This window comes from Diceros bicornis, chromosome 34 (assembly GCF_020826845.1).
Source record: "Diceros bicornis minor isolate mBicDic1 chromosome 34, mDicBic1.mat.cur, whole genome shotgun sequence".
In the NCBI taxonomy this organism is placed as follows: Eukaryota; Metazoa; Chordata; class Mammalia; order Perissodactyla; family Rhinocerotidae; genus Diceros; species Diceros bicornis.
Window position 1 is genome coordinate 16,159,902 of NC_080773.1, and position 59,198 is coordinate 16,219,099.

The window sequence follows — 59,198 nt, forward strand, 5'->3', positions numbered from 1 at the left end:
AAACTAAGTTATCTCTTTGCCCTTAAAGAGCATTCCAGTGCATTATCATTTTCACCATGTCGAAAGGGAATGCCTTTCAGTCAGTGTGTGTTCCCCACTGAAGCAGCTGGCTATCTCTAATTTTCGTGACCTGGAAGAAATTATCTTTTCTTCTTTTACATCTCAAACACAAGACTAGAGGCAGCTCCTGAACCCTCTCCCAGATTCAACCACCTGTGACCAGCAGAGAGTGGGGCCTGAGCTTCCCTGGTTCTCAAGACAGCACAAGTTGCTCTCTGCGTTGCCTCTGCACTCAAGACATCCCCTTTGTCACATGTCCACTAGGCACCAGCCTGGAGGGTCCTGAGCACCACCCTACAGCTGCGATGCCAAATGTCACCAGAACCCTGCACACCTGACTTGGGCCACATCCGAACTTTGGGAGCTTCTGGAAACTGAATCCTTGCTCACAGGCACCCACCCCGCCACCTGCTTCTCCAGGGATGCTGTCAGTGCACACCCGAGCCTGCCCTGCGCCCAGCGCACCCACCATGAGCACGGGTTCCACCTGGACCCCACAACCACCCACCAAGATTTGGCAGGACTGGGACCTGCCAGTCTCTGCACGTGGTGGTCATCTGCGCTTGGAGTTGCTTTCCCAGGAGTGGGCCCTGATTCAAATACCCAGCCCTCTTCTCCATTTCTGGGAGAGTTACCTGAGGCATAGGGTTTGATCTTCTTGGCACCACAGAGCTGTGTGGGACCTGGGGGACCTCAAGATTGCTCTTCTGAGCACAGAAGGGCCCCTCTGTATCCCTGCACAGGTACCCAGCTCTTCAAGGCCTCCCCCATGCTCGAAAGAGCACCCAGACCCCAGTACCAGGGAGACGGTGCTAAGGCCTCAGGCAATGAGAAAAGGAGATGGAGGTTTGACAAAGAACTTCTGTTCTTTGAGAGCCGGGCAGTGAGAACAGGAGACAGAACCAGTGAGAGATTAAGCCCCAGATGGCAGATAGGATGGTCCATTCCTTGTGTCCAGATAAGAACTCTGAATAGAAGCCTCTACTTCCCTCTAGGATGAGACAGAGCCAGATATCCAGCTGTCCCTGTCTGCTCACCCCCTGCTATAGGGACAGCACCAGCCAAGGACCCCAATCCTCAGCTAGGTAAGGACTCCAACTCCAGGGCCTTGGGCCTTACCTCTGTCTATAGCAGAGGCCACCAGTGGGGCCTATTTGCCACTGATAACACCCAAGTACTGTGCCCCCAAAATGTCAGGGCCCTCCAGGAACCTCTGGAGACTCAAATCCTAACTTCTTTCCCCATGCTTAGCCCTGCGTCTCACCAACATGGGTCACAAACCACCATAGGCCACCTCCACCAGCTTCCACTGACAGGGCTGCCAAGCTCCCAGACCCAGTGTCCTTCTCCTGTGCAGCCCACCAAGCAAAGGATTTGTTTGGAATGGTGAGATCCCAAATCCTCATCATCCTGCTCTGCACCTCCTACAGACACCCTGGTCCCCCATATTGAATCCACTTTGGGGCCCCAACAACAGAAGATTGGGGGTTCCTTGTAGTCCCAGACCAGTCACAGCTTCAACACCTCTCAGCCCCACCCTCCCCACTCCTGTCAATATTAAAGCCCCCATCTTTGCCAAACCCAAGGGCATCACACCCACAAGAAATAGCCTGTATCCCTGTCACCCCCACCCCAATTCAGACCTCAGCTACCACAGCTTCTTCCACTTCTGTGAATCGAGCACCCCCAGGTTTCTGGCTCAGCCATAAAGAAGGTAGTGGTCGCCATGGAGGCTCCTGGCCCCTCTCCTCCAAGAAGCTGGAGGCCCAAGGCATCTGTGGAGACCCAGGAGGAGGCCAGGCAGGATCCCTTTGGACATGAACTCTCCTGCTCTCCACACTGGAGAGACATTGCTTCTACCAAAACCTTTGTCTCCCCGCTGCCTGCCCACTCCTTCCTGCCTTATCCCCGGGGAGCTGACTTGCCAGGAAGGCAGACTTCCTTCTCCACCTCCCCCATTTGCCCAGTTTGTAGATATAGATTTGTTCTCCCATAAAGTATTAAGAGGCTGCTTTATTACCATGGAGATTGCCATGTTCTTTCTTGTTAAAACTCATATAAGAAGGTGTTTATCTGCAGAAGGATTTCCAACTTTGAAACTACTCATATTTTGGACCAGATCATTCTTGGTTGTAGGGGGTTATCCTGTGCATTGCAGGATTTTTAGCAACGTCCCTGGCCTCAATCCAGTAGGTACCAACAGTTCACCCATAAGTTCTGACAACCAAAAAATACCTCCAGACACTGCCAAATATCTCTAGGAGAAAAACTCAATATAGTTTAGAACCACTGAACTAGACTAAATATATTTTTAAAGGCTAAATCTAAAAAAGATAATGATGAATTAAAAAAAAACAAGAGATAGACCTAATACGTAGCACAATCCCATGTAAATAAACACAAAATTATATTTGCAGCATAACAGAAAAGATCCGAAACCAGGTAAGACGTCCTTTGGACACTTTGCATGGTCTGTTCTTTGTATCCAAAGCATCTTTGAATACTGTTGAAACATGAATCTCATGGCTTTCCCTAGTTATAGAGTCAGAAAATACAGCTGTAAACAAACCTAGGTCACATCTCTCATGGAGCTCATTTTCTAAAAGGTGTAGAGACAGAAGATAAACCAGTAAATAAATGTATACTATGTAAGTTGAGGATATGGGCTATAAAGAAAAATAAAATCAACTGATTCATTTCTTCTGAGGAGCTGACATTGGCATTTGGGTGGGAAATTCTTTCTTATGTGGGACAGTCCTGAGCCTCTTGTCACATTTTTTATCTCTCTCCCCCACACTCCTAGTTCTGGAACGCCTATCAAGACACTGGTAGAGCCAAAATACGACCCCACATACATACACACATTTCCAAATGCTCTCTGAGTGGGGGCAGCGCTATCTCCAGCTGAGAAAAACATCTAAACAGTTAACGTTTATTTCCAGGCTTTTTTGCCTTCTCTTTAGGGAGTAGGGGGCTGAGCAGGGGGCTTCCAGTGAAAGTGAACAGGTCTGTGACATACTGGGGGTCACCTGGAAAGGATCTGAATAAAGAGGACCCTTCCCATCATTTGCTCTTTTTCTGCTCATGGGAATTTTCTCTTAGCAGAAATTCACATGAAACTCTGGATCTGTTCTTTCCAGGGGCACATAGGGAAAATATTATGTCTAAATTATCCCAACTACCGTCCCTATTTCCTGGGAAAGTTGAGTTTAGGTGGTGGAAAGTGGTGGGGACAGTATTAACCAGAAACAATAAGATTCTCAAGAGCCCCTGTCCAGCCAGGAGAGCACTCGGCTGTACTCACACCGTGGTCAGCTCCCAGGCTCTTTCCCTTTGCAAAGGCTGGTAGAGACAGGAAAAAAGAAAATGGGGCCAGCTGATGTCCACACAAATATGAGCAACGAAGAAGCAACCACAGGTGGTGGACTCATCACAGGTGTAACGTCTTCTTGGCACCCTCTCTCGGTGTCCTGAGCCCTCCTGCCCTCTTCAGCCCAGGCTCTGGGGGAAATACACCCATAAAACCAAACAACTCTTCTAAAAAGCCACCGTCTGTTTCATCTCACCTTCCCTCGTGAGCTCCCTCTCATCTGCTCCTTGTCATCCCATTTCCACATACACTGCCCCTCATAACTCTTGGTCCATCAAGACTTGCTCCTGCCTCTCTGCATCCCACATGGTCTCCACCTGGGCTGCCCTCTCCCCTTTCTCCATGACCCTGCTTCTTCCCCTTCTTTAGAGCCAACCTCATTGGCCCTCTCACCACCAGGTCATCCCAACCTCCACTGGTGGACACAATGGGCCCCCTCAGAACTCCCTTCTCTAACTCTTCCCCTTTGTGCTGCGACAACATGTTCAGGAGCAGTTACCTATGCTCATTCCATGTGTCCTATGGATCCCTGAGTTCCCATTGTGATTAATTGTGGTTCCCAATGGCCCCATCGCAACTACACAAAGGCCAGAAACAGGAACATGGTATAGGTGTTCAGAGAATGAATAAAGGAAAGAAAGATGGATAACTGGGTGACACTTGCTTCTGCTCCCACATAGTTTCTACGGGAGTGCTGCCGGCGTGAAGAAATGGACATTCGCGTACACTCCCAGCGGTGCGTTGGTGCCAGTTTTGTACAAGATAATATGTAGGTTACTCTCCTAAATTTTTTATTTCGAGATAAAATTCACATAAGCTAAAATTCACCATTTTAACCATTTTGAAGCGTTGGACCAGGGGAATGTGGCCCATCGGGTCCTACCAGAGTTCTACCGTGCTGCAGGATAGACCTAGGATGGCAAGAGTCCTGCACTGACTGTTCCTGTAGGTGAGAGGTCAGAGCCCATCTCTGCCCAGGGGTCGGTGTCCAGATCACAAATCTGAACCCTGGTCAGGTGCCTGGTCCCAAGCTTGACAGAGGGTCAGTTCCCCTCACGTCCACTAGAGGGCGATATCAGGACACACAAAGTTGTCTGTCTCACACACAGCCACACACACAGAACAGTTAGACTCGACCCACAAACGTGCTCAAGTACCTTGAGCGTAGAGCCAAGGAGGAGGCTGACCACCATCCTTAGACAGAATGATAGATGTGCCTTTGCTAGAAAAATGATCTTGTCCCCTGGAGAAGTGACATCATGTCCCACTGTGCACCTCCCAGGGAGAGCTGTACTGAGGAGACACGGGTCTCTTCTGATGGGGTAGAGGTGAGTCTCCTGTAAATGCAAACACTGCTGAGTTCCTTCTCTCTGCTCTTCTGCTCTTTCCCCACACATGGACCTGCCCAAGGAGCCTCAGCACGTTTTACCCTGCTGGGACCATCATGGGCATCATGACAGGGGTCCAGGCTGGGCTGACTCTAACATGGAACCCTTTGGTTTCTTCTGTTCCCAGAAACCTGTGGGGTAATGGGGCCCTTCTTCAGACCAGGCTCCCCTCTGTCTCCCTCCTCCTCTGCTTTGAGGGAGACAGAGGGCCTCCCTTCATAAGCAAATAAGCCTGCCTTCTCATATTCATCTCTCATTTCCCTGCCATGACATTCTCCTGCACTCATCTAAGATGATGACTTTTGCATAGGCCTTGGTCAAGGCGACTCCAGACACTCAGCACCTCCCCCAAATCCATTGTGTGAGCCCAGGGAGCAGCTGGAAGTAAAGGCTCCAAAAACACCCACATCCTCCATTGCCTACCTCTTTGCACTGGGATCTCTGTCATCTAGGCCTGAGTTCCCTTCAAGTCCAAAGCCTCAGCACAAAGGACCTCACACACTCCCCACAAGGCATAGAACATTCCCAAGGAAACAGACATCACCAGAGAAAGGACTCTCCAGACTGACCAGAAGGCCATGTCCATAGGCAATTCCTCACCTGGCTCTCTCCCCTCAGCCACTCTAGGAGCACCTTGGACTCTTTGTGGGGTATTCTCTGCCTCTTCTGTGGTTCCATGGGCTAGGACACTTCAAGTCCTTCTCATAGGAAAATACCTCCAAATCCTCACCACTCAACTCACCAGGGCACTGCTAAGTTTTACATCTATATCTGTCTATCCTGACAGAACCATGAGGTCTCTGCGTCAGAGAATAGACCATTTACTCAGAGACAGAGGAAAAGATACAAAGCGTAGGGAGATTGGAATGTTGGTGTGGATTTATCATTTAAGACTTGCTCACCTACTCTGGGAGAGTCCAGAGGACACACCTTTCACCATGCCTGTGAGATATGAGTTTGTAAGGGAGCCCCAGCGTCTTTGAAGAGCTCTGTGATGGCTCTTCTCTGTAGGTCAGAAATTACCATGAGAACTGCTGCCACTGAATGGGGAAAACTAAACACAATGGGGATAACTGGATCCCGAGATAGTAGGGCCAAGAGATGGCACTTAATCACCAAAGGCAAGGTGGGCCATGGTCACCATAATTGACAGCAGAGTCAAAGCAGCAATCATAATAGTCTGAGTGACAGAAACCAATAGCATTGGCTAGTTGATCATGGTGTTCCTAGAAACAAAATGGATGCGAAATCTACTAAAGTCTTACTTGATCTGTACAAGCAGAAGAATTCTAGGTTGAGTGAACAAAAGTCTAGCTTGAGTTATAGAAACAGAGTGTTACAGACCATCAATCAATTCCCAGACTTGAACCAGTTTAAAGACTCGGAACCTCCTAAATAAAGGGGAGGCGCTGTCCCCTTGAGGAAGGACCCCACTATACTTCCAAAATGTATATTGTTAATCTTTCTCCCAGCCTTCCCCAGAGAGACCTATGGCCTTTTACAGGGTGACAATGCATTGGGGAAAGGAAATAATCACACTTCTGAGGATTGCTGGACATGGGCTCTGAAATGACACTAATTGCAGTAGACCCAAAATGTCACAGAAGCCCACCAGAGTAGGAGCTTATTGGAGGTCAGGTGGCCAATGGAGTTTCAGCTCAGAGTCATCTCACAGTGGGCCCAGTGGATCCCCAAACCCAGCCTGTGGTTATTTTCCCAGTTTTGGAATGCATAATTGGAATAGACGTACTCAACAGCTGTCAGAATTCCCACATTGGTTCCTTGATCTGTGGAGTGAGGGCTATTATGGTGGGAAACATCAAGTGGAAGCCACTACAACTGCCTCTACCTAGGAAAACAGTAAACCAAAAGCAATACTACATTCCTAGAGGGATTGCAGAGATTAGTGCCACCATCAAGGACTTGAAGAATGCAGAGGTGGTGATTCCCACCACATCTCCATTCAGCTCCACTGTTTGGCAGAAGACAGATGGATCTTAGAGAATAACAGCAGATTACCATAAGCTTAACCAGGTGACCACTCTAATTGCAGCTACTGTTCCAGATGTGATTTCATTGCTTGAGCAAATTAACACATCCTCTGTTACCTAGTATGCAGCTATCAATCTGGCAAATACAATTTTCTTCACATCTGTTAGTAAAGACCCACTGGAAGCAGTTTGCTTTCAGCTGGCAAGACCAGCAATACACTTTCATCATGCTATCTCAGGAGTCTATCAACTCTCCAGCCTGTGTCATAATTTAGTTTGCAAAGATCTTGATAGCCTTTCCCTTCCACAAGACATCACCCTGGTCTATAACATTGATGACATTATGCTGATTGGACCTAGTGAGCAAGAAGTAGCAACTACTCTAGACTTATTGATAAAACATTTGCATGTGAGGACATGGGAAATAAATCTGACAAAAATTCAGGGGCCTGCTACCTCAGTGAAATTTCTAGGGGTCCAGTGGTGAGGGGCATATCGAGATATCTCTTCCAAGGTGAAAAATAAGTTGTTGCATCTGGTCCCTCCTAAAGCCTACAAGAGGCACAATGCCTAGTGGGCCTCTTTGGATTTTGAGCCAACATATTCCTTATTCAGTATGCTACCCTGACCCATTTACCAAGTGACACAAAAAGCTGCTAGTTTTAAGTGCTACCCAGGATAAGAGAAGGCACTGCACCAGGTCCAGACTCTGTGAAAGCTGCTCTGCCATTTCGGCCATATAATGCAGCAGATCCAATGGTGCTTGAGGTGTCAGTCGCAGATAGAGTTAGTGTTTGGAGACTTCGGCAGGTGCACGTAAGTGAATCACAGCGCAGACCCTTAGAATCTTGGAGCAAAGCCTTGCTATCCTCTGAGGATAACGACCCTCATTTTGAGAAACCGCCTTTGGCTTGCTACTTTGGCTTGCTACTTAGGCCTTAGTAGAGACTGAACACTTGACCATGGGCTGCCCAATTATCATGCAACCTGAGCTGCATGTGCACTGGGGAAAAGGAAATAATCAGACCTTTGGGGGTTTCTGGACACAGGCTCTGAACTGATACTAGTTCCATCTTGAACTGGGTGTTGTCTGAACATCAAGCCATAAAGCTGGGCGTGCACGGCGGCACTGCATCATCAAATGGAAGTGGTATATACATGATCCGGCCTGAGCAGGCCCTGAGGGCACAAGTAAGTTACATGAAGAAGTGGCCCAAATGCCATTGGTCCCACCTCTGCTACACTGTCTTCTCTCTCCCAACCACACCCAAGGGGAGCTCCCTACTACCAGTTGATGGAGGAAGAGAAGACTCAGGCCTGGTTTACAGATGGTTCTGTGGGATGTGCAGGCACCATGTGAAAGTGGACAGCTGCAGCCCTACAGCCCCTCTCTGGGACTTCCCTGAAGGACAGGGGTGAAGGGAAATCCTCTCAGTGGGCAGAACTTCAGGCAGTGCACCTGGTTGTTCTTTTGCTTGGAAGGAGAAATGGCCAGATGTGCGATTATATGCTGATTCAGGGGCTGTGGCCAGTGATTTGGCTGGATGGTCAGGGACTTGGAAAGAACATGATTGGAAAACTGGTGACAAGGAGGTCTGGGCAAGAAGTATGTGGACAAACCTCTCTGAATGCTCACCATTCACCTCAGCAGAGAAGGATTTTAATAATCAAATGGATAGGATGACCCATTCTGTAGACACCAGTCAGCCTCTTTCCCCACTCACTCCTGTTATCGCCTGGTGGGCTCGTGAACCAAACAGCCATGGTGGCGCGGATGGAGGTTATGCATGGGCTCAGCAACATGGACATCCACTCACCAAGACCAACCTAGCTATGGCCACCACTGAGTGCCCTGTCTGCCAACTCAGAGACCAACACTGGGCCCCCGATATGGCACCATTCCCCAGGGTGATCAGCCAGCTACCTAGTGCAGGCTGATTACACTGGACCATTTCTGTTATGGAAGAGGCAGCATTTTGTTCTTATTGGGATAGGCACTTACTGTGGACACAGATTTGCCTTCCCTGTACACAATGCTTCTGCCAAAACCACCATTTGTTAACTCACAGAATGCCTTATCCTCCATCATGGTATTCCACACAGCATTGCTTCTTATCAAGGGACTCACTTCATAGCAAATGAAATGCAGCAATGGGCCAATTCTCATGGAATCCACAAGTCATGCAACCTGAGCTGCATGTGCACTGGGGAAAAGGAAATAATCAGACCTTTGGGGGTTTCTGGACACAGGCTCTGAACTGATACTAGTTCCATCTTGAACTGGGTGTTCAAGCCATCCTGAAGCAGCTGGCTTGATAAAAAAGTGGAATTGCCTATTGGAAACTCAGTTACAGCACCAGTTAGGTGGCAGTACCTTGCAGGGCTGAGGGAAGGTATTCTAGTATATGCTCTGAATCAGTGTCCAATATGTGGTGCTGCTTCTCCCATACCCATGGTTCTCAGGTCCGGGAATCAAGAGGTGAAAATGGGAGTGACACCACTCACTATCCCTCGAGTGATCCACTAGCAAGGTCTCTGCTTCCTGTCCCCAGGACATTATGGTCTGCTGGCCTAGATGTCTTAGTTCCAAAGAGAGGAATGCTTCCACCAGGAGACACAATAATGATTCCATTGACACATCAGGATTCCTCACTCTCAAGCTACTCAGAAAGTGCAGAACCTTGGAGAGCGCCGATCTCAGCTTCCTCCTTCTTCCCTCACAGGGGTCAGGGGTCAGAATAAATGAGAGGCTAGTGAGGCCCAGAGATTGTGAGGGGGCAGCAAGCATAGAAGCAGGTGCCTGCAATGGGAGCCAGTGAGGCTACTGGCTGAGGCTGTCCACAGAGGCCCAGGGAGAAGGTGGTACAAGAAAGAAACCCCAGGCATGGGCAGGGGAGAAGAGGAAAAAAACAGGCACTGTGAGGGCCCAGCCTGGGTGCTGTGTGGGACTGTGTGTGTGAAGCCGTCTCAGGACCAGGGCTTCTCCGTTCACAGCTGATATGCACAGAGAGTGCCTACAACAACCCTGGATCAATGTGGACTTAACACTTGAGAGTTAAGCCATGGGCACAGGGCACATGTGAGGCCCAGGTCCTGATGAACAGGAGAGGAAGCAGCTCCCGTCTCACCTGACCCAGGGACACAGAGAGGTGTGTGGTGCTGTGTGTTCCCAGAATCAGGGTTCCTGTTTGGGAACCAGGCCCTGGGAGTGAGAAAGGAAGTTGACTTGTCCGTCCTTCCCCCTCTGCTCCCCTGACACAGACCTTTCCCTCTTGGCATCTCTGGTTCTCTGCTACTCCTTCTTCCCACAGAACCACCAGCCCTGGCTCCAACCACACACATCACTCCACCCAACGGCATGCATAGTGTAACTTACAGAGACAAACACAAACTGATACGCTTTCCTGGGAATCTGAGTTTGGTGATGTCACTGAGGAAAGAGGCAGGGCCAATGCACTTACAGCAACAGAGATTGGGACTCACAGAGCGGGAATATGATAGAGCATTAACATGATATGTGACCCGTGTGAAATGTCTATGAACTGATGTTGAATAAACGTGCAGAGCAGCATGGCATTATGACTCTGCCTTCTGCGCTTCCGTCCTTGTGCAGTAGAGGGCAGCAGAGCTACTCTACAGCCTGGAGCCTCCCCAGGGAGCTGCTGACCTCCCTCAGCATCGCCCACAGCCCGGCAGGGTCTGTTCCTCACCAGCCTCACTCAGTCCACCGTCCTCCTCGCTCTCCAAGCTCCCCACACTGGACTCTCTCAGCCCCTCCACCCAGCCTGGCATCAACCCCCTTAAAGGCTGGTCCATCTGTAGGCATCTCCTCCCTCCACACCGTTCTTCCTTTGTGGGATGAACATCCACTCACACTTCAGGTCTCAGCAAAAGGTCACTTTCTCAGGGTGCTCTCGGTGATCCCCAGACCAACTGAGACTTCATTACATGCTCCTGACACACCAGACACTTTCCCTTCATCGCCATTCTCTCAATTACAATTAACTCCTTAGTTACATGATTTTCTCTGAGTGCCTGTCTCCCTGTCACAAGGTAAACTCCGTGACCTCAGGGCCCACGTGTGTCCTCTTCTCTGTGGAGTTCCCAGGGCACACACCAGGGCCTGACACATCACAGATGCTCAGAAAATAATCATTAGATAGATGAAGGAAACCACACAACAGCAGCCTGTCATCCCTGTGTGACACCTGGGGGTCAGAATATGTTCCGTGTGGACACGGGGGCACTGGTATCAGCATGGGAGGAGGCCAGCAGTGCTCTCTCCGAGATGGGCCTTTCCCCTTGTAGAGTCAGGAGGGAGGACAGGGACCTCCTAGCAGTGGGATGTCAAATCCCTATTCACTCCCAGAAGGTCCACCACCGCAGTCCTCTCACCCAGAACATGCAGGAAATCTCCCCCTTCACCCTGAGAACTGTAGGTCCTAAGACACCAGTACTGGGTCTCTGTCACTGGAAGAAGAGGCCAGGCTGGTGACACTCAGAGATGGAGGGCGGGTCCCATCACCAGTCATCACTCAGCTTGCCCCTTTATCACCCCCAGAGTCATCTTTGTAACCTTCCTGTTGGGAGTAAATCCAACCTTCCTAGAGCATTTGAGGACAATGGGAAGACCCTGGTGCCCAACTGGGTTTCTCTGTCAAAAGAGAAATAATCCTCCGGGTTTGGAAACCTCTGGGTATCTCTGTGGTGCTGACAGACCCAAGGCCAGGACACAGCACAGGCCAATGCTGGGGTTGGCGGGTTGTTATCTCAGGGCAGAGGGATCTCCATCAGCCTTGCTATTGGATGGGTGCCCCACAGGCCGGTGTGATCAGCATCACCTGAGAGGCTGTTAGATGCAGACTCTCGGGTCCACCCCACACCTGCCGGGTCAGAATCTGCATCTTAACAGGATCTTCTGATTCTGAACAGGAGAAGGGAAGAAGCAGCCCCATCCCCACAAAATGGGGTCTCAGCTTGGCTGGGTATCCACAAACCTGGGCAGCTGCTAAAGTAGCATTTCTAAGGCGTCACCTGGACATTCACAATCTCTACAAAGTTCCACAGGTGATTCTGACACAGAGCAGGAGGGACATCCCTGTGATAAGAGTTCCCGATGTAGCCCCAGAACTCCTGCTCTGAAAAGAAAAATCAAATGTGAAAGAGAAAGGGCTGCAGGGGACACTGACTATGCTCCCTGACCCAGAGTTGTGGGGACTGCCCCGGACACCAGTGCCCCAGGCTTGTGCTTGTCCAAACACAAGCGTGTGTGTGTGTGTCTGTGTGTGGGGGGGTGTGTGTGTTTATGTGTGTGTATGGAGGGAATCACAGCTAAAGAGGGAGAGGCTTCTGCAGTTCCCAGGGATCCAAAATGTAGACAGAAAGGAAAGGAGAAGGAGGGGACTAGGGAGGCAGGAATGAGAGGAGGAGAGGGAGGCACCTGGGCAGAGACCCCGCCCCCAGAGCATGTGACCCGGCTAAGCACTCCTGCCCCTGGAGGAGGCTCAGTGCAGAGGCAGGAAGGACAGCAGAGCTGAAGCACCTGCACAGCGGCAGTTGTGAGCACTTCTGGAGCCCAGGCTCTTCTCACAGAGGGAGGGACAGAGCAGGCAGCAGACACCATGGAGCCCTCCTCAGCCCCTGCCCACAGAGGGCACAGCCCCTGGCAGGGGCTTTTGCTGGCAGGTAAGAGGGGAGGATTCCCTGAGGGTGGGCAGGAGATAGAGGACAGAGAGTGGCTAGGGTCTCCTGGGGAGGACAGGGATCTGAGAGGGTATAAAGGACTTCCTTTCAGACCTGAAGGGAGAGGACATGGGAGCAGAGTAGGATATGTGGAGGGGGCTCAGGAACAGGAAAATCGTGAACTGGAAGTGGAGAGGGGCAGGAAATCCTCAATTGCTATATGTTTTTCAAGTTACATTTTGAAAATAACTACATCAGAGTGACACTTCAGAAAGAAACAATAACCAGGGGCACCAAACATTGTCATTACTAATAAATCTCAGAAATTGACAAATAAACACCAGGATGTGGAGGGCCCTGGGAACACTCATTCAGTCATCCACAGGTGTTTGCAGCCTGTTCCAGGCACTGGGGGAACAACAAGATCAGACAAGTCCCTGCCCTCAGGAGCTCACATTCCATGGGGAGGAAGATGAACAAGCAAAGAAATCTGAATGTGATGTCAGGGACTGACAAGTGCCATGCAGGCAAGACAGCAGAGAAAGGTCAGAAAGTGAAGATAGAGGGTCTTTAGAGCAAATGGCCAGTGAAGTCATCTCCCAAGGACACCCTGGAGAGTGAGCAGGGCTCTAAGGGCAGTGAGGGAATAAGCTGGGCCGACACCTCGGAAGAGTGTTGGGAACAGAGGAAATAACAAGTTCAGAGGTGCTGAAGTAATGGTGGTCATGCTGCTGACCTTGGCCAGTAGGAGACACACACACACACACACACACACACACACACACACACACATGCACACTCCATGTCTAAGAGATGAAGAGACCTGCTCAGGACCCAGGGCCTCATCTTTCCATCCCAATACATAGGTCCAAATATTGATTGATCTCTCTCTCTCCCCTCTTAGTCTCACTCCTAACCTTCAGGAACCCGCCCAGCACTGCCCAACTCACTATTGAATCAGTGCCGTCCAATGCTGCTGAAAGGAAGGACGTTCTTCTCCTTGTCTCCAGTCTGCCTGGGAATCTTTTCGGCTTCGGCTGGTACAAAGGGGAAGGAGTAGATTCAAAGCAACAAATTGCGTCATATTTGATAAACACACAATTAACTACCCAAGGGCCTGCATACAGTAGTCGGGAGATAATATATTCCAATGGATCCCTGCTGTTCCAGAACGTCACCCAGGAGGACACAGGATTCTACACCCTACAAATCATAAAGACAACTTTGCTAACTGAAGAAGGAACTGGACAGCTCCGCGTATACCGTGAGTGATTCCTCTCTGAACTCTGGGTGTTGGGTGGGGTGAATTCTACTTCACACACACAGAATTGACAGGCCTGGACTGTGCCTACATCCTCCTCTGCATTATGTCTCATGTTGAGGTTTGAGCATTTAGTGCAGGACACACACAGTGGAGATAAACTTCAAAAGATCAGAATACCCTTCCCAGAATCCAGCCCCTGCAGACATTTCCTGCAGAGAAAAGGACTAATCTGATGAGAGTAACTCAGCAGAGGGAGATCAGCCTCAGTTCAGCCCCCTGGGCCCCTCCCCATGAACATGACCCTGAGGAAGACCCTGCACAGCTGGGTCAGGGCCTGGCCTGAGGGGTCCCCTGGGATCCTCACAAGGAGGCTATGCCTGGGAAGACCCTGCCTAGACCCGTTTCTCACGGCTCCTGACTCCAATCACCTTGGGGAGCCTGTGCCAAGGTTATATTTTGTCTTCCAGGGCTGAGCTTACTGGGAGCAATGATTTCCTGGCTCCCCAAGTCCTGAGGCTCCTGAGCTGGTTACCAGAGAGGGCTCGGCCCTAAGAACCACATCTGGGCAGGGGTGGAGTCTGATCCTTCACCTGAGACTTGGCATGGAGAGCACAGATGGACGAGGTCCCCAGGCCATTAGCCAACCGCCCTGGGGGCATAGAGGACTCCAGAGGATGGTCACCATCCCCAGGGAGGAATAGAGGACAGAAGATGCTCCTGGGATCTCCTCATCCACCAGGGATCAGGTATAAGGAGCTCTCCTTCTCTCTTGAATGCCGTTTATTTGGGCAGCTCCTCCATACTAAGCTTTAGGTCAGGTATTTGGGGATGTTTCAAGGTTAATTCACAGACCATATTGTAATCCAGAGAACTTTTACAATTTACCTGATTTTATTCAGGGGAAATTGAGGCACAGGAAGATACAGTCATTGAATCAGGGTCACACAGACCATGAACAGCAGATCAGAGTCACAGCAAGATCTTTATGTAGCCACAGCCCTGACCTTTCCACCACCCCAGGGGCCTTATTAGGCATCTATGGACCCCAAGACCAGCCATTGGATCAGATCCATTCCTCTTAGAGATCCACAGCTCAAAGTAGAATTTCTTGTCTGGGGATTGAAAGCAAATTGAGATTAACCTGTTTTTACTCAAGAACTAAATTACCTGCATCAACAATCAGAGTCAATGCAGGGAAAGTCCAGGCCGCCTTCTCAGGTGGCTGATTCACATCTCCCTGCACTGGACTTGAAATTACTTATTTGTTTCCTGATGTGTTGGTGTCAATCCCACTGGAATATAAAGGGAAGGACTTTGCTTTATCACTCCCCACTCTACACCTGCAACCAGCGCAGGTCCCAACAACTGAACTGCTCTTTCATGAAGGAGGGAAGGAATGAATGGTGAATGAATGAATGAATGAATGGTCCATATTATCTTCACAGACTGGAATCTGGAAGCATAATCCTAGGAAGTTATGACCACACTTGTTCTCTGTCTCTCCTGGGGCTGAGACCCATGTTCCACCCCTCTGACCCCCAGCTCCTGAGGCCACTCCGAGAGAAGAGTCTCATGACTGTGCAGCTGCTCAGGCATAGGAGGGCTGTTCTGGCCCTGCTCCTGGGGCAGCCATGGGCTCTTGGTGCCTGGGATCTCTAAAATAAATTGTAACCCCCATTGCTCATGACCTTGGACATTTCTGGCTCTCTCTGCTCCTTCCACATCCCTCATCTTCCTCTCCCATCATTCCAGCTGGGACTGCCCCTGTTCCTCCACTCTAACCCTTCCTTGAATTCTCCCACTAACACCTGCAGTCAGGCCCACCCTCCTGGGCAAGAGTAAAGAACAGAGAAATCAGTCGGAGCAGCAGCTCCTTGAGGCCCCATCATGAGCTAGTTTCGCCAGGTCACCAGGAGAATGAGCTTCCATTGTGCCCCATCCAGGGCTCTTTCACTCCACAACGTCAACAAGTGGAACATGCCACATGACAGGGCCCTGTGACCCCTTGATCTGCTCTCTACATGACTTAACCAAGAGTCAAAGGCAGAAGGACAGGTCTACAGTCCTGAAAGCTCACAGGCTCATTTCACCCCTTTGGCTGCTAGCCCAGATCCTCATCCTGGTGAGGCTCCTGTTCCTCCAGTGGTTCCTGAGACCTTCCCAAGCTGGGGCTGGCCAGACCCTGTACCGTCTGACTGGTTTACTGCCTATTTCACCCACATAGGTCCTCACGATGGCACCTTTACCACAGGGTGGGATGCTCTCAGATGGAGGGATCCACCAGCCACTGTCCTTTCACTTAGACACTGCCCAATTTGGATGAATTTGATCAAACTTATGTTTCCTGAGGTTGAAAGAGAGCCACATGTAAACATTGGACCTTCTTCCCATTTTACCTGACTGTCCATATAAATTGGTGACAGAGACCTCTTTCCTAACTGTACTAACATAACACATATCATTTCAACTAATTTGGTAGCATTCCTCCCTTTATATAACAGACACATCAGACTTGCTGCCTAATCAATTATGTCATCATAACAGGACTCACATGTCTCTCTCTACCCGGGGAGCCACTGATTTCAAACCCACTTCAGCAACTTCCTTTGATGATAATGTGATCCTGGTTGGACTTCAGAACTTGGTCTATGACCTTTAATTCTCTCTAGAGAGATATTCCTCCAGAAACTGGTCTTAGATCTTTGGGGCATTAATATTAAATTTCAACATGGAAACAATTTACCTTCTCCTCAGATTTCTGTCTCATAATTGTGTTTAAAAATGGCCCATGAGGGATAGATTCCTCCCCCCACTTTCCACTGGTCAGTCCTTATGCATTTGAAAACATTGACTTGTATTTCAGGAAAGATCAACATGGTCCTCGCTGCCCTCTGCAGTGGGAGAGGAGACTTTAAAGACCAAGGGCAGAGCACATGGTTCTGCTGCCAAAGCCAGCCAGCCCCCGCCTGTCCCCCTCACTCTTTTCTGGATCATTTCTAGTCTTAACTCTGCTCTATCCTTTATGGAGTCACTGTCTCATACCGGTCACCATGGAACACCTGGGAAGACCTGCCCCACTTTATGGCCCTGCAGCCTGAGTACCGAACTGACCTCTGGGCTTGCTCCTGATCTCCCAGTATAGTATTTCTGCTCAAATACCCAGTTCCAGGCTATGCTGCTCAGTCTTCTCTGGGTTTAATAACTATAGGAAGGCCCATCATTACCCATCTCTAGGATAACCCTGGAAAGCAAGTCCTCAAGTAAAACACATCTATGCTAGGCAATGTAGATCTGTGCAATAGAAAGGGCCTCAGCACCCACACATTCCAGGTGATGACTCCAAGCTTGGTCAGACAGTTAGCTGGTCAGTGAAGAACAAGGAGAAGCACTGGGTGGTCTCTGACTCCCAGTCCTCTGTCTTTCCATGACCAACCCTGATGCTTATTTGACTTGGGAAAGTCTGTGTTTTCTCCCAGACATAGAGCAGGTGGCCTTACATTCTCTGAGTGCTCAGATCCTTATGCATTTGCCTTGGGATATACAGACCTGCCTTATTCTTTTAAGGACTCAGGTTGGCTGAGAAGTGAGAGATGCCAACTCTGATTGAAGAGTCATTTAGAGGAATCAAAGGTACCACACAAGGCAATTTTCTCTCTGTTATGTGCGCAGCGGAGTTAACCAAACCCAACATCACATGCAACAACCCCAGCCCCGTGGAGCATGAGGACCGTGTAGTGTTAACATGTGAACCTGAGACTCAGGACACGACCTACCTGTGGTTGATCAACAATCAGAGCCTCCTGGACAGCACCTGGCTGGAGCTGTCCCCGGACAACAGGACTCTCACTTTATTCCGTGTCACAAGGAATGACACAGGACCCTATGAGTGTGAAACCCGCAACCCAGTGAGTGCCCGTCGCAGTGATCCATTCTACCTCAATGTTCTCTGTGAGTAACTTCTGTCCCTACCTGACCCAGGGTGTCTGCCCAAATCCACACTACCAGAGGCCAGACTACATCCGTCCCTCTCAGATTCAAGTACACAGCCCCTCAGCCCTGGACACCAGGCTGGCCATGACTTCCTGTCTCAGGCAAATCTGGGCAGGCCCAGCCTTGAGCCAAGACTAGGAGGGGACGGGCTGCTGCTGCCTTGAGAGGCTCGGGGTCAACAACTTGTGATGGGAGAAACAGGTTAATGTCTCAGACTCAGGTTGAGTGAACACAGAGGGGTCATGGTTGGGAGTTTTTAAAGCAAGGTTGTGACCTGGCTCAGAAAGATACTGTGGCCGTTGTACAGACCAGGAGCTCCCCTTTCCCTCTGATTACATCACAAATGGCTTTATTCTGTTTGCTCCAGATGGCCCGGATGCCCCCACCATTTCCCCCTCACACTCCTATTACCGTGCAGGGGCAAACCTTAGCCTCTCCTGCCACGCAGCCTCTAAGCCGCCTGCACAGTATTCCTGGCTTATTAATGGGAGGCCCCAGCAATCCACACAGGAGCTCTTCATCCCCAACATCACTTCGAGTGATAGTGGATCCTATACCTGCCTCGCCCATAACTCTGTCACTGGCCTCAATAGGACGACAGTCAAGACTATCACAGTCTCCGGTAAGTGGCTCCCTGGACCATGGGCACTAGGCTTTGGGGTGAAGATCTGTCTTGTTTTCAGGAAAGAGCCTCCTGGAAACTATTTCCCATCCTGTATCCATGGACAAAAACAAACCCCAAATCTGTCCTTGAAACATCCCACTACATCTCTGCAGACCCTTCCTCCCCTTGCTCTCTGATTTCCCACAGGAGATGGGAGTCCAGACTGGAATGTGGGGAGGGGTTCTCTCAGCCCCCGAAAGCCCCATATAGTGGAGGGGGCTTCACAGAGGGAGAAGGAAGAAGGTCCTGCTCCCATCTCGCCTTTTGACTGACTCTGCTCTGATGCCATCTGTGGTGGGACAGAGGCATGTGGAGAAGGTACATGGGCAGCCTGTCCTCAATCTGGCCAAATTGTGCCACCCACTGACACCAGAGCCTTTCTCAGGCCAGGCTGAAGGGAAATGGGAAAAGAGACTGAGCTGTGTCCTGGCTCTGAAGTCACCAGCTATATGACCCCTGTGACACCAGCACATACGTATACCAGAGGAGAACAGTGAATGATGGCGCACACTTGGAAGAATAGGTAGATTCATCCATGAAGTCCCTTCATGGGATGGAAGGAGCAGTGCCAAGTTTATAGTTTACAGAGATGGCTAAGAGTACCAGCCTTTTATTAAAACTGTGACCACTTCTCTCTAGAGATTTCCTTCTCTGCGATATTCAGTCCACGGGCCGGGAAGTAAAAATCCTATTCAGATAGAAAAATCCTTTGTATTGGAACTTCTCCATGTCCTAAGGTCATGAAGACTGGTTGGGCCATCCTCATTCTCTAACAAACTATTTAACAAAAGAAAAACCTTTGGTTCTCTATTTAAAGCTACCATACTAAAAAGCAGGCCTGATCTTTTATAAAGTCACAGAAAGCTTTAGCAAAGGGTCACACAAAAGCTAATGGGAGAAAAATTCCACTCGATGATGAAGATACTGGATACATGGGCTGAGAAGAGGTTCCTGTTGCTGATACTATGGAGATGACATGGGGAACCAGTCTGGGGTCCTGCTGCGGTGATTAGGGGGTCAGAGAGGAGGTGCAGCCCTCCCCATACAGACTGTCACCTGAACAAAGACACTCGTCCTTCTACAGGGGTCAGAGCCATCCTCTCGGTCACCTTTACACAGCTCACAGTCAGATATGAGAAGTGTTTGAGATCTCTGAGGAAGGAGCATGGCCCCAGGCCCCAGAGACACTCTCAGTCAGTCATCTCCTCTGTTTCTCCACAGAGCCTGTGGCACAGCCCTCCATCCAAGCCAGCAAGACCACAGTCACAGAACATGAGGACACTGTGGTCCTGACCTGCCTCACAAATGACACTGGGATCTCCATCCTGTGGTTCTTCAATAACCAGATTCTGCACATCACAGAGAGGATGAAGCTGTCCCAGGACAATAGCACCCTCACCATAGACTCCGTCAGGATGGAGGATGCCGGGAATTATCAGTGTGAGGTCTCCAACCCGGTCAGTTCCAGCAAAAGTGACCTCCTCAGGCTGTATGTGAAATGTAAGTCACCACTTGTCCCATCCCATATCTTCCTGGGAGGATGGGTGACTCTATCAATGGTGTGAAAAATGGACAGAAGTCACAGAGGGCAGAATATCCACCTAGAGACCATTACAGTACACAGAATGGCGCAGTGGTTAAGACCTCAGTCTCTGAATCAAATATACAAAGTTTCTTATTGTGAGTCTGGTATTTCCTGTGTGACCTTGCACAAGATTCTTTTTTTTTTTCTGTTACCATTTTTAATGTGGTAAAATATACACAAGATTTACCATTTTAACCATTTTTAAGTGTATAGTACAGGGGCTTGTAGTGCAACCATAATCACTATCCATTTCCAAACTTTTTCATCCTACCATAGTAAAACTCTGTACCCAATAAACAATAACTCCCCACTCCCTACTTCAAACCCTGGCTGCCACCATTCTAATTTCTCTCTCTATGTATTCAACTATTCCAGGTAACTCATATAAGTGGAAGCATACAATATTTGTCCTTTTGTGTCTGGCTAATTTCACTTAGCATAAACGTCTTCAATGTTCCATCCATGTTGTAACATCAGAATTTCATTCCTTTTTAAGGCTGAAATATATTCCTTTGTGTATATATATATATATATATATATATATATATATATATATATATCACATTTTACTTATCAATCATAGTCGATGAACTTTTGAGTTATTTCCATCTTTTGACCATTGGGAATAATGCTGCTATGACCAGGGGTGTACACATATCTGTTCAAATCCCTGTCTTCCATTCTTTAGCATATATACCAGAAGCAGAATTGCTGTATCAAACAGCAATTCTTTGTTCAATTTTTTTGATGAACTGCCATAACATTTTCCACAGTGGCTGCACCATTTTACATACCCGCTAGCAATGCACAGAAATTCCAATTTCTCCACATCCTCGCCAACACTTGTTGTTTTCTGTTGGGTTGTTTTATAATAACCATCCTAGAGGGCATGAAGTGGTATCTCATTGTGTTTTTGATTTGAATTTCCCTAATGATAAGTGAGGCTGAGCATCTTTTCATGTGCCTATGGCCATTTGTGTATCTTCTTTCGAGAAATGTCTAAGTCCTTTGCCAATTTTTTGATCGGATTTTTTGTTGTTGTTGACTTGTAGTTCTCTATATATTCTGAATGTTAATCCCTTATCAGATGTATGATTCACAAATATTTTCTTACTCTGTGCTTTGTCTTTTCACTTTGTTGAAAGTATTCTTTGATGCACAAAAGTTTTTAATTTTGGTGAAGTCCACTTTATCTATTCTTCCTTTTGTTGCCTGTGTCTTTGGTTTCAGATCCAAGAAAATATCGCCAAATCCAAAGTCATGAAGCTTTCACCATATGTTGTCTTCTAAGAGTTTTTACAGTTTTAGCTCTTACATTGAGGTCTTAGATCCATCTTGAGTTAATTTTTTGCTTGTGGTGTTAGCTGAGGGTTCATATTCATTTTTTTTGCAGGGATATCTAGTTTTCCGAACACCATCTGTTGAAAAGATTGTATTTTACCCCATTGGATGGTCTTGGCACCCCTGTCAAAAATCATTTGATGACATATGCAGGGATTTATTTCTGGGCTCTCTATTCTCTTCCATTAGTCTATATGTCTGTCATTATGCTAGTACCACACTGTTTTGATTACCGCAGCTTCGTAGTAAATTTTGAAACCAGGAAGTGTGAGTCCTCTAACTTTGTTCTTTTCCGAGATTGTTTTCGATATTTGGGATCCCTTGAAATTCCACGTGAATTTTAGGATGGATTTTTCTATTTCTGCAGAAAAATGTCGTTGGGACTTTCATATGGATTGCATTGAATCTTAGATCACTTTGGGTATTATCGTCACCTTAACAATATTAAATCTTATAATCCATGAACACAGAATATCTTTCCATTTATTTATGCCTTTTTTTCTCCAGTGTTCTGTAGTTTTTCAGTATACAAGTCTTCCACCTCCCTGGTTAAGTTACTTCCCAAGTTTTTTCTTCTTTTTGATGTTATTGTAAATGGAACTGTTTTCTTAATTTCCCTTTCAGGTTGTTCATTGGTAGTCTATAGAAACACAACTGATTTTCGTATGTTGATCTTCTATCCTGCAACTTCGCTGAATTTGTTTCTTAGTTCTAACAGTTTTTTGTAGAATCTTTATAGTTTTCTACATATAAGTTCATGCCATCTGCAAACAGATGTAATTGTACTTCTTCCTTTGCAATTTATATGCATTCTATTTCTTTTTCTTGCAAAATTTTTCTGGGCTGGATATCTGGACTATGTTGAATAGGGGGAAGTAGCATCCTCATCCTCCCACTGATCTTAAAGGAAAATCTTTCAGTGTTTCACCACTGAATATGCTGCAAGCTGTGGGCCTTTCATGTAAAGCCTTCACTATGGTGCACTAGTTTCCTTCTATTCCTAAGAGTGCCGGTATTTTGTTAAATCAGTAACCACTTCTCTAGAGATTTCCTTCACTGTGATATTCAATCCACAGACCTGAAAGTAAAAGTACTCTTCAGAGTGAGAAATCCTTTGACTGAAAACTCTTCAATGCCTAAGCTTATGAAGACTGGACAGGGCCATCCTCATTCCCTAACAAATTATTTAACAAGAAGCAAATGCCTTCCCTACTTACATAAAGTTCCCTTGGCCCCAGACACGGACAGCCTGCCTTCCCGAACATACACGAAAGTGTATATATGGAATAGGACCTGATCTTTTTAGAGTCAAAGAAAGTTCTAGAAAAAAGGTAACAAAAGTTCATGAGAGAAAAATTCCACTTAATGATGAAAATGCTGGACACATGGCCTGAGAAGAGGTTCCTGGTACTGAAACTACGGAGATGTCCAGGGAAACCAGTCAGTGGTCATCCTCGGGTGATCTGGGGTCAGAGAAAAGGTGCAGCCCTCTCCTTACAGACTGTCACCTGAATAAATACTTACAACATTGTTCACAAGGTCAGGGCCATCCTCTGGGTCACCTTTACGTAGCTGACTGTGGGATCTGAGAACTGGCTGAGATCTCTGAGGAAGGACCGTGGCCCCAGGCTCCAGCCCCACTCTCAGTCAGTCACCTCCTCTGTTTCTGCACAGACTCAGTGGCACAGCCCTCCATCCAAGCCAGCAACACCACAGTCACAGAAAATAAGGACGCTGTGGTCCTGACCTGCCTCACAAATGACACTGGGATCTCCATCCAGTGGTTCTTCAATAACCAGAGTCTACGGCTCACAGAGAGGATGAAGCTGTCCCAGGACAACAGCACCCTCACCATAGACCCCGTCAGAAGAGAGGATGCCGGGGATTATCAGTGTGAGGTCTCCAACCCTGTCAGTTCCAGCAGAAGTGACCTTCTCAGGCTGGATGTGAAATGTAAGTGACCACTTGCCCCATCCTACGTGTTCCTGGGAAAATGACTCTACCACTGTTGTGCAATGTGGATAGAAGTCATAGGAGGCAGAATATCAATTAAGAGATCATTATGGTAAACAGAATGGCAAAGTGGTTAAGAGCTTAGTCTCAGAATCAAATATTCTAAGTTTCTTATCCTGAGTCAGGCCTTTTCTGTGCAACCACACACAAGATTCTTTTTTTTTTTTCTGTTACCATTTTTTTAATGGTAAAATATTTTGTGCTAAAATATTCATACGATTTACCATTTAGGCATCTGTAAGTGTATAGCATTTAATGCAATTAAATGCATTCATATTGTTGTGCTGTCATTACCACTATCCATCTAGAAATTTTCCATCTTACTATACTAAAACTCTGTACCCATTAAACAATAACTCCCCACTTCCCCACCGCAGTCCCTAGCAACCATCATTCTACTTTCTGTCTCTATGAATTTGACTATTCTAGGTACTTTGTGTAAGTGGAATCATACAGTATTTGTCCTTTCGTGTCTGGTTTATTTCACTTAGGATAATGTCGTCAATGTTCCATCCATGTTGTAGCATATATCAGAATTTCATTCCTTTCTACGGCTGAATTACATTCCCTTGTATGTATATATCACATTTTGCTTATCATTCATCAGTCGATGAACTTTTTGGTTCTTTCCATCTTTTGGCTATTGTGAATAATGCTGCTATGACCATGAGTGTTCATATCCCTACTTTCAATTCTTTTCCATATTTACCAGAAGTGGAATTGCTGGATCAAATGGAAATTCTTTGTTCAATTTTTGGATGAACTGCCATACCATTTTCCACAGTCGCTGCACCGTTTTACATTCTCACTAGCAATGCACAGAAGTTCCGATTTTTCCACATCCTTACCAACACTTGTTGTTTTCTTTTGGGGTTTTTTTAATAATAGCCGTCCTAATGGGTGTGAGGTGGAATCTCATTGTAGTTTTGATTTGCATTTCCCTAATGATTAGTGATATGGAGCATCTTTTCATGTGCTTATTGGCCATTTGTATATCCTCTTTGGAGAAATGTCTATTCAGTTCCTCTGGCCATGTTTAAATTGGGTCCTTTTTGTTGTTTTGTTGAGTTGTAATGGTTCTTAATATGTTTGGATATTAATTCTTTGTCACAGATATGATTTGCAAATTATTTCTCCCATTCTGTGGGTTGTCTTTTTGTTTACTTGAAAATGTTATTTGCTCCACAAAAGTTTTTCATTTTGATGAGGTCCAATTTATCTATTTTTTCTTTGTTGCCTGTACTTTTGGTTTCTTATCCAAGAAATCATTGCCAAATCAAATGTCATGAACTTGCACTCTGTTATCTTCTAAGAATTTTATAGTTTTAGTTCTCAAACTTAGGTCTTTGATCCATTGTGAGTTAATTTTTTGTATATAGTGTTAGATACGAGTTCAACCTCATTCTTTTGCATGGATACACAGTTTTCCCAATACCATTAGTTTTAAACACTGTCCTTTCCCCATTGAATGGTCTTCATACTTTTGTCAAAAAAACGGCTGATCATATTTGCAAGGATTTATTTCTGGGTTTTCTATTCCATTGGTCTGTATGTCTGTCTTTATGCTAGCACCACACTGTTTTGATTATTGTAGCTTTGTAGTAATTTTTGAAGTCAGGAAGTGTGAGTCCTCCAACTTGTTCTTCTTTTCCAGATTGTTTTGGCTATTTGGGGTCTCTTGAAATTCCACATAAATTTTAGGATGGAGTTTTCTATTTCTGCAAAAAAAAAAAAAAAGGTCATTGGGATTTTGATAGGGATTGCACTGAATGTGTAGATCACTTTGGATAGTATTTTCATCTTAACAATATCAAGTCTTCCAATACACAAATATGGAATGCCCTTCCATTTATTTATGCCTTCTTTAATTGCTTTCAGCAATGTTTTTGTAGTTTTTCAGTGTGTAAGTCTTTCACCTCCCTGGTTAAGATAATTCCTGGTGCTGTTGTAAATAAAATTTTCTTAATTTCCCTTTCAAATTGTTCATTGTTCGTGTATAGAAACACAACTGATTTTTATGTGTTGACTTAGTATCCTGTAGCTTTGCTGAATTTGTTTATTTCTTCTAACAGTTTTTCTGGGATATTTAGGGTTTTCTACATATAAGATGATATCATCTGCAAAAGAGAAAATTTTACTTCTCCTTTCCAATTTGGATGCCTTTTATTTCTTTTTCTTGCCTATTTGTTAGCTAGGACTTCCAGTACTATTTTGAATAGAAGTGGCAAAAGCAGGCATCCATGACTTGTTCCTGATCTTAGAGCAAAAACTTAAAAGTCTTTCACCATTGAGTATGATGTTAGCTGTGAGTTTTTTATACACGTCTTGTTTTATGTTGACTTACCTTCTTTCTATTCCTAGTTTAAGTGTGTTTACCATGAAAGAATGTTGAATTTTGTCAGATGCTTTTACTGATTCAATCCCCTTACTAATTATAGGTCTATTCATATTTTCTATTTCTTTATGATTCTATCTTTGTAGGTTTTGTGTTTCATAGAATTTGTCCATTTATTTAGGTTATCCAACTTGTGGCATACAATTATTCATATGACTCTTAAAATTCTTATTTTTTTGTAGAATTGGTAGTAATGTCCCCTCTTTAATTCCTGTTTTTAGTAACTTGAAGCTTCTCTCTTTTTTTCTTAGTCAATCTAGTTATAGCTTTGTTAATTTTGTTCATCTTTTGTGAAAAACCAACTTTAGGTTTTATTGATTTTCTATATTGTTTTTCCGTTCTCTACTTTATTTATCTCCACTCTAACCTTTATTATTTCCTTCTTTCAGCTGGCTTTCAGCTTAGTTTGTTCTTCTTTTCTAATTCCTTAAGTTGTAAAGTTACGTTGTTGATTGGAGATCTTTCTTCTTTTTTAATGTAAGCATTTACAATTATAAACTTCTTGCACAAGATTCTTTTCTGAGCCTCAGGGGTCAACTGAAAATTGCAGTAAGAGCACAGTCAGCCCTCCGTATCCGCATGTTCTGGATCCACAGATTCAACCAACCAAGGATCGAAAGGCCTACTATGTTTGCATCTATACTGAACGTGTGCAGACTTCTATTTCTTGTCATTATTCCCTAAACAATATGGTATAAGAACTATTTACATAGCATTTACATTGTATGAGGTATTATAAGTAATCTAGAGATGATTTAAAGTATATGGGAGGATGTGTGCAGGTTCTATGCAAATACTATGCCATTTTATATAGCGAATTTGAGCATCCACAGATTTTGGTATCTGCCGGCGGGGAGGGGGCGGGGATGGGAGTTCTGGAATCAGTCCCCCATGGATACTGAGGGATTATTGTACCTGTTTCATGGTATTGTTTTAAAGATTTAACATAATATTCAATTAAACCTTTAGCAAAATGCCACACTCAGAGGAAATGTTGCATAAGTTGTAGCTTCTATTATTACTACTATTATCATCAGCCTCTATGAAATCAGAAAGTCCTAGAGGCAAGGACTACATGACTCTAGATCCACCTTTTACTAGAAATGTGACTTTAGGCAAGTTTTTTCACCACTGTAAGCCTCAGTTTTTTCATTTGTAAAATGGAAATAATGTCTATCTGATAGCTTTATTACATGAATCAAATGAGATATATGTAAATTATAGAGCACAGAGCCTGGCACAGTACCTCATAATAATTAATAACATTAGCAATTATCAGTCTTGAGTTGACTGGTGAGGGCAACAGAAATAAGAAAGAAGAAACAGATGCAAAAGGAAATATATATTGGGGGGGATGGGAGCTATAACACAGAAAAACACTGGGGACATGGTTACTGACTAAATATAGGAGAGGAAAAAAAGGAGTTAAGTGCAAAGTTTCATGTCTGGTTTGTTAGTTTTCATCATGAATCACAGCCAAGATGGGATTATACATACAAGACTTTTACTGGGGAAAATTCCTGTGAGGGAAATGGGGCAGGAATGGAGGAGTCTAGGAGATTCCTTCAACCACGATGCATGATCCCTGTGAAGGAGAAAGAGAAGGAAGGGAGCTTTAGTTGCAGTGCAGTTCTAAGAGAGTATCGACAAGGCCGAGAGGGAGTCCTTGAGCTAAAGTCACCCATCAGAGAAAATTATTTCTCCCAGAATTGGGATCGCTTTCAGATCTCTGCTGGGAACCTGTGGGAGGCATAGTCTCTGTGCAGTGAACAGTGATTGTGAATGGAGATGGTGCCTTCAGAGTGCACTAGCACAGGCCTTCTGTCAATTAAGTCCCCACCACAAGATACCTGAGAGGCACATCTTCATGGCTGCCACACCTTGTACACAGAAAAAGATGCAACCATGAAAACGTGGGAAGTTATAACATACAAAAAGAGCCATCAACCTTTCTCACATTTCCAGAGCTTCAAAAACACCTAAGTGCAGAAAGGTCAGGGTGAGACTGAGGGAAGTCCGACCACCAACTTAGAAATATAGTGGGAGAAAAAACTTACAAGGATATGGTCAGCTAATCACCTCACAGCAACCTGCCCACAGAAAATTTATCCCTTGAAAGAACCAGTAGAGACTACACCATGTTGAGAGCTATTTCCCAGGGCACCCCCACTGTAAAATAATATCACCTTCACTCATTCTTCTCTTTTCTTTCCATGACAGATGATCCAACACCACCAAATTCTGCTGGCCTCTCCGCTGGGGCTATTGACAGCATTATGGTTGGAGTCCTGGCTGGGGCAGCTCTGATAGCTCCGGTGTCCTTTCTGTACATCTGAAAGACTAGAGGGTATGATCACCTTTCTTAGTGTTTCTCTTCTCTAAGGTGAACTGCCATGCTTGGGAGAGGGAAGGAGCCTTCAACTCTGTTGGTGGGCCTGGATCTGCTCCTCCTCCTTCCTAAACCCTTGCTTCTCAGAACTAATTCCTGCAGGTTTCTTCTTCCCTGGTCTTCATGCTTCCTATACCCCACTGTCTGTTGGACATGGTTATTCCCACTCCATCTGGTTTAGAGGGCACAGATCCAATTATGTTCCTCTGATCTCCAGTCAGGGAAGCCAAGATCCAAGAAGGAAAACAGATGAGGAAATGAAAGGAGGGGCACGAGAAAGGGAGTCATGTGCTCTGTGGACCATAGCCGAAGGAGGGAGGGATAAGACATGAAGAGAACCTAAGAAAAAGCAGAAACACCAAAGGCCTCTTGGGCAATAAATAAAGTGAGAAAAAAACAGCATCTACCTACAAAAGGGGAAAGGTGTCAGGGTAGAAGTAGGCTCAGAAGCAGTTGATAAAGAATGGACTTAAATGTGCACATCCAGCAAACAAGAAAGGAGTAAACACTAGAAGGAATCGTGGGTAGACTGAGGAAGGAGGCCCTCAGAGGAAAGGCAGTACCCACCATGGTATAAAGGAACATTGAGGAGCCCTGAGGAATTATCTGCTGACAGTCTCCTTCCTCGTTCAAAGATCAAAGATCCTATGCTCGGGAATAGCAGTCACAGTGTCTGACATTTATTTAGTGCAAGTGACCAGCACGATCTCACAGAGCACAAACCCTCAGCCTCCAACCACAGTAAGTAAAGTCACTCACCCAGTGACAGCTGGTGTGTTCCACCACGTGCCCTGCCCAAGCAGGGAATCCTGGATTCCCAACCACTACCTATCTTCTGAATTTTTAGAGGGGGTCTCCACTTCCCAACCTTAAGTTGACATAGGTCATCACACCCTTCGTAGCCACAAAAGATTCCCCTGGGATACAGCCCTGGGAGTGATGTTCACTCTGTCTGGGCCAGACAGGCCTGAGTAAGATGGACATGTTTCCAGGAGCCATTTCCTCAGTCTCCTCCTTCCCCCTCCTGCTGCTTTACGAATGTGGGCATTCTCTTTGGGTGAGACTTTCCCTGTCTTGTGGTGCTCTGGGTGCTGTGGGCCTCAATGCCCCGCCTGGCCACTGAAACCTGTTGCTGAGAAACACATCAGGGAAAAAATCAAGGCCTTGTGGCCTGGAAAAAAATCTTCAGAAGTAGACTGAGGCCTCCTGTGGCTCTACTCCTGCCCCTCCTCTGGTACTAATGCCCTGGGTCTGGACCACACACTCTGAGGGAAGCTAATTCCTTAAGTGACCACGGGCCACCTCCCCACTCCAGCCTGCCACCACCTGCCACCTCCTTCAGCTAGAAATCACAACAGCTTAGGAGTACCATCGTTCTAAGGCCATAAGTCAGCTGTGTATTTCCATGGGTGGGTAACTCTTCTTTTGCTTCCCCAGGTCAGGGCCACTCTGACAACTCCCCTAACAAGGTAAGCACAGCCAGTTTCACTGGTTCACTTTTTCATGGAAATATCTCTGAGTAGAATGGGTTATTCATGAAGACACCAAAGTGAGACCAGGTTTGGGTCAAAGTTCCTCAATGCAACAGCAAACAAAGATGTGTTGGTAATGACCCCCATGAGTCTACCTCATTGCAAGCATGTGGACTTTGGAATTACCCCCATCTTGTGTTTGAATCATGGCTAAGACTCTTAGTAGCTCTGTGACCCATGGCAAGGAGCTTACCCTTTCTGATCCTCAGTTTTATCATCTGTAAAATGGGCATGCTGCCTACTTCAAAGTGAAGTTGAAGGAATTATGTGAGATACAAATGTAAAGCATCCAGCACAGTACCCAACACATAGAAGGCCTCGATAATTCCCCCTCCTCTACCTTCAGTCTGACTCTGCGCTTACTGTCAAAGGATAATTTCCAGTCTAGTGGATGTGAGGTCTTAGTTTCTTTACTTCGTAATGATTTTCACAAATTTTTCTCCTCTTAACCTTTCAATAGCATACAGATATATACTGAAAAGTGCTTAAATCATAAGTATCTTTAAACAATGTATGAATTTTCCCAAGGTAAACATGCCCATGTAAGCAGCACCAACATCAAGAAACAAAATATGTCATCCTCCCCCAAAAAACCCTCCAGTTACTTTCCTCCAAAGAGTACCCACTATCCTGACTACCAATGCACTTGATTAGTTTTTCCTATTTATGCTCTTACATAAATGAAAGACACAGTATATCCTTATATATGTCTGGCTTCTTTCATTCAAACTTCTTTTGTGAGATTCATCCATATTGTTTGTGTTTTTAGTGTGTTCATTCTCATTGCCATATCATCGTATTCTGTTGTACGGATACTATCATCTCTCTCTTCTAATGATCATTCACAGGGTGTTAGCAAGCAGAGATAGTGGGTGATAAAAGTCCTTCTCTAAAGCCCAAAGTTTCAAAGTGGTGATAGCACGTGGTACTGAATCACACTAGACCAGGTGAGGGCCTGACCTGTGACACTGATTTAACGGACCACTGCTCCTGCCTTTCAGGTCGATGAAGTTGCATATTCTTCCCTGAACTTCAACGCCCAGCAATCAAAGAAACCAACTTTACTTTCCACATCTCCATCAGCCACAAAAAGAGTGTATTCAGAAGCAAAAAAGAAGTAACACAAGCTGCCCTGTTTGCTGCACTGCGGACTTATTCCAAGCTTCTCATCCCCATCACTAGAAGGATCCCTTTACCCTCAATGAAAAAAGGAAGAAGGCTCTTCCTTCCCCTTAAATTCCAAATGAGGCATCTCCAGGCTGCCCGCTCACAGCCCCTCCCTTCAGTGTCAATATATGAAAAGGTACATCCAGGAATCTGTAGGAAACCAAACCTTTCTGGTCTTTGAAATTTGGCAAAGCAGACCTCAGGAGAGAGTTGCCAGAACCTCTCACCCCTCCCCCTGTCCTGACCTAGACTAGTTTTAAACTTACCTATTCAGAGCACACTCACCTTTCCACCACAATCCTGTCCTGAATCCAATTTGAATTTGCCGTAACCTTGAGAGTTATGTCCTTATCCACTGAAATGCATATGCCAGAAAAGAACAGAGAAAGAATAAAAGTAAAAGCTTCCCCTGTCTCTCCAAAGCCCAGGGTGAACCCACCAGACACAGGAAAACAAATATAGAACCAATTCTAAACTGGGAAATTCTACAACTTTGTCCACAGTCAGGATTGTCTACCTGTAGGACCAGGTCCTAAACACCTTGCTGCTTAGCTGGAATACCACCTAAGCCCTTTGTCAACCTTGTCTTCAGAGAACCCATTAGAAGCAACTAGGAAAACTATTTGCCAAGGTCCATAGGTGAGGCCTAATGGAAAATGAAAAAAAAAAAAATGTACGCACGGTTTAACCACTTTATGGGCTTTATTCAAGTAAATGCCCACAGAAGGAGGGGTTACAGCTTTAGGGAGCAGTCAGTTGTTAAAAGAGACAATCTGCTGGGAATTTGTAAAAGGAATCAGAGAACTATCCTTCAGAGATTATAGAAATAATTGTTAAAGAGTGCACAATTTGGGAAATTGGGTTTTCTCTGAGACATTCTGCCATTTTAATTTTTATAACTGCTTATTTATAGGAAAGGAGTTATTTTTTTTAGCTTAGCTGTGTAAGCCAATCTGTGTACCTTAGGTGAAAGAAGCCACCAAAATCCCTCGAGTTCCCTTGGCCAGGTGCTCCTCAAGGCTTCTATGTCAGGGGCTCCAAATAGAAAACAAGAAGCCATTTTCCTCCTTCATGGCTGGAAATGGATCTAACTCAGTTTCCAAGCTTCTCAGGCCAATCACCAGCCACAGTTCTATCCCATGTGTCTGCCTTTGCATGTTCTGTCTGTGTGCCCCACTCACTTTCTCAGGAAACCTGGGCCCCTGCGAAGGAGCATTTGGTCCTTGAGAAGTGGGAGCACCATGAAGGGAACACTATCACTCATGCCATTGGCACTGTTTACAACCCAGAAAGCTGCACTGGTGCTGATGCTCCTTAGGACACAAGGGGAATATTATAAATGGGCCCTAGGATTCTTGAACAGCCTCTGAAATTTGTTTTCTCTCATGGGGTCTGTGACTCTTAGGATAAAAGGAAGGGCAGGAGAAGGAGAGACAAATGTACTTCCCACCCAGCCTTCTACGCAGATGGAATCTCTTTGGGGCTTTTGAGAGAAATGTTTTATTCAATACTGATTACTTGATCTCATGCTGTGTCTGAGAGGCCCCCTCAAAGAGGGTGACCTAGGAGTTCTCTGTACTCAGGTATCTCTTTCAGGGTTTTCTAACCCTGATGCAGACTGTATATACCTCCCCCTCATCCACGCTATTCTGTTATTTAATTTTGCTTGGCTAAGGCTGCTTAGGAATTATTTGTAAAATATGCTCTATACTTACAATAAAAATTATATATTGGACATCAACATGCTGCCTCACAGTTTAAACTACTTTACACAATGTCTTCTTTACAGGCAGAAGAAAGAGAAATTGTTTAACTGGGCGTCAGAGTAAGCTATTTCTAAGTCTACAGGTATTTGATCTAGTGATCAGAGAAGTAGCTAAATTCATTTGCACACCTGCTAACAAAGTGGGTCTATCTAGAACCAACAGGCCACAGCTCCAACCTATCTGGAGAAAATGTCTGTCTTTCTCCCAGAAAGAAGATGATTTCATGAGGAAGATTTCAACCAGCCTCTTTCTTAGGGACAAATAACATGTCCCACACAGGTGGCTTCAGTGAATCAAATGCAGCAACACAGCTTTCACTCACAAGAGTCTCCACAGGTTCAGTCATATAGAAATCTCTCTAGCACCTTCTATCTTCCTTGTCCCCAGATCCTTTGTTCTGCCCCCTCAGAGGATCAGATCTCCTCTGAACTGAATAACTTTCCTTTATTAATTCCACTAAGTATTAACCTATTATCTCATTCCTTCACTTCCAAGCATTTGAAACATGTGTGCTGTCTTTCCCCTTCCTCATCACCTCATTTCTCCAGGGCCTCTGCCGTAGTGCCTCCAGACACAAGACTGCTGGAAGCAGCATAAAATCAGTATCCATCTCTTGGCCAAAATTGAAAGGTATTTTCAGCATCTTCACATTGTTCACTTTTGCAACATCTAAGACCACAGATAACTTTTTCCTTCTTGGACGCTCTCCTCCTCCCATCCACAGCCAATACACTGCACCCCCACACCAGATTTAGTACTCAGACCCTACATGTCTCCCCGCACCACCCTCTTTTCACAGCTTAATGACCTTTCTGCAGATGCCTCCTACATCTCTATCTCTAGCACCTCATATTTCCCAGAACTCAAGACTCTCGCATCCAAATACCTTCTGAAATTACTCCTCATTTAAACTGGCTTTGCCCCACAGCTCACTCATTTCCCTCAGTGACACCACTGTTTCCTCATGCCTTGCTCTTTTGTTTCACAGATTCAACACATCAGCAAAGCCTGTTGATTCTTTTTTAGCTCTCAGTTGTGTCGTTCTCCCCATTCCCATAAACCTTAATAACCCAGGCCCTCGACAACTCTGCTGCTGGAAGCAGAGCTTTACTTCTTGTCTCTGGTCTCTCTCCTGAAATGTTCCTTGCATACTATTGCCTCATTATCTTCCTAAAAACTGGTTCACTCTCCTACTCAAGAATCTACAGTGACCTACCCTGGCCTACCAGGTAAGTTCACATTTCTTCCTGTTTAGTAACATTTCTTACTTTCTTTACCACTACTCTCTAGTATAATTCCTCCATTGTAATTAGATCTGTCTCCTTACCCATCCCTGCCCCTCCACCCCATATACACATATAATTCTTAGTCCCAAAGACATGGCTGAAAAAACAAACACCAAACAGGGCAATGTTCTCCCTGTTCTCTCACAGAGGAGTTACCCACACCCGTCATCACAAGCAACAACTCCAACCCCGGGGAGGACGAGGACCCTGTAGCATTAACGTATGAACCTGAGACTCAGGACACAACCTACCTGTGATTGAGAATCTTTTCCTGATGACTAGTTCCTGTGTTCATGAAATCCTATTGAGCACCTACTGTGCTACAAGTCTCAGTGTTAGATTCCATGAAAGATACAGAAATGAGAAAGGCAGAGTCCCTATCCCAGAGAACATAGAGCCTAAGACAGGAGATAAGACATGGGAAGTTATTATAATACAAAGATACAAAGGGTTAAATGCCACAGGAGAAGGCAGAGAAATCCAATAGGAAATATGGTACACTTAGAATGACTGGGAAAATTTTAAAAACAACTGATACTCAGACCCCACCCACACATCCCAATTTAATTGGTGTTGGGTGGAACCCAGCCAATGGTAATTTTTTAAAGCTTCCCAGATACTTTTAATGTGTAGGCAGGATGGAGGACCTATGATATAACAGGTCAGACTTGAGCCTAGGAGCAGTGGTTTTTAGCTAAGAGTATGAATCAGAATTACCCAGAATACTTTTTCAACATACCCAATAAGTCTATAAACTGTCCCTGAAGAAGCTGATACAGTATGTCTGGACTGAGATTTGGGCTTGCATGTTTTTTTTTTTTTTTTTTTTTTTTTTTTGTGAGGAGATCAGCCCTGAGCTAACATCCGCCAATCCTCCTCTTTTTTCGCTGAGGAAGACGGCCCTGGGCTAACATCGGTGCCCATCTTCCTCCACTTTATATGGGACGCCGCCACAGCATGGCTTACCAAGCAGTGCGTCGGTGCGCGCCCGGGATCCGAACCAGCGAACCCCGGGCCGCCGCGGCGGAGCGCGCGCACTTAACCGCTTGCGCCACCGGGCCGGCCCCTGGGCTTGCATGTTTTGAAAAACTCCCACGTGACTCACATATATTTTATGTTAGGAAACACTGACCTAAAACAGGTAGGATTGAAAAATTGGGGAGGTGGGAGAACATTCCATGATATGGGCATGAGATGAAAAATATATTCCGCAAGGCACAAAGAATTACTCAAAAAGAAATTATTGGAAAATAGCTAAACTTTAAAAGTTGATTGTATCAAGTGTTGTGAGAAAGAAAAACAAGTAACATTCTTACACATTGCTGGTGAAAATATAAAATGACACAACCACTCTGGAAAAGAGTTTGGCATTTTCATGTAAAGTTAAATATGCTTATACAGTGCAGCAATCCCACTCCTAGGTATTTACCCAAGAGAAATGAAAATAGATATCCACACAGAGATATCCACATAGATATCCACATTACAGAGAGTTATAAACGAATGTTCATAGCAGCATTATTCACAGTAGCCAAAAAGGGGAAACAACGCAAATATCCCTCAACATGTGGCTGTTACGATAAACAGATTGTGCATATCCATAAGATGGAATACTAATTAGCAATAAGAAGGGCACAAACTATTGCTAAAAGAAGATAGATTAATTTTCAAACATTATGCTGTGCAAAATGTTTGCAGACACAAAGGAGCACATACGATAAGATGCCATTTAAATGAAATTCAAGAGTAGGCAATAGTAATTAATGGTGTTAGAATTCCCCCAAGCAGGTAGAATTAACTACAAAAGTACACAAGGGAGTGTTCTGGGCTGATGGAAATGTTCTACATCTCAATGCAGGTGGTGATTACGCGGGTGTATACATTTACCGAAAACCAAATTGTACACTTAAGATCTGTATGCATTTCAATGTATTTTAATTTTATCTCAATTTATAAAAATAAAATAAGCAAAGGAGCAGCTAATTCAATCTATCAGGTACAAAGCACTTATATTTTCTATTTTTGCAAAACAAATTACTACAAATTTATTAGCTTAAAACAACACCCTTTTATTAGCTCAGAGAATTCAGTTCCTCGAAGTTATAAGACTGAGGTCCCCATTGTCCTGCTAGGGACCACTCTCAGCTACTAGAGGCTGTTCTCAGGTCCTACCCATGATGCCCCCTCCATCTCAGCAATGGAGAACATCCCTTAAATTGAATACCTCTCATACTTCTAATCTCTCTGATTTCCCTTCTGAGACCAGCTGGAAAAAACTGTCTGCTTTTAAAGGGCTATATGATTAGATTAATCCCACTCAGAAAATCTCTCTTTTTGTTAAACTCAAAGTCAAGTGTTTAGTAACCCTAGTTATAACTGCAAAATCCCTTTGCCACATAAGGTAACACAATCACAAGCATGATATCTCATCATATTCACAGTCTGGGATTAGGGATAAATCTTGGGGTACCATCTTAGAACTCTGCCTACCACAGCACTGTATGAAAGCTGTCCATGCTTTCAAGGAGCTCCTTCAGGGTCCCGGTTTGAAGATATAGCAAAAAAGCCAAACATGGTCAGTCTAAACTCAAAGTGAGACAATAAGAGACTAAGGACAAAAAACAGAGACAAGAAAGCAAGGGCCCATGTCCTTCTAGCCTGTGAATGTCTGAGTCACAGACACACTCATTGCTCTCAAACATCTAGTAATGTTCTAAGGTACTGATGGTAGCTAGCATCTTCGTTAAATCCTAACTAAAGTTATCGGAAACCCAAAGCCATCCCAAGAAACCAACCACAAATGATAGTAGGTAACACTATTCCAACCAGGACATTTTATAGATTTCTGATGATTCATTCATTCAACATACATTTATTGAGGATTTTCTCTATGTCAAGCATTAAGCCTGGTACTGAGCAAAACATGAAGATTAAAAAGTAAAGACTTTCTTTGGATCTTTCTTCAAACAACTCTGCTGTAAAAAAAAAGTGTGGGGGGAACATAGGAAGAAATAAAGGAATAAAGAAAAATGGGAAGGTAAGGTAAAAAAAAATTATGAGATAATTGCAGAAATTTGAACACCAAATATGATATTGAGGAAGTATTAATTTTTAGTGTGATAATGGTAATATGGTTATGTTTTTTTAAAGGCCCTGATATTTTAGTAAATATTTACAGATAAAATCATTTGACACCTGGCATTTGCTCCAAAATAATCCACGTTTGGAGAGGGAAGTATAGATGAAACAAGATTGGTTATGAAATAATTGCTGAAGTTGCGGGATGAGTACGTGTAGATTCATTATCATTAGCTCAACTTTTGCACATACTTGAAATTTTCCAGGAAAAAAAAGTCATTGCTCTCCAGAAGCTTCTAATAGAACGAGTCAGGTATTCAAACAAAAAGAATACTCTGTAGTTAAACAAAATAAACACAAAGTGCTGCTCAAGCTCCTAGGACAGTGACTGCCCTGGGGTAGGCAGAAGGAGTCAGAAAAGATGTCACAGGAGCCTCCCCCTTGACCAGCATTTTGAAGGAAGAGTGCCCCAGGCACAAGGGCAGCCCAGCAGTGCACAGGCACACAGATGGGCAGTGGCAGAGCTTCTGCACACTCTCTGGGTGACTTACAAGAGGTCATATTACCTAACCTACTGTTCCAGAGCCAGGTTACCTACACTGGAGTTCCTGCTCCTGAATCCCCACTGTGAGATTTCAGGAAAGCTATTTGTAATGTCTCTGAGCCTCAGATTCTTTACCTGTAAAATGCGGGTTATAATACAAGCTTCACAGGCTGTTGTCAGGAGGCAATGGGTTAACCCGAGTGTAAAACATCTAGAAGACAGTGGGTGAGCAATAAATGTTAGCTGTTAGTAGTGGCAGCAGTATCCCAGCCCACAATACCACACATTTTGAAAATCTCATCTAATTCCTATTTGTCACTTATCCTCTCTTTGTTAGACTGTACACCTGTAAAGTAGGGACTGTGTCTTACTCATCTCTATATCCCCAGAACCCAGCCTAAGGCCACGCCCACAATAGGCACTGATCAGGCAGCGCTTATTTCAGGCAGTGGGGGAGGGACCACCAGAAGCCTCTGTCTAGCCCCCTCACAATTTGTCTATGGATTATACCCTCAATTCCTACAATTCTTTGGCTTCCTTTAGCTTCCTTTCCTGTTTCCACCTCCTCTCTTACTCTGCTCCAGAGATGTGCATTCACTAACGGTATGCACTAATTAGCAATTCACTAATCATAAGAAGCAGTTAGTTAATTGTGGCTCAAATCAGCTAATACGCCCACTCCCCCAACTGCAGCTTTCCTGGGTACCTCCATCAGACAGCCCTGTGTGGTCCAGCGGTGGGGTGGAGCGGGAGTGGAAATGGGCAGAAACAGACACTAAATTCTCCCACTTCCATTTTTTTTTTTGGGGGGGGGAGGAAGATCAGCCCTGAGCTAACATCTATTGCCAATCCTCCTCCTTTTTCTCCCCAAAGCCCCAGTAGATAGTTGTATGTCATAGCTGCACATCCTTCTAGTTGCTGTATGTGGGACGCGGCCTCAGCATGGCCGGGAGGAGTGGTGCGTTGGTGCGTGCCGGGATCCAAACCCGGGCCACCAGTGGCGGAGCGCGCGCACTTAACCGCTAAGCCACGGGGCCCTCCCACTTCCATTTAAACCCAAGAAGGGCTATGTTATCCGACACAGGAGAATTAGACTTTGAACATTCATTGGCTACTTTACATTAGACAGAGACATTTGATTAATGTCAATTCTTCAAAGAACCAGCTGTACAACTTGCCCATCATTAACTAACAAATTAAAGAGCAAGAGCTATTAGTGCTGCATGTGTTCGTGAGCTTATTCTCTAAAGCAACCTCTGATCTCAAGAATCCGAAGGCCTCCATATGACCCAACAATTCCACTCCCTGGTATAAACCCAAGAGAAATGAAAACATGTGACCACACAAGAACTTGTGCACAAATGTTCAAGAGCAGCATTATTTGTAACAGTCAAAATGTGGAAATGACCCAAATGTCCATCAACTGATGAATGAATAAACAAAATGGGGTCTACGATGGAATATTATTTGGCAATAAAAAGAAATAAAGTACTGATACATGACACAACATGGAATAATCTTGAAAACATTATGCCAAGTGAAAGAAGACAGTTACAAGGCCACATATTGTATGATTGCATTTATATGAAGTATCCAGAATAAGCAAAGTCATAGAGACAAAAAGTAGATTAGCGGTTTCCAGGGGATGGAGGGAGGAGATGTTGGGGAAGGATTGGAATGAAGAATGATTGCTAATGGGTATGGGGCTTCTTGTTGGGGTGATCAAAATGTTCTAAAATTCATTGTGGTGATGGTTGCACAATTCTGTGAATAGATTAAAAACCATCGAATTATACATTTTAAATGGATGAATTGTATGGTATATGAATTATAGCTCAGTAAAGCTGTTATTTAAAAAAGGGTAGAGGGGCCGGCCCCGTGGCTTAGCGGTTAAGTGCGCGCACTCCGCTGCTGGCGGCCCGGGGTTCGGATCCCGGGCGTGCACCAGCGCACCGCTTCTCTGGCCATGCTGAGGCCGCGTCCCACATACAGCAACTAGAAGGATTTGCAACTATGACATACAACTATCTACTGGGGCTTTGGGGGGAAAATAAATAAATAAATAAAAGGGTAGCATCTTAAGACCTAGATAAAGGCTGTGTCAACCGGCTGGGGGTTAAGTTTAGCTATACTATCCCATAAGCCCATTAAGACCCATAGCCAGATTGTAAAATGGCAAAAATCTGAACTTTTGCTTAATTTTTTAAAAAAAACTGACATCAAGTGGTTGACTTTATTTCTGCTCTCTCCCTACAAGCTCTGCACCACCTCTTCAATTGCTTTAATGAGAAACGTGTCCAGAGTTACTAGGATAAATCATTCATTGATATCACAAATATTTACTGAGAATCTATTATGTGACAAGTACTTTTCTAGGCCCCAGGAATTCTACAATGAGACACGGACACCCTGCCTACAACATGCTTACAGTACATTCACCAGGCTGTCTCAGGAGAGCATGGTAAGTTCTACAAAAGGGGTGAGCACTGGGCACTTCAGGATCATAATCTGGGGTTAGTGTATTAGCATAGGATCACAGAAGAAGTAATGTTTAAACCAAGACCTGAAGGATGACTGAAATTGACAGGAAAATAAAGAGGCACGCCAGGAGTGTTCTAGGCAGACAGAGTAAGTACCAAGTCCCGGGCGCTATAGAGAGCAGGGGCATTTAAGGAATTAAAGTAGTTTGGTGACTAGAGCATAAAGTGCAAGAGCTGGGGTGGGATGAGGGGCGGGACTAGCACAGATGAAGCTGCAGAAGACTGAGGTCTTTTAAATTTGTAACACGACAAAAATCTTGTGAGCTTAATAACAGAAAAGAGAACTTAATAACAGAAAAGAGGACTTTAATAATGGAAAAAGATATGATCAGAATATTGTTTGGAAGACCACTCTATCTGCGCTGTGGACCATGAATTAGAGGGAGCATGGAACTACACTGGAGGCCAGGAGGGAAGTCAGAGAGAAGACCATCGCAGTGATAGAAAGAAATGATGGTGGCCTGAACCAGTAGTGTGAGTAAGGTTGGAAATAGGAGTGGACAGGTTAGAGAGATATTTAGGAGGCAGCATTGTCAAGACTCAGTGACTGACTAGCTGAGGGACAGACGAAGGGAGGACTCAAGGATGTGGCCAGGATTCTGGCAGAGATCACTGTGGGTACCAGCCACTAAAAATATTTCTTTTTAAAGAAGCAGGTTTGGAGGTAAGATAAGTTCATTTTTGGGGGCCGGCCCCGTGGCTTAGCCGTTAAGTGCGCGCACTCCGCTACTGGTGGCCCGGGTTCGAATGCTGGGCATGCACCGACGCACCGCTTCTCTGGCCATGCTGAGGTGGCGTCTCACATACAGCAACTAGAAGGATGTGCAACTATGACATACAATTATCTACTGGTGCTTTGGGGGTAAAAAAAAAAAGGAGGAGGATTGGCAATAGATGTTAGCTTAGGGCCGGTCTTCCTCAGCAAAAAGAGGAGGATTGGCATGGATGTTAGCTCAGGGCTGATCTTCCTCACAAAAAAAAAAAAAAGATAAGTTCATTTTTGAACATTCAAAAGCAGATATCCAAAAGACAGTTGAGATATATGACTCAAAAGAGGGCAATTATGAAGCCACAGAGGGCCCAGTGAGTATATATAGAAAGGGAAGAGGGCATAGGACAGAACTCTAAAGACTACGGACACATATGGGATGTGCAGATCAGAGGAGGTGGCCAAACTGAAAAGGAACGGCCAGACCGGTGGGAAGACACAGAGTGAGGGCCATAGCAGCAGCTCCAGAGTTAACAGCGGTCAACAGTGGCAAGTGCCTGTGACATCAGGTAAAACAAGGGTGAGGAGGATTTACTGCATTTGGCAACAACTTCACCGCTGGAGACCTTGGTTAGAGCAATTTTGATTGCAGGACGGGAGGAAAAAATTAACTCTGCAATGCTGAAGAGTAGATGGGAGATAAGTAAAAAGAGACAGTGACTAAAAACAACCCTTTTAAGAAGTTTGTCTATAAAAAGGAAGAGAGTGGTACAGTGGAAGTCAGCAAGAGAAATAGGGTTCAAAAAAGAGATTTTTTTTAATATGACAAGGATATAAATATATTTAAATATTAAAATAGAGAAAGGGAGTTTGTAGTTTTATATTATAATCATGCTCTTTCCCCTAAATTCTCCCTTCCTTCTCACAGGAAACTTGGAAGGAAGATCTACCTTATAATATGCTAGGTGCTAAGTATTTTAAGCCAGAGCAGCTTCCCTGCAGATTTGATTTACCAACAACTTCTCAAACAAGATGTCTCCGATACCTCATTAAAATCTGCTCTCCTACTGGGTCTTTTCTCTCTTTATGGCCACACATGATGTAAGACTACTGATTTTCTCATCATCTTTAAAACAGTCTCTATTCTTCTAAAATAGGCCTTTTAAAACCATTTTAATGGTTAATACTTAATACTTTATAAGTATTTGGTAACTTATAAAGAGGCAATGGACACATGCAAATGTTTGCCCTCTTTCTCTCTTCTTGTATCAGCAGTAGAATCTCCATTGCTCTCTCTGAGGGAGTGCTTATTTGATATTGATCTTAGAGGACCTGTGGTCTCAGAGCTGGAAAAGGGAAGAATCTGTCAAAGCAGTAAGTGCATAGAAGGTGCTGACCCTAAGACTGGCTCCCAGGAAGGTTATCCTGCCTGCCCATTGGGCAATTACTCAAAGATAGCACCCCAACTCTGCCTAAAATTTTCACCCCACTTCATTAAACTATTTGGTATTTCACCCAACTCATTTAGCAAATGATTCTGAGAAGGTTAGAGAACTTTCAACTATACATGAATCACTTGAACAGTCAGACTGCTTTTCCCCCACCCCCTACCTCCAATCTACCACACTGAGCTGGGAGCTTTGATGAGGTGGGGTTGGGAAGAAGACTCAAAAGCAAGGAAAATTTGGGCCTTAAGTGAGGAACAGGATGGGCCTAGGTCAGGTATTACAGTGGAGGGCTAATGGAAGCAGCAAAGTCCTATGTGCCTGAATCTTGGAAAAGGGAGAAGAGTTCAGACGAAAAGCTACCAAAGGTAAGCACCATTTTTAAAGTGTGTCTCATGTTAATCCAGTTCTAGGAAAGGTAGATAAAACTCTTTTCCTTTCTCTGGAATATTTCTAAAATCCAGACCTTAAGTGTATTAGTCAGGGTTCTCCAGGGAAACAGAACCAATAGGATGGATGTATATCTAGATTAGATAGATAGATAGATAGATAGATAGATAGATAGATAGATAGATAGATGATAGATAGATAGACAGATAGATAGACAGATAGATATAAAGAAAGAGAATTATAAGGAATTGGCTCATGTGATTATAGAGGCTGACAAGTCCCAACCTGCAGGGTGAGTCAGAAAGCTAGAGACCCAGGAGAGCCAATGGTGTGGTTCCAGTCCGAAGACCAGCAGGCTCAAGACCCAGGACAGCCAATGTTTCAGTTCAAGTCTGAAGGCAGGAAAAAGCAGATGTCCCAGCTGGAAGGCAGTGTGCAGGAGAAATTCTCTCTTACCCAGAGGAAGGTCAATCTTTTTGTTCTATTCATGCCTTCAACTGATTGGATGAGGTCCACTCACATTAGGAAGGGCAATCTACTTTATTCGGTCTACCAATTTAAATGTTAATCTCACCCAAAACCCCCCACACAAAAACACCCAGAATAAAGTTTGACCAAATATCTGGGCACCCCATGGCCCAAGCAAGTTGACACATAAAATTAACCATCACACTAAGTTAGTAATGCAGTTCAGCCACATCATTCATTCAACATTTAAAGGCACTGTACTACGGAATATGCATAGCTAAACTACTTATATATCATAACTCATATACAACTCCAGTAGATATCATTAAGTACCATGAGGGGGTCTAAAAGTTGAGATGTTTGGGGTGGGGAGAAACTCAACCCATCCTGTTCCTGGGGTTTCCCTCACTAAATTGCCCCACTTTCACCTCATCTTCCCCCTACTCATCGATGCAATTTGTTCTGCACCTTGACAGTCAGAGTGAACTCCCTAAAACACAAATCTGATCATGTCAACGCCCTGCCTAAAATCTAGATGCCACTCTCCATCACCTTAAGGATAAAATCCAGACTTCTTCACCCAGCATGCCATCATCTTCATAATCTGTTCCCTGCTTGTTTCTAACCACCATCCCTCTGTACTTTCTGTCACAACATACTCAGCTCCTTGCAGGTCCCTGAATGTAGATAATCCCTCACATCACTGACTTTGCACATGTTGTTCCCTCTGCCTAGAAGGTCCTTCCCTCAATTTTTACTCCTCCTTTAGAATTTAGTTCTTGAAAAGAAAAGAAAGAGAAAGAAAAAAGCCTTCTCTGACTGGTCTGAACACTTCCACCCTCACCCCAGAATGAGTTAGAACACCTTCCTTTGTGTTCCTATGACACCCATCTGTCTCTCAGTCACAACACATGTCATTCTGTTCTGAAATTGTTTATTTGACTGTCTCTCTCACAAGACTATGAGCTCCTTAAAGGTCACTAAAATCCTTGGATTTTATTCCCATTAGTATACCCAGTGCCTAATATAATGTTTAGTATCTAGTCGGCATTCACGAAACTAAAATACTTACTAAGAGATTGATGAATGAATGAATGAATGAAAATTATCAAGCACTTAGCAGAATCCATGTGTGCGAGAAGTCTTCAATTTAATAAATCTTTATTGGGTACCTACAATGTAAGTAGTATATTGCCAGATACTTTAAAAATCAGAAATAAAGATTCAGTTTCTATCCTTAAGTCGCTTTCAGAGGAGCGTGAGAAATTAAATATGTACTCAGATAAAGAACGAGGCATAATGACAACACAATAAGTACTACTAAAGTTATAGAAAGGGCTATGGGACGGCCATGGCCACCACCACCTACTTCCTAGAGTTGCTCTTCCAACCACCCTAGTTACGCTGGCTAGGTTGGAATGAACCTTTCCTACTTCCTTCAGCCAAGACTGACTAATCTTCCAGTAGGAACTAACAGGAACAAGCAAAGAAAAAATACAAAAGAATTTTTTAAGAAGACGGAAATTTTCAACCAAGGATAACTGAAGCCTAACCAGAGAATTTTCACTGGATACCACATGCCTAGGTCTGAACTTCCTTGGACAACAGATCTGGCTCCTTAGGCCCCTAACCAGCTCCCCCAAGGGTCTGGCCTGACTTACTTTTCACTCCCTTTCACTAAACCTGGGCAACGCTGGATGGAAGCAAACCCTGACCACTGGCAGTGGAAAGCCCTTCTCTTTCTGCCCTCTCGGCTCCTCTCCTGACATTTAGCCTGACCTGAGCACACCAGGCAGCAGCCTCCTTTGCCCCACCCTAAAGAATACTCCAGTTTTGAGACCTTGGAATTTCTTCTGCTGCCTGAAACACCTTTTTTCTGTCTTTAAAAAAAAAAAAAAAAAAAAAAAAACCTCTCTGGAAAATATATCTTACCATGATGTTGGTCAAGGATGGTTCTATCCTTTAGCGTATTTTAATATTTTTCACCAAGGGCAATATCTGGGCCAGGCTCCAATGGCAGGTTCTATCTTCCTCAGGTCTTCCTCATGTTCACCCTTGCCAAAACAATAGAAAACAGGTTCTTTTCCCATTTCAAAACCCTTTGCCCCAACTTACACAATGCCTACAGAAGTATAGATAATACTAACAAGTTTTGGGAAAACAATTTTGCAATATTTATCAAGAGCCCAAGTAACTCCTTTGACCAAATTATCTATTCACTTTCAGAAATATACTAGAAATGCAGGAAATAACTAGAAATACAATACAGACAATGCAAAAAGATGTTTATCATAGCAATATTTAAAAGAAAAGAATTGGAAATAACCCAGACGTACAATAATAGGGAAATTATTAAGTTATGAATTATCCATTAATATAATATTACACAGTCATTTTCTAAATGTTTGTTAAAATTTTAATAATACGAAAAAATTCATAACAAGTGGAAAAAAACAGTATACAAAGTTATATACATAGTATAATCTCAACAAGTAGCAATATAGCTCTAAAAAAAGTCTAAACATATCTATGTCTCCAGGTGGTGTGATTAGAGAAATCTTTTCCTCTACTTTACAAAATTTCTATAATAAGCATGTATTGCTTTCAAAATAGGCAAAAATATTTTTTTTCTTAAATATATGTCCTCTCACGGACCTCAAATTAGCGAAGTACCTGATGCATATCAGGCACTTAATAAATATGTATTGAATTAATTAATTAATAGGAGAAGTGAGCTCCTACTTGCTGTCTGGGGAACATGAAACAGAGAAAGTTAACTGCACTTAGAATGAGGAGGCCTAGATTTGAGAGACTGAGAAATTACGGCCTCTCCTCATCCATAAAATGAAGGGAGCACCTGCCTGACCTCCCTCAGGAGACTCTGGTGAGAAGCAGATGAGATGATGCCTGTGAAATTATTTTGTAAACTGGAAAACTCTACACAATATCTAAAGATGAACAATAATGAACTCCTGTTATTTTTGCTCTTCTCGGTTTATGGCAGAACAGGAACGATATAAACCTGAAGTCCACAGAATAATCACTCCTTTCCCAGAACAGTTTACAATTTCCCCACTTCTCTAGGTGCCCCAAAAGTGGATGTCTCCTGGGGAAGCATCTTGCAGAACTCAAATTGTTATAAAGTTACAATGTCAAAGCCCCTAAAACAACAGTAAAGACCTTCCGCACCTACACCTGGAGTCTCTTACAAGAGGCAGTAAGAAGCTTCATGCCTGATATTGCACTGGCTTCCTAAATAACACCTCTACCTCCAGTTTCTCGCTTCCAACCAATTCTGCACTTTATCATCAAAATAATCTTCCTGTATCATAGAATCATAGACTCCTTAGCTAGAGAAACTCCTTTTAATCACATGGTCCAAACTCCTTACTTTAAAGATGAGAGATCGAAGGCCCAGAGAGGTTAAAATAATAATTGACTGAATCAAGGTCATAATATTAATGTCATTTCCCTCCTCAAAACTCTTCAGATAAATCCCAAACTCCTTTGTGTGGCATTCAAAGCCCTTCACAACAGCCCCAACCTATCTATTGAACCTCATCTCCTTCTAGTCTCCCCCACAAACCCTTGGTTCCAATCCATCTGGTTTTTTCTCCATCCCCTGAACTTATGCTGCTTGGCCTCATCTCAGATGTTTCCCTGGAATGTCCCTCCACCTTCCTCTCCAACCTCTGCACATTCACAAGGTGCACTTGTTCAGGAAGGCTTCTCTGACCCGCTTAGCGCATAGGGCACCTCTCCTACCCCTGAACTCCCAAAGCTCTCACTGTCCGTTACACCTGTTGACTTGTGTTATAGAACATGCAGTCGTGACGTTGTGATCTATATGGTCGCCTCTCTTGCTGCCTTTCTCTCAACCCAGACTATACGTCCTTAAAGGTGAAGGAACGTATTTATGTTTCCCCGTATTCCCCACTGCCCCCACCCATGACTGACAACATTTACTGAGCACCTATGGCATGTAAGTTGCTGTTCTAGGTGCTTTGTGTATGTTATGTTTGTGTATGTGTATGTTTTGATCATCACAATTTTCTCACAGTAGAGAAAACAGAGGCTCAAAGAAGATGAATAAATGGCCAAGGTCACACAACTAAAAGTGGCAGAACCATGATGGGAATCCAGGCCCCTCAGCCTCCAAAGCCTTTAGCCATAAGCCACGCTGCCTCTAGCCCAGCCAACACCTGGGGTTGGGCAGGTGTGCCGGAACTGCTCACTGCTGACCGAAACATTCCCAGGACCAGGCGGAGAGCCAAGGTACACATGACAAGGAAACAGAGCCAGCTTGATACTCCCTCCTCTGAAGCCCACATCTGGGTTTCCCTGGGTCCCTGCAGGGTCTCCTTGGCTTCCTGGCATTAACCCCTCACCCTGTGCCAATCTAGGCAGCAGCCCCACTCTCTTCCACAGGCGGCTTCTCTGGGAGCCCTGACCAAATGGGTAAGACATCAGGAAATGCAAAGACAGATTCCTCTGACGCAGAGTCAGAAAAGTGATTCTTGAGCAACTGGCTTACTGGGAGGCAGCCCCTCCCTATGGCCACCCAGTTTCAGCTCCTGTGTTTTCCTTTCAGGGCCTGTCAGGCAACTTTGGGATGGCGGGGACAAGACTTTTGCCAATAAGCCCTGTCCTACAGAGCTGGTTTGGAAGAAGACCTGACACTGCGCAAACTCCCAGGTTGGCAGGAGGACCCATGTCTCCTGCCTCACCCTGACCCAGGGCCACATCTTCCACATGCCCACGTGGAAGCAGGCTTCTCAGATCTTGTAGTAACAGCTACCATTTGCTCACTGCCTACTGTGTGGGAGACACTATGCCCGGTCCTTCAAATGCTTATCTCAATTAATTCTTGTTAACATTCTGTGAACTACACAGTCTAGTGCAGTAGTTAAGGATACAGGTTCTGGGGTCAGACTGCCCAAGTTCAGAATCCCAGCTCCACCTCTTACAAGTTACATTAACTTGAGACTCCTAAATAACTTCTCTGTGCCTCAATTTCCTCATCTGAAAGATGACAACTACACAAGTATTTAATTTTAGAAATGTTTGAGGATTAACTGAATTAGTAAGTGTAAAGTGCTCAATACATGATCTACTATTATAACTATTATGTGGGCATCATCTCCACTTTACAGATGTAGAACCGAGTCTTAAAGAGCCTAAGTCGCTTGCCAAGGTCACACAGTTAACAAAAGACAAAGCGAGGATTTAAATCCAGGTCTGGTCTACCTGACTCCAAAGGCACACGGACACCTGACACATCTCAGTGCTTGAAGCCTCTCTCTGTCTCTCCTCTCTCTGTCTCTGTCTCTCTCTAGCTCTGTCTTTCTCTCTCACTAAACTGTACTTAGTGAGCAGCTGGGCTGGTGAAGAGCTGCAATAGGACCCAGGTCAGAATTAAGTTCCTGGGGTCATCCTGGAGAAGTAGAGATATTCAGGGCCCAAAGCCACCCTAGGAACATGGGGTTTGGAAAAATTTCACTCACCCTATACCACCAGTCATTTTACACAAGTGACATCGGGCTACAATGAATATAATAGGCAGTATTGATGGGGAAAAGAAGTCACAAAAGGGGATCACAAAGCCTTCGCAGAATGGGTTTTCAACAGAGAGGTGGAGTCCCACCCCAAATGACTTAGTGCCTTGGTATGATGGAGGGCATACGGTATGTAGAGGGGATACGGTATGGTAGAGGTGATATGCTATGTAAAGGGAATACCATATAGTAGAGGGGATACGGTAAGGCTGAGGGTACACTGTACAGCAGAGGGGATACTGTATGGCAGAGGAGATATGGGCTTAGTATGGGAGGCTTAGAAAAAATTTGGCACCAGTTGGTCTGAGCATTTTTGTGCACCTGTCTCTCTGCCCCACGCTTAGTTACCGCCCAACCTCCTGGTCTGAACAGAGTGAAGTAACCACAGCTCCCTAGAGACAATTCCACAAGGCCTAAAATTGCCCTGCTTTCTCACTGCTAATGTTCTTGAGTAGCTAACAAATCCTGTTTCCAGTCCCTCAAGAAACATACACTCATTCTCCATCTCTGGGAATGCTGGAGGGTATGCTCTCATGCTTGAGGAGCCAAGAGACAAGCTGAGGGACGATAAGAGCTGCCATCCCCACCACACTACCTACTACAGCATTCCCTAAGGAGTCTAGTTTCTTAATTCCCATGGTCACTGTGCTCCTGAAAAGGAGAGTCAGAAAGTGCAAGGGCTGGACCCCTGCCCCACTCTCCTACATCAGCTGCTCCAGCATCTCACCTCGCCTGTCTGGTTCAGAGTCCCCAAAGGCTACATGTGAGACAGAGTTGGGTGCTGATGGAATTAGGCCCAGAAAGCCTTGTTCAAGAAAAGACCAACTATTAGCTCCTGAGGATAGGAACTGAATTTCAGTTATCTTTGAAAATTCCGCACCTGGCACTTGGTAGGTAGGTGACAGTATCAGGGAAATTAAATTGTTTTTAAAGGTTGGAATGCCTAAATATTGGATAGAAACAAGCCACAAATTTGACCTGTTTCCAGCTTGTCAACGTGTCTCTAATCTTCCCAGAACAGGATGATATCTCTGCCACAGAAGCTCTCAAACCCTCTGGGTCCTACTCACAAATCCAAGAGTGGTGATGGCTAAACAATCAATATCTAGTTCTTAGAACTGATCTCGGACTGTTCAGGAAGGTCTGGTGTTTCATCCTCCACCTCCCCACAGCCTCATACATTACAGACCCAAGAATAAAACAAGGTAAATTTCAGACTAGATTAAGGAAATTTCTAGCATATTTTTAATCAGCCCTCTGACAACACAAGTTACCAGTACATTGCACAAAAGCAGAAACACAAAGCGAGCAAACCCAGTCCCTGAATTACTTCCTCTCAGCATCAACTGCCCATTGACCGCACACACTCTGACCAACATGCACATGTGTAGGCACAAGTAATACATTCAGCACATTCATAGCACCCACGCTAAACACTAAAGTGACAGCAACATACAAGACATTAAGACATCACACATGTGTTATGCCGGCCCCCAGACAATACTAAGAATATAACATTTTGAGAAATTTTGCTTTCTGTTGGTCCAAAGTGAGACCCATAGATCTCAATTTTTAACTTTGGGAACCCACATGCCATACCTACCTCCTAAAATGAGACAACTGTTTAACTGAACTGAACTATTTTCAATACTAAAAGGTTAATTCACTGAAATAATGGAACGATCTACCAGATCAACTTTTATTATGTGAAACTTCCAGGGAAGTTTCAGAGGAGGGAATTGTTGAGGTCTGGGGCAGGCCACTCCAAAATATTCCACAATGGCATATTGATTATTTTGAATTAAAGTTACTTGGTTAACTTAGTAAAGTTTTGACCCTCCTGAAATATTGTTCACCCTGAAAGCAGGAAATAAATCTCCCATGTGAAAGGTACCCTCCCTAACATGAGAACTAGGGAATTCAGGGCCAGGAAGCCTGTATAAACAAATGTAGTTACTTTTACTAATTGACTACCTCAAGCCTAAACTCTGCTCAAATTGCTCAGTAATTACATACCCCAAACCTAAGTTTCTTTGTCCTGTCAAATCCTCACAAATTTATTGTCTCTTTGTGTAAAAAGACATATAACCTGCCTGCTTTGTTCACTCTCTGAGCATCATTTTTCTATGATCTCTTGGTGAATGTATTAAATTCATTTTTCTCCTGTTAAGCTGGTCTTGTGTCAGTCTTATTATTAGTCCAGCCATAAGAACTCAAGACAGGTAGTGGGGCATTTTCTGCCTCCCCAACTCTCCCACAGGCAAATGAATGGTTCCCTCCCTTTGCTCCCAGTACATTGAACACACCTCTATTTATAACATCATCAAGTTTATATATGATATTTAATTTTTTTCTTTTTATAAATTGAGATGGGGTCGGTTCCATGGCGTAGTGGTTAAGTTTGGAACACTCTGCTTTGGCAGCCCAGGTTCATGGGTTCAGATTCTGGGCCCGGACCTGCCCCACTCATCAGCCATGCTGAGGCAGTGACCCAATACAAAATAGAGGAAGATTGGCACAGGGGTTAGCTCAAGGTTAATCTTCCTCAAACAAAGAATGAGGAAGAAAAACAAACAAACAAAGCTAACAGATGTTAGCTCAGGAAGGAAGAAGCTTCCTCACACACACACCAAAACAAATTAAGATAAACCATGAAAAAGAAAATAACTATTACCCATATTCCATTTTCCAACCATATTCTAGACTTAATCATTATTTAATATTTTGGCATACTTCTTCCAGTCTCTTTTTCTGGGTTACTAGGTTGTAACCTAGTGGAATGCAAAGACTATATACTTTTTTTCCCAGTTTTTACAGTTCTGGAGGTCAGATATGCATAATGGGTCTCACTGGGCTATAATCTGTTGGCAGGATGATATTCCTTCTGGAGGTTCAACAAGTAAATTGCTTCCTTACCTGATCCAGTTTCTAGAGGCCACCCACACTCCTTGGTTCACAGCCTCCTTCCATCTTCAAAGCCAGCAAGGGCTGGTGGACTCTTTCTCGTGCTGCATCATTCTGACCCTGACTCCTTTGCCTCCCTCTTTCACTTATAGGGACCCTGTGATGATATTGGGCCCACCTGGATCATCCGCAATACTCTTACCATCTCAAGATCCTTAACATCATCACAAGTGCCAAGTCCCTTTTGCCATACAAAGCAACATTCACAGGTTCCGGGGATTAGGATGTGGACATTTTGAGGAGGCCATTATTCTGCCTACCACAGGTAACTTTTCTAAACTTCACCCACAATAAAAATTTGCTTTGCCTTCCTTCTCTTTCATTTTCCTTCTGATACAGAGACAAGAGCACAAGTTTTGAGGTGAAACACACTAGCGCTGTCATTAACTGGCTGGATGTCCCTGGACATCACCTCCCTTAGCCTCTTTTTCCTCATCTATAACACAGGTTAACTATTACTGCATTAGGAAATGACAGTAAAAGAGTAAGTTAAGATACACAAGGCAGTAAACACAGTGCCTGGTATGTGACGAGCTCTCAGTAAATATTCCTTTCAATCTTTTCCTTTTGCCATCCCATTTTCTCTCACTCTTGCCCATTTTCTCCTTCGTCTCCTCTCTCTTCAGTGACTTAGTCTAACCTCGGTCTAACCATTTAGCAAAGAAGGCCATACTACCCATATCTTGTGATTCTGCTTCAATGCTTCTTGGGACAAAGTCTGGTATCTACTCAAGGCAGCCCACTATATTTAAATGAAGAGCTCTGTGTTTATTAAAAAGTCCCTTTATGTTCACTTAAAACTTATGTACACTTCCTCATAACAGACATGCCAGTCCCAATTCTGCCCTGTTAATTTATACACTTATTTCCTTATTTCACCCTTCTTCAGTCTTTCTCTTTATACCTTATAAGTAAGGATAGTACCGACAAAAGTAAGGCCCGGGCCACAACAGCGAATTCCTTTAGCAAGATGAATTCTATTTCAAGACATCCCCTGAAGCCAGTTTCTAGGCTTGGCTTTCAGCAAAGCCATTTAACTCTAGAACACATTCCCAGATGCCCAAGGACAACAACTGTGACAGAGGCTACACACCCTCTGAGTATATCCACCTTGGATCAAGACATTTTCCAGAATGTTGTTCATAAGTTAGTGTTACCCAATCCTTCCACTCCTGGAAGTTAAGCCTCCTCCTATCATTTTCCTCTCCAGCTGGCCTGCCAGGACACTGAATAGAAAATGCTTCCCCACTCTAGATGACCAGGGTGCACAATTGCCTAGTCCCCGAATTATAATAGCTCACATTTACTCAGCTCACATTTACTATGTGTCAGGCACTATTCCTAGGGGCTTTATATGTAGCTACAGTCTTCACAAAAAAATCCTTTGTGTGATATCCCCATTTTCACGGGTAAAAAAACTGAGACAGAAAAGTTAAGTAAACTACACAATATCACACAACTCCATATTTTAACCTCATCTCCTACCCAAATAAATGTTAATAATTTAATCTGGGTAGAGGACACCCTAAGATTTCTGAGTTCTCCTGAACAAAATCCACCTTCCAGAATGATGTTTGCCTCCTGCATTTTCAGGACTGCACAAACAGTCAGCTTTTTCTTTTCCATCTTGCCCTTCATTTACGCACCTGTTCCCTGACACCACACTGCCCACGTGATATGTACATAGGTGAGTCAGGTCCCTTTCCACTTGCACATCCCTTCATAAGAGCTTGCTTTTATGAACCTAAATCTCTTTGGGGAAGAAACAGGGTTAGGTTCCGGGTCCCCATGAAAAGTCATTTTTACTGAATTGTCAACTATTTACACAGCCATTCTCCGGCCATAAAAGAGGTGCACGAGGGAAAGAAAGTGTAATGAGAAGGAAGCAGGAAGAGGGAGAGTCCCTGCACTGGTCATAAAGGGGAGGAGATTCCAAACGCAGAAACAGTCATAAGACACACCCAGAGTTTGTGGCCTTTGCACAATGGCAGCCCCACCTGTCTCCTTCCATGCCTGTTGGCATCTGACTTCCTTTTCAGCCTGTCCCTCCTGGCCTTGTCTTCTTAGACCAACTAGAGGCCTGGGCCTGGGGCCAAACCAGAGTATTCAGCACTGAGCTGTATCGGTGGAGGAAGTAGAGAAGGGAGTAAAGTGTTCAATTCATAGGGCACCTGACTCACCTATGTACATATCCCTTGGGCAGGGAATGGATTAGTGAAGGGTTGCTCTGCAGGACTCATGGTTTAAGGAGGTTTACCAGAGAGTCACACTTCCTCAGTGCTTTCTGACTGAGAACAAGGGGTGGGTGTGGGAGGCATCACAGCTTTTTCCCATTTAGACACCCATTGTCCCTCCGTCTCCCTCTGTTGGGTTACATTCCTCTGTCTATAGGTAACTTATTTACTGAGTTCGGTTGGGGCAGTAGGGGGCAGGGGGAAGGATCTCAGTTGAATTCCTTAAAGCCCCAAGCACTCAATTCAGTTCGAGAGTGTCTGTCATCTGAGTGATGACCAGACACAAATATCTTTTAAACGGTCTGCAGGAAATTTTGACAACAGCCTTTGCACCACTCACAACCCCTCTGGAGACCACAGAGCTACAAACAGGAGGATGGAAATTACTGTGTGCTGAGGACCTTTATGTTTGCACCTCATCTAATGCTCACAATGACCCTTTGAAGTAGGTACTATCATCCCTATTTTGCAAACAAGACACCAAAACTCCAAGAAGTAAATTAACTTGTCTGTTATCCAAGAACTGGAAAAAGATGGAACCAGGATTCAGACTGACATATTTCTCAGTCTAAAGCTCACGTTTTCACTCCACATCATCCTACGTACCAGAATTCAAAGAACGGAAAGATGACTGCTTCTAACAGAAATACTCATAAAAGGCTTCAATGAGGAGACAGGACCTGAAATGGGCCTTAAAAGGAAGAAAAATTCAGGAGGCTGAGCAAGAGGGCAAGGGTACTATAGAAAGAAGGAAAATAATCGGAATCAATTCAGACATGAGAAAGTAAAATGCAGGTTCAGGTCTTACTACATAGAACAAGGGAGCAGATTGGGGCCATGATACAGGGTCTAATGATACATGATACAGGCAGCCTAAGGAATTTGAACTTCACCCTGCAGATGACAGGAGTCACTGGAATGCTTTGAGAAGGTCAGGAACAGGACAAAACATTTTCAGGAAGATTACTCTGACAGTATTGGGCAAGACGACTTAGAGAAGTGGTTCCCAGCTCTGCCAACTCATTAAATACCTGAAAGCTTCTGTCTTTTCTCTTTTTAACTTTTCATTTTAACATAATTTCAGACATTCAAAAATGTTCTACAAATAATCAAAGTTCCCATATATCCTTCACTCAACTTCCCCAAATATTAATGCCATTGATAAGCTCCGTACAATGATCAAAATCAATAAACTATCATTGATAAAATACAATGAACTGATCTACAGGTCTTATTCAAATTTCATCGACCTTCCCACTAATGTCCTTTGCCTAAACTAGGATCTAATCTAGAATCACACAGTATACTTAGTTGTTTTGCATCTTCAATCTCTTTAATCGGGACCAGTTTCTCAGAATTTATTTTACCTTCATGATCTTAATATTTTTGAAGAGTATTGGCCAGTTATTTTGTAGAATGACCCTCATTTTGGGCTTAGCTAATATTTCCACATGATTAAACTTAGGTTATGCATTTTTGGCAAAAATACCACAGAAGTGATGCTGTGCCTTCTCAGTCCATCATATCAGGCCCATGATATCAATATCTCTCCTTACTGGTGATGTTAACTTTGAACACTTGGCTAAAGTTTCTCCACTGTAAAATGACTATTTTATGTGGAAGTTTTTTAAAGTACCAATGCCTAGGCCACACCACAGGCCAATCAAATCAGACTCTCTGGGGATAAGGCACAGGAATTTGTAGGTTCTGAATGCACTGCAGGTGATTCTAACCAGCATACAGGGTTGGAAATCACCAGCTTAGACAACGAAGATTAGAATCCTGGAAATCAGCGAAGACATTCCATGGGCCTCTCTTTTTAAAACAACAGCCAGGAGCCAGCCCTGATGGCCTAGCAGTTAAACTCCGTCATGCTCCACTTCAGCAGTCCAGGTTCGGTTCCCGGGCACAGAACCACACCGCTCATCTGTCGGTAGCCGTGCTGTGGTGGTGGCTCACACAGAAGAACTTACAACTATACACACAACTACGTACTGGGGCTTTAGAGGGGAAGAAAAAGGATGAAGATTGGCCCAGATGTTAGCATAGGGTGAATCTTCCCCTGCAAAAAAAAGAATGGTCAGGTACAGGCACAGATAAATATATCTGGACGTTGGCATGGACCCATGGTAGGGGAAAGGAAAGGCCAAAAATCCCCTGACTGAGAAAGTGATGGGTGAGTAGACTACTGTTGAGTAAGAAGAGAAGGCCCACGCTCAGTGAAGTGTCCAGCCCTCCTGGTCTATTTTCTCTCCAGACCTCAGAGAAACCTTTGCTGCAGTGAAAGCACACGCCATATAATTTTACTAGTCAAAAGCCTGACATAAGCTCCTATTTTGCCACTGAGGGAGGGAATTATGGATCATGTGATACAAATATACCACCACACAGGCAAAGACGAACACTTCCAGGTATGGTTGAATGAATAAATCACAGAATCTAGGTCAGAGGTACATGACCTGCCTTAAACAACCTTGCCCTCCCCACTTGGTCTTTTGTCCTTAATCTCTTCTGAAACAAGAGAGTAAGGATCCTGTTGTAAATTTCAAGAAATAGCAAAGTGTACACATCTCCTGTCACCAGGCTGTTGAAGCAATGATACTGGGTTCAACTTCCTTACTGTTATTATCTTGGAGTTTCCATAAAGAGATTTCATCAACCCTTCCCTTGGAAGGGTTATATGATAACATGCAAAAGGAAACACCAATTTAACCAAAATCCGGCAGGAAGGACCCTGACCAGAACAAGTCCTCAAGTGTTCATAAACTACCAGGATCTGGTGCTGCTAGTGCAGAGGAGCTGCTGCTAGTCAATAAGTGACAAAAGAGAAGGCAGCTCGAACACACAGGGCTTACTAACAAAGAATTAACTCAATTATCCCTCAATGATTACACAGCCAATTATCCTTCAAACCTCTCTATGGGGTCTCACTGAGAGGGCTGGCACATAATTAAATGCTAACACATGGGTGAAATATTTTATAGAAGGGATTAACTAGGTCAGGAATGGCTGGGAAAGGTTTCAGGCAAGACGCAGGATTCAGGTTAGGCCTTTGAATGGTTAAGTCTTAGGGAAACAGAGATAAGGAGAAACACAAGCACAGGGAACCAGGTGTCAGGCACCACTGTAGATGCTAGTTTTGAAGGGGATTTCAGGAACGGGAGTGGGTTTGCATATGTTATTTTATTTATTCTTCTCAACTACCATATGGGGTTATTTCAGAAGAGGATGCTGATCCTCAGAAAGGTGAAGTAACTTTCCAAGGTCGGTGTTGAATCTGGGGTAAGAAAGTAGCTAAGTCTAACTCCAAAGCCCATGCCAATATCACTACCACTGAGAGAGGACTGAGCAGAGTATGTTTAGGGAACAGGAAGGGGCAGGGACGGCTACAGCAGAAAGACAGGGTTAAGACACAGGGCAGTTAGGTAAGCTTGCTAAAGTGGAAGCATGTGTTATACAGCCACGAAATTAGACAGAGACATTTGAACTTGGTCTTGTGATTACAGAAGAGCCACTGGAGGTTTTGAGTGAGTAACCAAAATGAGGCCTTGGAGCAAAGACCAAAGAGGATGGTGGTGAAAATGGGAGTTCTGGGTTCCTAAGATAAACAGATGCCACTAACAACAGTAAAGGGGGCCACACAATATAGTGAAGTGAGAACTGGACTAAGAGTCAAAAGCTTGTGTTTAAATGCAAAAAGTTACGTGATAAAGTCACAGCTATGTCAGGCAAGTCACATTCTCTGTCTGACCTTCAGTTTCTCTTCATCCATAAATCAAGTGAAGCAAGAATTAATCTCTAAATGACCTCTAAAGCTTTGCTACTCAAAGTGTGGTCCACCAACAAGCAGCATAGGCATGTTCCAAAAGCTTATGAGAAATGCAGAATCTCAGGCCCCACCAGAAGAACCGGATCTGTATTTAAACAAGATCCTCAGGTGATCCACAAGCGCATTAAAGTTGGAGACACTCTCCAAATTATTCAGACTCACCTCAACTCTGTCACTTCACAGGAAAAAACAAAAACAAAACACAGAATGTTTTCCTTTTCACTTCATCTGCTCCCTTTTCCTAATCCTAACCTCCCCCCTCAGACTCGCCCACATCAGGGTAGAGGTCTTAGGAACACCAATGGGGCAGCACTGCCCCCTAGTGGCAGTGCTCTCTCACCAGTAAATGAAGGGGAGGGTCTGCAGAGGAGGTGAAGTCCAAGTGGGTTTAGATAAGAGAATCACAACCACCCACAATGACCAGAAGTAACTGTCAGACAGAGCCCAGCCTGCATCATACCGTCACATTTCAAAGAGCACTTTTTATACATCCTAATAAAATGTGGTCTTAGTGGGAAACCAGGCCTCTAAGTCAAGCTCTGCCCTTGTAACCTTCAAACAAACTCACTGTGACAGTTATACTCAGACATCCAGCCCCTGCCAGAACTCTGCCAGTAAACTTGCAGTTTTCCAAAGAAACTAATTTTACTCTGTCAATTCTTTCTCATCCTGAGCCACAATGTGTCTGATGCATACTCACCAATCCGAGTCCTCCTCTCTGTAGGCACTGAAATAAGATTAATACCTTTTCACACAATAGACCTCAAACACTTGTAAACAACCACCATGTGCCTCTCCCATCTTCCCTCAGCCATTTCCCAAATGACATATTCCGAAGTCCCTGCACCTCCTGTCACTTTCCGGTGGGCAAGTGAAGCGTGTCGATCACAGCAGAAACTCCGAATTCTAGGAGGGTTCTAACCAGAGCAGCAGAGCCACAGGACCACCCACCTCCCCATTCAGGGCCCTACACCCATATGCAGAAAGCCAAAGACCACCTCAGCTGATGTGAGGATACCGCTTTTCCTACTTGTGCTGCTGCTCAGGCATCCCATACCTACGTAAGTGTATACTTCTTATTCAGTTTTATTTTTTAAGAAATATTTATTACAGCCTGCTATGTCCTATGCACTAGAGAGGAAAGATGAATCAGACCTGGTCCTGCCCTCACTGAGCTCTAGGTTATGGGGGAAACCCAATTCAAAGCCAGACGTTACAGGTCAAGGAGAAACACCTTGATAGAGGTGAACACAGACTTTTTGGCCCATCTTATCAACCTCATGAAAATTTTCCACTCTTAGTTTTCTGGACTCAGTTTTCCTCATTTCAAGCTCAAAGAGAAAAAAAAATGTGAGAGAGATTGCAAATGTCCAGGTGGTCCTTTTTGCAGTCATGGTTGGACTGGACATTTCCTTCTGGCTAACCCAAGGTGCTGGAGGCTCCCACTTCATTCTGAATGTCCTCTCTCTCCAATTAGGGGTCACCACATGTGCACAGGCAGGAGCCAGGCAGCTGCACACTAACAGAAATTCTAGCAAGTCAGGAAACTTGAGTTTTAG

The 59,198-nt window shown here is 44.4% G+C and overlaps 1 protein-coding gene across 1 annotated transcript; it reads left to right on the forward strand.

Moving 5' to 3' along the window:
• The first annotated feature begins 12,329 nt into the window (after positions 1 to 12,329).
• On the forward strand, positions 12,330 to 28,083 carry LOC131396908 (carcinoembryonic antigen-related cell adhesion molecule 6-like). Its single transcript, XM_058529406.1, has 7 exons — positions 12,330 to 12,494; positions 13,396 to 13,755; positions 17,425 to 17,703; positions 18,113 to 18,367; positions 19,631 to 19,909; positions 23,010 to 23,288; positions 27,964 to 28,083. Exons 1-7 carry the CDS (start codon positions 12,431 to 12,433, stop codon positions 28,077 to 28,079), a joined length of 1,632 nt encoding a protein of 543 aa, XP_058385389.1. The 5' UTR covers positions 12,330 to 12,430; the 3' UTR covers positions 28,080 to 28,083.
• Positions 28,084 to 59,198: the final 31,115 nt, after the last annotated feature.

Coding starts and splice junctions, on each gene's coding strand:
- LOC131396908 (XM_058529406.1), top strand. CDS start 12,431: ATGGAGCCCTCCTCAGCCCCTGCCCACAGAGGGCACAGCCCCTGGCAG. Junction 17,704..18,112: donor ATTCTACCTCAATGTTCTCT/GTGAGTAACTTC, acceptor TGTTTGCTCCAG/ATGGCCCGGATGCCCCCACC. Junction 23,289..27,963: donor TCTCAGGCTGGATGTGAAAT/GTAAGTGACCAC, acceptor TTTCCATGACAG/ATGATCCAACACCACCAAAT.